Below are 72,089 nucleotides of genomic sequence, written 5' to 3' on the forward strand. Positions count from 1 at the left end.
GCCTCGCCCTTCCCACGCTCGGCAGCCGTCCTTCCCCCCGTCAGCCGGCACCCAGCGGCGAGGGGCAGGGCGCTGGCTGGGGGGGGGCTGCAGTACCGCTCTCTGTCCACAAGGCGGCAGCACCGCCGCCGGCCACAGCCGGGGGCTGCCGCTCGCCCGGAGGGAAGGGAGGCAGAAAAGAACGGGGGCGATCCCCTTGGAAAAATCCTGAAAAATAAACGGCCCAAAAAACATCCGCACACAAACTAAAACACACTGCCTCTAACCCAATACAACCCCTCCAAAATCCTTTTCTTTTAAACTCTCTCTAACTATCTTTCATATTTATACTTTTCACATTCCCATTTATCATGTATATTGATGCATGATGTTATTTCGATTCTATATTAAATATCTTCCTATGACTTCTATTTATTTCTATTTTATCTTTTTATAGATCTAGATATATATATGATACATTTCTATATTTATATTGCAAAAATAGTTCTGTTATTTAAAATAAAAGCCCTGCCTGTAACCAAATTGTAGCTCTATGATATTAATATTAACGATCTCTTATTTAAAAGAAAAATGCTGCCTGAAACCCACCCGCCCGCGGCGCAAGTGTGGCAACAGCCCGTGTCCGCAGTACTGGCAAGGCCGCGGGAAAACCCGGCGGGGCGGCGCCTGCGTGGCGCGCGGGCAGTGCAGCACGCGGACCACGATTTTCCCGCGCTTTTTTTTTTTTTTTTTTTTTTTTTTTCTATCCGCCATATTGAGAAGGTCAAGAGTGTCCCGGACGCCGCGACACTTTCAAGATGGCGGCCGCGTGAGGCCCTCGGAAGGGAGAGGCGTTTTTGCCGATGCCTGTCGGCGCCCGCTCACAACCTGACCGCCCGCGCAGCCGCTGAGCTCACAGTCCGTGGCCACGACACGGGAAAAAGCGAAAAAAAACCCGCGGGGCGGCGCCGGCGTCAGGGTGGCGTGCAGGCAGTGCAGTAAACAGACCGTGGTCCTCGTTTTTCCCGCCTTTTTTGCCGCCATATTGGGAAGGTCAAGCGAGTCCGCGACAACCCACTCCCAAGATGGCGGCCGCGGGAGGACCTCGGGCGAGGGCTGCAGTCCCGCACTCTGGCCACAAGGCGGCGGCACTGCCGCCCGCCCTGGGGCTGCAGGCGGGGAAGGCGCGCAAAGAAGAACAGGCGCGACCCCCTTCAAAACATCCTCTGCAATAAATGCCCCTAAACAGCCCGCACGAAACCAAAAAACACCGACAAAAAAAAAAAAAAACAAAAAAAACCTGCCTCTAACCCAATAATAACCAAAATAAAAAATCTTTTCTTTTAAGCTATATTTCAATCTATATTATTTTTATATTTTTAATATTTATATTCACATTTTGATTTAAAATGTATACTGATGTATAATGATCATTTTATAATTTCTTATATTCATTCATATTACTTAAAGTTTATTTTATTTTATATTTTTATGCATGTCTTAATATATTGATTACATATTTCTATATTTAGATTGATATTTCTAAAAGGTTTATATTTTTAAAAATAAAATCCCTGCATCTATCCAAGTAAAAACCTAAAAAAAAAAAAACAAAAAACTCTTTTAAACTGTTTGTAAATTTATCTATATATTTTTCGCATTTATATTCAAATTTGCATTTTAAAGGTAGATTGATATATGTCGTTATTTATATTCTATCTCTTCCTATTGCTTATTTTTACTTATATTTTATATTTTTATATCTATCTTTATACATTGATTATATATTTTTATATTTAGAAGTCTATCAAAATAAAATGTATATTCATATTTTTTTTAATAAAAACCCTGCCTCGAACCAAATAAAAACCAAAAAAGCCCTTTCTTTAAACAATATTTAAATATTTATAGCATATTTTCATCTTTATAATCACATTTGCATTTATACTTTCTATGGATGGATTATATTTATAAATGGATATCATATATATAATAAGATAACAAGATAGATAAAATATTATATATATTATATTTCATACATACTGCTAATACTTCTATTTACTTACATTTTAATTTTTATATAGATTTTAATGTACGTATGATATACTTCTATACATAGATTTCTAACTTATTTATATTTCTAATTTTTACAATAAAAACCCTGCCTACTAACAAATACAAAATTTTAAAAATCCTTTTATTTTAAACTATATTTGAATATTTCTATATTCATGCTTTTGATATTTACATCTATATGCTCTTGTATATTATATTACAGTATATTGACGTACTATATTTAGATAGATATAATATATTACATGTAATGTGGTATAATAAGACATATACACTAGAATATCTATTAGGTATTGTATCGATTTCTGTGATTTTGTATTTTTTTTCTATTTTCTATTTCTATTTCTATATACACGTATATTAATTATACATTACATCCTCACAGCGCATACCTGGGGCTGTTCTGGCTTTCTTTCCAAATGAATTTAGCAATACTTTCCTATTTTTACCAATACCTATAAAAACGAAACATTTGCCAGGATTTAGTAGTATTCTACACACCCCCCTCCCTGTGCATTTTGGGGCAGCTTTGGGTCCCTCGGGGGGACGGCACCCGGCAGGACCCCCCCTCATTCGCCACCCACCTGCTCCTCCGCCGCAGCGTGCGTCCCTCTCCTAGGGACCTTAGGGTGCCCCAAATGACACCAGAGCCCCGAGTCTTCACCCCTTTTTCCTGGCCCCCAAAGAAGGCACAGAACGAGTCTAACTGCCCCGGACAGCAGCCCAGCACTTGCTTCCATCCCTTTCCACATGTACATCCCCCCCGAAAGGGACTCTGCCGCAACGAGAAAGGGGGGCAGCCGCCAGAAGGGTCGAAGCTCCTGCCCAGCCTCGCTGTCACGGGCGAGGGGCAGAGAGAGGGAGCGGCAGAGACGGCGGGGACGCGGCACGGACGGCACGGCACCGAGCGGGGGCCGCTCTCAGCGCGATGCCGGCAAAGCCGCAGGTCCGGCGGGGCCGGGCGGGGTTTGACCGGCACGGGGGGATCCGCCGAGAGCCTCCGGCCCCGTGCGGGGACTCCCGCAAGGGCCCGGGGCCGCCGGGCTCCGGCCCTCTGGGCTTTATGCTCCGGCGCCCCCGGCCCCGCGGCTGCGGGGAAAGAAGGAACGGGGCGACGGCAAGAGAGGAGGGCTAGCAGGGCGTGAGACAGCGTATGGAGGGAGGGAGGTCGGGCTGTGGAGGAAAGCGGGAGGGCAAGGGAAAGGCCGGGAGCGGGGAAGAGGGACGGTGCACAGAGGAGGGAGAGAAGAGGAATAGAACGGAGGAGCGGGATAGGGACAGGGCAGTGGGGGTCGGGTTTGCGAGGGAGAGGAGGGGAGGGTCCGCGGACAAAGAACAGGAATACGGGGAGGAGGAAGGAAGGGTAGAGGGGGGGACGGGAGGGGAGACCGAAAAGGGAGAGAAAGGGGTCGGCTTTGGGGAGAGAGGGAACTAAGGGATAGAGAGAGAAAGAAGGGGAATACGGGAAGGAGGAAGAAAGGAAGAAGGATTGGTAGAGAGAGGGACAAGAGGGGGAGCCTCAGAGAGCGCCGATCCACCCCGAGCCCGCCCCGGCGGCCCGCCCTGCTCGGGATGCTGCGCTCGGCGGAGCTCGGCTCGGTTCGGCCCCACTCGGCTCCTCGCCTACACTCGGGCTGTTCTCCGCTAGACTCGGCTGGATTCGCCTCTTCGGCGCAGCTCGGCTCGCCTCAACTCGGAGCCGCTCGGCTCCGCTCGGCTCCCCGCGGGAGCGCCCCTCCCGCGCACGCGCACAGCTCGCCGCTCTCCTGCCGCCGAGCCCCGCGCCCGGCCCGGCCGGCGCACGGAAACCCCCGCGCCACATCAGAGCCAGCACTTTCTGCGCTAAACCCTTTCTGTCCTAGAAGGAGATAAACTTCTCTACCTCCTTCGTCTCCTCAGTTTTCTTCTTTGAGTTCAAAATCAGAGTTACAAAAACCTACTCAACTACAAGACTCAGTAAGTAGCCGAGAAAGTAGTCCCGTCAATTTCAGAACCTAAAGAACACGTTATACTTAAGTTTCCACACTTCAAAAAAGAAAAATCACACACGAGTCCTACTCACTGTGTCAAGCCTTATTTAAAACACACAAAAAAAAACCCTAAAAGAAATAGTTCCACAACCAAAACAGAACAAGTAACACTAACTAAAACCACGCATCCAAATACAATCCGAAAACTCTCTTTTCAACGTGTCTCGTTTGTATACCTCCTCACAACTAACCTTATCCTTTACAAACACTAAATTGCAAATCAAAAAACTTACACGTAACATAAACTCTTCAAATAACATTTATACACTCATACCCCAAATGACAGGTAAACCACCAAAAGTCAAATTACTCAAATCATTACAAACAAATACTTGTACAATATTTAGTTACAAAACAACCCCCAAACCACACAAAACCACAAAGAAGTTACCTCAAAACAGCAAACCTACAATTTAAAACAATTAATCCACTAAGACCAAACTTAACAATAATACATTAAAAAAACACCCAAAAAAAACCCCAAAAAAACCACAAACAAACAACCAAAAAAAAAAGAATACCCACCCAAAAATACCCAATCGCTCCAACACAAATTTACTTCTCAGGATCAAAACAGTACGACCTTTTAATAACCTAATTCTATTATTTCTGCATCTCTTTTAACACCTAAAATAACTACAACTCACACTTGAACCACATTAAATGAACTTACTTATTAACTAGCCAAATGAAACAATAACACATCTATAACATTAAATAAATTACTGCCAAATAGGAACATCTTTAAACATACTATCTTACAAAATAAAACAACTGTTCATTTTTTATTATTCACACACAATCATAAATATAAAACATTTAAAAAATATATAAATTGATGAAATCACAAGAAATCAATTTACAAAAACATTACAAAAATTTTAAATTAATCAATCACACATAAATAAAAAATAACGAAATAATATTTTCAAGAATTAAAACATCACTAAATAACTTAAATCATTATTAAAAACTAAAATACTCATCTTATTAATAATTACTGCTTTTTATCTCCCCTACCGATTTAAATTTTTACATAGAACTCTACAAAAATCCTTAACAAGTAGATTTATAACTTAAATTTAAAGCATTTATAGATAAACATACTTCATGAATAATCTACACACCAAACAACTAAACTAACAAGAAAAACCTAATAAAATACTAATATATTCATAACATCAAAACCCCAAATCATTAACATAAAAACCCATATAAACACATGAAAATACCCACAGTTAAAAAAGACGTACCTTAATGAACATATTCACACCTTAATAATTCATTACAAACTCTTACCAATTAATGATTAACATTAATTACTTGATACCAATAAAATACAAGAAAATGTTACTTTAGCCAATAACTATAATAAAATCTCATAACTAATAACTTAAAATCACACTTTATTAAAAATATAAAACGGTGAAGCAACGTATCATAAAAAATCCCATTATTATCACTACACAGATATACGTATATACATATATCTATCTACAGACAGACAGATCATATATCCATCTCAACAGCAGCATCTGGGACCGATTCCTGTTTTCTCTCTTGTCTCCTAAATTTATTAGCCATAGAGGATGGAGTAAGGAAATTATTTTATTTATCACCTTGTTCTCCAGAAACCTGAAAAACAAAATAAAACAGAACAAAAAGAAAAAAAAGAAAACCACATTTGAAAGGCAGATCCTCACCAGCAGCTGGTCCATCTCCTACGGGGGACCATATTCTAGGGCACTTTTGGTGCACTTGCCTGAACCTGTCAGGGCACTCTGTGCCTGCAGAAGAGATTTTTTTTGTCAGGGAGAGGCAAGGGGAGGAGAAATAACGTTCGAGACAGCTCAAATCCATTACTGTGCCACTTCCTGTGCAGCAGGTCCTGTGACAGGATGGGAACTGAGGCTGCTTGAAATTTAAAAGCTAAAGACACCAGCACAAGGTGTCCTTTTGCTTTGTCAAGGAAGTGATTCCCAAATCACACAGCCCCCCCACCATCGTCCCTCCTACCACTACCTGAAAGCCTCTTGATTCTCTTCTCAAAAACACAAGGGACACCTCAGAGTTCAGCAAGTTCTGCCAGTGCAGCCCTCGGGGTGCCCCCGTCTCCAGGTCTGTCCCCCTTGCTTTCATCCTCAGCCACGTCATTCTTCAGCCGTGGACAGGAAATTGTCCCCATTTCTCCCGTACTTGGCTGGTTACCTTTTCTCTAAGCCGTGCAGGACCCCCGAGAGGAGGCTGTGATCCTCTATCAGCTCATGGGCAGCTCTAGAGGTGACACGGGCAGCACTCTGTCATATCTCCAGAATACGACGCTGAAACAGAGAATGCAACTTGTTCTTTTACAGCCAAGATCTGATTATCTAAAATAAAATGAGCAATTTGGCTGGTACCCCATCAACTCCCAGCTAAAATGAACACCGCCTGTTCTCAGCAACTCCAGAGAAGGAAAGACATTCTCCCTTCAACGCTTCGCACCACAGGTGCTGCTCTTACAAGAAGTATTCAGGTAGCAAGACAATTTTCTCTTTTTGTCCGAGGTTTTGATACCTGAAATCCTCAGGGTGGATGCTCCCAAACCTGAGAGCTCCCGGCAGGCGAGGTTCCCTCCTGCCGAAGCACTGTGCAGGTGACAAACGTGCTGGCTGGGGAAATAGAGACCCCAAAAAGAAAAGGCCCCGACTGCAGGAGCAAAACCACGGCACCCCCGTGAGGCTCCACGACGGCAGGAACCGGTCCCAGTTTCAGGGGATAAGGATGGGACCGGTTTAGACACAAGCAAAATTATTTCTCCCTCCACACATCCACAAAACCAACAAGGAACAGATTTTCAAGAGGACCAAGGCAGAATCAGCTATTCCTTTCTGTTTGGTACTTGAGATCTCGAGGCCAATACAAGCTTTTGTGGTTTTGGGGTATTTGGGAACTGTTCTTTTTCAATTCTTACCTGGGAGCCCTGGTCACACAAAGGACTGCTGAAAAAGGCAAGAATGACCTGGAAAATCCTCTGGTAGACATAGAGCTCACAGCAATGTTTGTCACGCAGCCCTTCCCCAAGAAATCTGAGGATCCACTCGTGCTGTTTTGTACTGGAAGCCATAAAGAAAAATACCACCGTCAGACATTCCGACATTTCCAAAGGATACCTGCTCCTAAGAGCACAAAACCCCGGTTCCCTCTGAGTGCCAGCTCAGGAATTACCACAGCTTGTTCTGGACTTCTCAATTTTCCATTCCTATCAAATTTAATCGCTAACATCCATTGGGAACAGTCAGTCTGCAGCCCAAACATGCAGTGGAAATGGAATTTTAGAAGTTGCTGTTTCTAAAATACTTCAGTTGAACTCCAAGTTACTAACCTAAACTCAAAGAGGAATTGTAGCTAGCCGGGGCAGAACATTCTTTTCTTGTGCTCACAGAGCATACACAGCACAACTCATTGTGCGTTAGTATTAAGAAGACAACAAAAACCCCACAGAAATAACATTTTGAATTCCTATATGAAACAGAAGAAAGACGCTTCTAATTAACTACCTGTGGGAGAATGAGGTTTCATTGTATTTTTGCGGCTGTTTCTAATACATTTCTGAAGAATTACTGGGTACCTAAAATGGGACTCTTACCTCAAAATCAAAACTGTAGAAAAGCTGGAGAAAACCTGGTACCTTTCTCAGGTCCAAATACCAGTGCGACAGAAGGAATCTCTTTACCCTTATGTACACGTGCTCCTCTGTAAAGAGAAAAAGCTGGCATGGTGGAGGAGGACAGCGCTCCCAATCCACAAGCACGGACGACAATTCGTGGAAGCTGCAGTCAGTGAGCGTGCAGCGCTCCGAGCTGGGAGAACAGCCCGGCAACTGCAGAAGGCCTTTGCTCTGAGGCGCGTTCCCATTGCTGCCCACCCTCCCCTTCTCTTGCCCAGGAGGAAAAGCTCAGGCAAGAGCGCACGAGCACAGAGCAGGTGAGGGGATCGACACTCCCCAGGCCTCTGTTTTTCACCCCAGCAGTGACACACGCAGCACGTTCCAGTACCTGGCTTCAGGATCTGCTGTGCCACACGAGCAGCGCAGAGGGTGAGGGAGAAGGTGAACCTGAGGCTTGGCTGCCTGATTCCGTTCTGCACGGCATCCAAGAGATACAGCAACGGCAAGGGCCCCGGGAGAGAAGCCTGAAGCACAGCCCAAATGAACACAGCAGGAGCACAAAGACATCGATCAGCTTCCGGGACATTTCACGGGTCACACAGGTAAGAGCCCCAGTTCAGCAAATCTGAGGGTTTGGTGACGTCAGGATCAAAACACCCGGAAACCTGTGAGAAAGAAACTGAACTGCACCCGGCTAAAAGCCGTCCCTGCCTCAAACTCCTTCAAACAACTTGTTCACGAGGAGGCAGGGATTGATTCAATACTCACCAGCCCATCTGGCCAAGGTCAGAGCTCTGTGCCCACCCAGGACACGGCAAACAGCAGGGACCTTTCTCCCACTCTCCAGCACGGACCTGTGAAGCCAGGGAGAAGTTTACAGAACAGAAGCAGCCAGAAGATGCTCTCTACTTCCATATGCTCTCTGATCGATCATTCCCAAGGAAAGTCCCCACGGATCGGAAGCAACAACCTCTCATTTCTCCTCCGCAATCATCACTGCTTGCCTTTCTGTGCGTTTCCTCCCGTGCCCGTCCCCAGAGCACATTAAGTCCATCTTTTGTTCCCAACCGCAGCTCTCCAGCACAAATGCCACTCCTCACACACACAAAGCAAACACTCATCTGCTTCAGCTTTTGGCTTAGAAAGTAAAAACCTCAGTGCGTCCGGCTATGTGATTAAAACACAGAGACGCACGGGTGGACATAGATGGAAAGCTTTTCAGGAGAGAAAAGAGCTGATTCGCTAGCACGCCTCCATACAGCTTCAGAAAAATCAGAATCCATAGCAACTCCTAAGACCCCTGCTGAGGGACCCAGCCCTCCTGGGGACACCCAATGCAGCAGCTACGGAAAAAGCATGGGAGAAGCCAAGCTTGGGGTGAAAAAAAGATGACATCAATACAGCAGCCTGTAAAAAGCCTTCACACAGCAACAGTGGGAACCAGTCCCATTTGCTCCGTCCCTGCTTTTTGGGACGACGCAAACAGGAAATGAAAACACGTGAAACACAAGGCACACCTATAGGGCGTACCAGGTGCTCCTTTTGGCAGCGTGGACGACAAAGGTCTCTCTGCGCACTTACAGGCAGCCCGGTTTCAATCCATCCTTAGCCCAAGCCTTCCTCGCCTCCCATTCGCCAGCGCTCTGCTCTGGCCTTTGGAGCGCTGGCCCCGTCCTCCCGCAGCAGCACGGCACCGGAACACAGCGAGGCAAAGCGTGCCGGAGCCGCCCGTGCTGTCAGCGTACCTGTCAGCTCCCGGCGGTGGGCAACTCCGGCCCTGCGGGCAAGGGGGAGACGGCTCGGGCACCTCCAGCGGCTGCTCTGCCCCGATGCTTTCGCGTTCTCCTGCATTTCCCTGCAGCGGAGGGGGTCCGGGACGGGGGCGGATCGTGTCAGAGTGGAGACGGCGGGGAAGCACGGGGAGGCGGCGGGAACGCGGCGGGACGAGACGGGGACGCGGCGGGACGGCGACGACTCGCTTGACCTTCCAAAGATGGCGGCAGGAGGGGCGGGGAAAGCCGGGGCCCCGCTCCGCCGCCCGCGCGCCGCCCCGGCGGCATTTTCCGGCACGCGGTCGCTTCCAGCGTCTAGAGAGGGACGCGCGCGGGGATCGGGAAAGGGGAGTGCAGCCCTGTTCCGACGCCGCTCGCCCCCCGCCCGCCGCCCCCGGCCCGTGAGCGCTGCGACCGCGCCTCCGCCGCCCGCCGAAAGCGGCCCCGCCGGGCCGCCCTCGCCGCTGCCGTTCTTCTCGGTCATCGGGTCCCTTTGCTCTCCCGAATCTCCTTCACCCCTCCCCTCTATTTACAGACACCGCCCCGCTTGCCGCTCGCTCCCGCGCCTCGCCCTTCCCACGCTCGGCAGCCGTCCTTCCCCCCGTCAGCCGGCACCCAGCGGCGAGGGGCAGGGCGCTGGCTGGGGGGGGGCTGCAGTACCGCTCTCTGTCCACAAGGCGGCAGCACTGCCGCCGGCCACAGCCGGGGGCTGCCGCTCGCCCGGAGGGAAGGGAGGCAGAAAAGAACGGGGGCGATCCCCTTGGAAAAATCCTGAAAAATAAACGGCCCAAAAAACATCCGCACACAAACTAAAACACACTGCCTCTAACCCAATACAACCCCTCCAAAATCCTTTTCTTTTAAACTCTCTCTAACTATCTTTCATATTTATACTTTTCACATTCCCATTTATCATGTATATTGATGCATGATGTTATTTCGATTCTATATTAAATATCTTCCTATGACTTCTATTTATTTCTATTTTATCTTTTTATAGATCTAGATATATATATGATACATTTCTATATTTATATTGCAAAAATAGTTCTGTTATTTAAAATAAAAGCCCTGCCTGTAACCAAATTGTAGCTCTATGATATTAATATTAACGATCTCTTATTTAAAAGAAAAATGCTGCCTGAAACCCACCCGCCCGCGGCGCAAGTGTGGCAACAGCCCGTGTCCGCAGTACTGGCAAGGCCGCGGGAAATCCCGGCGGGGCGGCGCCTGCGTGGCGCGCGGGCAGTGCAGCACGCGGACCACGATTTTCCCGCGCTTTTTTTTTTTTTTTTTTTTTTTTTTTTTTTTTTTTTTCCTATCCGCCATATTGAGAAGGTCAAGAGTGTCCCGGACGCCGCGACACTTTCAAGATGGCGGCCGCGTGAGGCCCTCGGAAGGGAGAGGCGTTTTTGCCGATGCCTGTCGGCGCCCGCTCACAACCTGACCGCCCGCGCAGCCGCTGAGCTCACAGTCCGTGGCCACGACACGGGAAAAAGCGAAAAAAAACCCGCGGGGCGGCGCCGGCGTCAGGGTGGCGTGCAGGCAGTGCAGTAAACAGACCGTGGTCCTCGTTTTTCCCGCCTTTTTTGCCGCCATATTGGGAAGGTCAAGCGAGTCCGCGACAACCCACTCCCAAGATGGCGGCCGCGGGAGGACCTCGGGCGAGGGCTGCAGTCCCGCACTCTGGCCACAAGGCGGCGGCACTGCCGCCCGCCCTGGGGCTGCAGGCGGGGAAGGCGCGCAAAGAAGAACAGGCGCGACCCCCTTCAAAACATCCTCTGCAATAAATGCCCCTAAACAGCCCGCACGAAACCAAAAAACACCGACAAAAAAAAAAAAAAAACAAAAAAACCTGCCTCTAACCCAATAATAACCAAAATAAAAAATCTTTTCTTTTAAGCTATATTTCAATCTATATTATTTTTATATTTTTAATATTTATATTCACATTTTGATTTAAAATGTATACTGATGTATAATGATCATTTTATAATTTCTTATATTCATTCATATTACTTAAAGTTTATTTTATTTTATATTTTTATGCATGTCTTAATATATTGATTACATATTTCTATATTTAGATTGATATTTCTAAAAGGTTTATATTTTTAAAAATAAAATCCCTGCATCTATCCAAGTAAAAACCTAAAAAAAAAAAACAAAAAACTCTTTTAAACTGTTTGTAAATTTATCTATATATTTTTCGCATTTATATTCAAATTTGCATTTTAAAGGTAGATTGATATATGTCGTTATTTATATTCTATCTCTTCCTATTGCTTATTTTTACTTATATTTTATATTTTTATATCTATCTTTATACATTGATTATATATTTTTATATTTAGAAGTCTATCAAAATAAAATGTATATTCATATTTTTTTTAATAAAAACCCTGCCTCGAACCAAATAAAAACCAAAAAAGCCCTTTCTTTAAACAATATTTAAATATTTATAGCATATTTTCATCTTTATAATCACATTTGCATTTATACTTTCTATGGATGGATTATATTTATAAATGGATATCATATATATAATAAGATAACAAGATAGATAAAATATTATATATATTATATTTCATACATACTGCTAATACTTCTATTTACTTACATTTTAATTTTTATATAGATTTTAATGTACGTATGATATACTTCTATACATAGATTTCTAACTTATTTATATTTCTAATTTTTACAATAAAAACCCTGCCTACTAACAAATACAAAATTTTAAAAATCCTTTTATTTTAAACTATATTTGAATATTTCTATATTCATGCTTTTGATATTTACATCTATATGCTCTTGTATATTATATTACAGTATATTGACGTACTATATTTAGATAGATATAATATATTACATGTAATGTGGTATAATAAGACATATACACTAGAATATCTATTAGGTATTGTATCGATTTCTGTGATTTTGTATTTTTTTTCTATTTTCTATTTCTATTTCTATATACACGTATATTAATTATACATTACATCCTCACAGCGCATACCTGGGGCTGTTCTGGCTTTCTTTCCAAATGAATTTAGCAATACTTTCCTATTTTTACCAATACCTATAAAAACGAAACATTTGCCAGGATTTAGTAGTATTCTACACACCCCCCTCCCTGTGCATTTTGGGGCAGCTTTGGGTCCCTCGGGGGGACGGCACCCGGCAGGACCCCCCCTCATTCGCCACCCACCTGCTCCTCCGCCGCAGCGTGCGTCCCTCTCCTAGGGACCTTAGGGTGCCCCAAATGACACCAGAGCCCCGAGTCTTCACCCCTTTTTCCTGGCCCCCAAAGAAGGCACAGAAGGAGTCTAACTGCCCCGGACAGCAGCCCAGCACTTGCTTCCATCCCTTTCCACATGTACATCCCCCCCGAAAGGGACTCTGCCGCAACAAGAAAGGGGGGCAGCCGCCAGAAGGGTCGAAGCTCCTGCCCAGCCTCGCTGTCACGGGCGAGGGGCAGAGAGAGGGAGCGGCAGAGACGGCGGGGACGCGGCACGGACGGCACGGCACCGAGCGGGGGCCGCTCTCAGCGCGATGCCGGCAAAGCCGCAGGTCCGGCGGGGCCGGGCGGGGTTTGACCGGCACGGGGGGATCCGCCGAGAGCCTCCGGCCCCGTGCGGGGACTCCCGCAAGGGCCCGGGGCCGCCGGGCTCCGGCCCTCTGGGCTTTATGCTCCGGCGCCCCCGGCCCCGCGGCTGCGGGGAAAGAAGGAACGGGGCGACGGCAAGAGAGGAGGGCTAGCAGGGCGTGAGACAGCGTATGGAGGGAGGGAGGTCGGGCTGTGGAGGAAAGCGGGAGGGCAAGGGAAAGGCCGGGAGCGGGGAAGAGGGACGGTGCACAGAGGAGGGAGAGAAGAGGAATAGAACGGAGGAGCGGGATAGGGACAGGGCAGTGGGGGTCGGGTTTGCGAGGGAGAGGAGGGGAGGGTCCGCGGACAAAGAACAGGAATACGGGGAGGAGGAAGGAAGGGTAGAGGGGGGGACGGGAGGGGAGACCGAAAAGGGAGAGAAAGGGGTCGGCTTTGGGGAGAGAGGGAACTAAGGGATAGAGAGAGAAAGAAGGGGAATACGGGAAGGAGGAAGAAAGGAAGAAGGATTGGTAGAGAGAGGGACAAGAGGGGGAGCCTCAGAGAGCGCCGATCCACCCCGAGCCCGCCCCGGCGGCCCGCCCTGCTCGGGATGCTGCGCTCGGCGGAGCTCGGCTCGGTTCGGCCCCACTCGGCTCCTCGCCTACACTCGGGCTGTTCTCCGCTAGACTCGGCTGGATTCGCCTCTTCGGCGCAGCTCGGCTCGCCTCAACTCGGAGCCGCTCGGCTCCGCTCGGCTCCGCTCGGCTCCCCGCGGGAGCGCCCCTCCCGCGCACGCGCACAGCTCGCCGCTCTCCTGCCGCCGAGCCCCGCGCCCGGCCCGGCCGGCGCACGGAAACCCCCGCGCCACATCAGAGCCAGCAGTTTCTGCGCTAAACCCTTTCTGTCCTAGAAGGAGATAAACTTCTCTACCTCCTTCGTCTCCTCAGTTTTCTTCTTTGAGTTCAAAATCAGAGTTACAAAAACCTACTCAACTACAAGACTCAGTAAGTAGCCGAGAAAGTAGTCCCGTCAATTTCAGAACCTAAAGAACACGTTATACTTAAGTTTCCACACTTCAAAAAAGAAAAATCACACACGAGTCCTACTCACTGTGTCAAGCCTTATTTAAAACACACAAAAAAAAACCCTAAAAGAAATAGTTCCACAACCAAAACAGAACAAGTAACACTAACTAAAACCACGCATCCAAATACAATCCGAAAACTCTCTTTTCAACGTGTCTCGTTTGTATACCTCCTCACAACTAACCTTATCCTTTACAAACACTAAATTGCAAATCAAAAAACTTACACGTAACATAAACTCTTCAAATAACATTTATACACTCATACCCCAAATGACAGGTAAACCACCAAAAGTCAAATTACTCAAATCATTACAAACAAATACTTGTACAATATTTAGTTACAAAACAACCCCCAAACCACACAAAACCACAAAGAAGTTACCTCAAAACAGCAAACCTACAATTTAAAACAATTAATCCACTAAGACCAAACTTAACAATAATACATTAAAAAAACACCCAAAAAAAACCCCAAAAAAACCACAAACAAACAACCAAAAAAAAAAGAATACCCACCCAAAAATACCCAATCGCTCCAACACAAATTTACTTCTCAGGATCAAAACAGTACGACCTTTTAATAACCTAATTCTATTATTTCTGCATCTCTTTTAACACCTAAAATAACTACAACTCACACTTGAACCACATTAAATGAACTTACTTATTAACTAGCCAAATGAAACAATAACACATCTATAACATTAAATAAATTACTGCCAAATAGGAACATCTTTAAACATACTATCTTACAAAATAAAACAACTGTTAATTTTTTATTATTCACACACAATCATAAATATAAAACATTTAAAAAATATATAAATTGATGAAATCACAAGAAATCAATTTACAAAAACATTACAAAAATTTTAAATTAATCAATCACACATAAATAAAAAATAACGAAATAATATTTTCAAGAATTAAAACATCACTAAATAACTTAAATCATTATTAAAAACTAAAATACTCATCTTATTAATAATTACTGCTTTTTATCTCCCCTACCGATTTAAATTTTTACATAGAACTCTACAAAAATCCTTAACAAGTAGATTTATAACTTAAATTTAAAGCATTTATAGATAAACATACTTCATGAATAATCTACACACCAAACAACTAAACTAACAAGAAAAACCTAATAAAATACTAATATATTCATAACATCAAAACCCCAAATCATTAACATAAAAACCCATATAAACACATGAAAATACCCACAGTTAAAAAAGACGTACCTTAATGAACATATTCACACCTTAATAATTCATTACAAACTCTTACCAATTAATGATTAACATTAATTACTTGATACCAATAAAATACAAGAAAATGTTACTTTAGCCAATAACTATAATAAAATCTCATAACTAATAACTTAAAATCACACTTTATTAAAAATATAAAACGGTGAAGCAACGTATCATAAAAAATCCCATTATTATCACTACACAGATATACGTATATACATATATCTATATACAGATAGATAGATAGATCATATATCCATCTCAACAGCAGCATCTGGGACCGATTCCTGTTTTCTCTCTTGTCTCCTAAATTTATTAGCCATAGAGGATGGAGTAAGGAAATTATTTTATTTATCACCTTGTTCTCCAGAAACCTGAAAAACAAAAGAAAACAGAACAAAAAGAAAAAAAAGAAAACCACATTTGAAAGGCAGATCCTCACCAGCAGCTGGTCCATCTCCTACGGGGGACCATATTCTAGGGCACTTTTGGTGCACTTGCCTGAACCTGTCAGGGCACTCTGTGCCTGCAGAAGAGATTTTTTTTGTCAGGGAGAGGCAAGGGGAGGAGAAATAACGTTCGAGACAGCTCAAATCCATTACTGTGCCACTTCCTGTGCAGCAGGTCCTGTGACAGGATGGGAACTGAGGCTGCTTGAAATTTAAAAGCTAAAGACACCAGCACAAGGTGTCCTTTTGCTTTGTCAAGGAAGTGATTCCCAAATCACACAGCCCCCCCACCATCGTCCCTCCTACCACCACCTGAAAGCCTCTTGATTCTCTTCTCAAAAACACAAGGGACACCTCAGAGTTCAGCAAGTTCTGCCAGTGCAGCCCTCGGGGTGCCCCCGTCTCCAGGTCTGTCCCCCTTGCTTTCATCCTCAGCCACGTCATTCTTCAGCCGTGGACAGGAAATTGTCCCCATTTCTCCCGTACTTCCCTGGTTACCTTTTCTCTAAGCCGTGCAGGACCCCCGAGAGGAGGCTGTGATCCTCTATCAGCTCATGGGCAGCTCTAGAGGTGACACGGGCAGCACTCTGTCATATCTCCAGAATACGACGCTGAAACAGAGAATGCAACTTGTTCTTTTACAGCCAAGATCTGATTATCTAAAATAAAATGAGCAATTTGGCTGGTACCCCATCAACTCCCAGCTAAAATGAACACCGCCTGTTCTCAGCAACTCCAGAGAAGGAAAGACATTCTCCCTTCAACGCTTCGCACCACAGGTGCTGCTCTTACAAGAAGTATTCAGGTAGCAAGACAATTTTCTCTTTTTGTCCGAGGTTTTGATACCTGAAATCCTCAGGGTGGATGCTCCCAAACCTGAGAGCTCCCGGCAGGCGAGGTTCCCTCCTGCCGAAGCACTGTGCAGGTGACAAACGTGCTGGCTGGGGAAATAGAGACCCCAAAAAGAAAAGGCCCCGACTGCAGGAGCAAAACCACGGCACCCCCGTGAGGCTCCACGACGGCAGGAACCGGTCCCAGTTTCAGGGGATAAGGATGGGACCGGTTTAGACACAAGCAAAATTATTTCTCCCTCCACACATCCACAAAACCAACAAGGAACAGATTTTCAAGAGGACCAAGGCAGAATCAGCTATTCCTTTCTGTTTGGTACTTGAGATCTCGAGGCCAATACAAGCTTTTGTGGTTTTGGGGTATTTGGGAACTGTTCTTTTTCAATTCTTACCTGGGAGCCCTGGTCACACAAAGGACTGCTGAAAAAGGCAAGAATGACCTGGAAAATCCTCTGGTAGACATAGAGCTCACAGCAATGTTTGTCACGCAGCCCTTCCCCAAGAAATCTGAGGATCCACTCGTGCTGTTTTGTACTGGAAGCCATAAAGAAAAATACCACCGTCAGACATTCCGACATTTCCAAAGGATACCTGCTCCTAAGAGCACAAAACCCCGGTTCCCTCTGAGTGCCAGCTCAGGAATTACCACAGCTTGTTCTGGACTTCTCAATTTTCCATTCCTATCAAATTTAATCGCTAACATCCATTGGGAACAGTCAGTCTGCAGCCCAAACATGCAGTGGAAATGGAATTTTAGAAGTTGCTGTTTCTAAAATACTTCAGTTGAACTCCAAGTTACTAACCTAAACTCAAAGAGGAATTGTAGCTAGCCGGGGCAGAACATTCTTTTCTTGTGCTCACAGAGCATACACAGCACAACTCATTGTGCGTTAGTATTAAGAAGACAACAAAAACCCCACAGAAATAACATTTTGAATTCCTATATGAAACAGAAGAAAGACGCTTCTAATTAACTACCTGTGGGAGAATGAGGTTTCATTGTATTTTTGCGGCTGTTTCTAATACATTTCTGAAGAATTACTGGGTACCTAAAATGGGACTCTTACCTCAAAATCAAAACTGTAGAAAAGCTGGAGAAAACCTGGTACCTTTCTCAGGTCCAAATACCAGTGCGACAGAAGGAATCTCTTTACCCTTATGTACACGTGCTCCTCTGTAAAGAGAAAAAGCTGGCATGGTGGAGGAGGACAGCGCTCCCAATCCACAAGCACGGACGACAATTCGTGGAAGCTGCAGTCAGTGAGCGTGCAGCGCTCCGAGCTGGGAGAACAGCCCGGCAACTGCAGAAGGCCTTTGCTCTGAGGCGCGTTCCCATTGCTGCCCACCCTCCCCTTCTCTTGCCCAGGAGGAAAAGCTCAGGCAAGAGCGCACGAGCACAGAGCAGGTGAGGGGATCGACACTCCCCAGGCCTCTGTTTTTCACCCCAGCAGTGACACACGCAGCACGTTCCAGTACCTGGCTTCAGGATCTGCTGTGCCACACGAGCAGCGCAGAGGGTGAGGGAGAAGGTGAACCTGAGGCTTGGCTGCCTGATTCCGTTCTGCACGGCATCCAAGAGATACAGCAACGGCAAGGGCCCCGGGAGAGAAGCCTGAAGCACAGCCCAAATGAACACAGCAGGAGCACAAAGACATCGATCAGCTTCCGGGACATTTCACGGGTCACACAGGTAAGAGCCCCAGTTCAGCAAATCTGAGGGTTTGGTGACGTCAGGATCAAAACACCCGGAAACCTGTGAGAAAGAAACTGAACTGCACCCGGCTAAAAGCCGTCCCTGCCTCAAACTCCTTCAAACAACTTGTTCACGAGGAGGCAGGGATTGATTCAATACTCACCAGCCCATCTGGCCAAGGTCAGAGCTCTGTGCCCACCCAGGACACGGCAAACAGCAGGGACCTTTCTCCCACTCTCCAGCACGGACCTGTGAAGCCAGGGAGAAGTTTACAGAACAGAAGCAGCCAGAAGATGCTCTCTACTTCCATATGCTCTCTGATCGATCATTCCCAAGGAAAGTCCCCACGGATCGGAAGCAACAACCTCTCATTTCTCCTCCGCAATCATCACTGCTTGCCTTTCTGTGCGTTTCCTCCCGTGCCCGTCCCCAGAGCACATTAAGTCCATCTTTTGTTCCCAACCGCAGCTCTCCAGCACAAATGCCACTCCTCACACACACAAAGCAAACACTCATCTGCTTCAGCTTTTGGCTTAGAAAGTAAAAACCTCAGTGCGTCCGGCTATGTGATTAAAACACAGAGACGCACGGGTGGACATAGATGGAAAGCTTTTCAGGAGAGAAAAGAGCTGATTCGCTAGCACGCCTCCATACAGCTTCAGAAAAATCAGAATCCATAGCAACTCCTAAGACCCCTGCTGAGGGACCCAGCCCTCCTGGGGACACCCAATGCAGCAGCTACGGAAAAAGCATGGGAGAAGCCAAGCTTGGGGTGAAAAAAAGATGACATCAATACAGCAGCCTGTAAAAAGCCTTCACACAGCAACAGTGGGAACCAGTCCCATTTGCTCCGTCCCTGCTTTTTGGGACGACGCAAACAGGAAATGAAAACACGTGAAACACAAGGCACACCTATAGGGCGTACCAGGTGCTCCTTTTGGCAGCGTGGACGACAAAGGTCTCTCTGCGCACTTACAGGCAGCCCGGTTTCAATCCATCCTTAGCCCAAGCCTTCCTCGCCTCCCATTCGCCAGCGCTCTGCTCTGGCCTTTGGAGCGCTGGCCCCGTCCTCCCGCAGCAGCACGGCACCGGAACACAGCGAGGCAAAGCGTGCCGGAGCCGCCCGTGCTGTCAGCGTACCTGTCAGCTCCCGGCGGTGGGCAACTCCGGCCCTGCGGGCAAGGGGGAGACGGCTCGGGCACCTCCAGCGGCTGCTCTGCCCCGATGCTTTCGCGTTCTCCTGCATTTCCCTGCAGCGGAGGGGGTCCGGGACGGGGGCGGATCGTGTCAGAGTGGAGACGGCGGGGAAGCACGGGGAGGCGGCGGGAACGCGGCGGGACGAGACGGGGACGCGGCGGGACGGCGACGACTCGCTTGACCTTCCAAAGATGGCGGCAGGAGGGGCGGGGAAAGCCGGGGCCCCGCTCCGCCGCCCGCGCGCCGCCCCGGCGGCATTTTCCGGCACGCGGTCGCTTCCAGCGTCTAGAGAGGGACGCGCGCGGGGATCGGGAAAGGGGAGTGCAGCCCTGTTCCGACGCCGCTCGCCCCCCGCCCGCCGCCCCCGGCCCGTGAGCGCTGCGACCGCGCCTCCGCCGCCCGCCGAAAGCGGCCCCGCCGGGCCGCCCTCGCCGCTGCCGTTCTTCTCGGTCATCGGGTCCCTTTGCTCTCCCGAATCTCCTTCACCCCTCCCCTCTATTTACAGACACCGCCCCGCTTGCCGCTCGCTCCCGCGCCTCGCCCTTCCCACGCTCGGCAGCCGTCCTTCCCCCCGTCAGCCGGCACCCAGCGGCGAGGGGCAGGGCGCTGGCTGGGGGGGGGCTGCAGTACCGCTCTCTGTCCACAAGGCGGCAGCACCGCCGCCGGCCACAGCCGGGGGCTGCCGCTCGCCCGGAGGGAAGGGAGGCAGAAAAGAACGGGGGCGATCCCCTTGGAAAAATCCTGAAAAATAAACGGCCCAAAAAACATCCGCACACAAACTAAAACACACTGCCTCTAACCCAATACAACCCCTCCAAAATCCTTTTCTTTTAAACTCTCTCTAACTATCTTTCATATTTATACTTTTCACATTCCCATTTATCATGTATATTGATGCATGATGTTATTTCGATTCTATATTAAATATCTTCCTATGACTTCTATTTATTTCTATTTTATCTTTTTATAGATCTAGATATATATATGATACATTTCTATATTTATATTGCAAAAATAGTTCTGTTATTTAAAATAAAAGCCCTGCCTGTAACCAAATTCTAGCTCTATGATATTAATATTAACGATCTCTTATTTAAAAGAAAAATGCTGCCTGAAACCCACCCGTCCGCGGCGCAAGTGTGGCAACAGCCCGTGTCCGCAGTACTGGCAAGGCCGCGGGAAATCCCGGCGGGGCGGCGCCTGCGTGGCGCGCGGGCAGTGCAGCACGCGGACCACGATTTTCCCGCGCTTTTTTTTTTTTTTTTTTTTTTTTTTTTTTTTTTTTTCCTATCCGCCATATTGAGAAGGTCAAGAGTGTCCCGGACGCCGCGACACTTTCAAGATGGCGGCCGCGTGAGGCCCTCGGAAGGGAGAGGCGTTTTTGCCGATGCCTGTCGGCGCCCGCTCACAACCTGACCGCCCGCGCAGCCGCTGAGCTCACAGTCCGTGGCCACGACACGGGAAAAAGCGAAAAAAAAACCCGCGGGGCGGCGCCGGCGTCAGGGTGGCGTGCAGGCAGTGCAGTAAACAGACCGTGGTCCTCGTTTTTCCCGCCTTTTTTGCCGCCATATTGGGAAGGTCAAGCGAGTCCGCGACAACCCACTCCCAAGATGGCGGCCGCGGGAGGACCTCGGGCGAGGGCTGCAGTCCCGCACTCTGGCCACAAGGCGGCGGCACTGCCGCCCGCCCTGGGGCTGCAGGCGGGGAAGGCGCGCAAAGAAGAACAGGCGCGACCCCCTTCAAAACATCCTCTGCAATAAATGCCCCTAAACAGCCCGCACGAAACCAAAAAACACCGACAAAAAAAAAAAAAAACAAAAAAACCTGCCTCTAACCCAATAATAACCAAAATAAAAAATCTTTTCTTTTAAGCTATATTTCAATCTATATTATTTTTATATTTTTAATATTTATATTCACATTTTGATTTAAAATGTATACTGATGTATAATGATCATTTTATAATTTCTTATATTCATTCATATTACTTAAAGTTTATTTTATTTTATATTTTTATGCATGTCTTAATATATTGATTACATATTTCTATATTTAGATTGATATTTCTAAAAGGTTTATATTTTTAAAAATAAAATCCCTGCATCTATCCAAGTAAAAACCTAAAAAAAAAAAAACAAAAAACTCTTTTAAACTGTTTGTAAATTTATCTATATATTTTTCGCATTTATATTCAAATTTGCATTTTAAAGGTAGATTGATATATGTCGTTATTTATATTCTATCTCTTCCTATTGCTTATTTTTACTTATATTTTATATTTTTATATCTATCTTTATACATTGATTATATATTTTTATATTTAGAAGTCTATCAAAATAAAATGTATATTCATATTTTTTTTAATAAAAACCCTGCCTCGAACCAAATAAAAACCAAAAAAGCCCTTTCTTTAAACAATATTTAAATATTTATAGCATATTTTCATCTTTATAATCACATTTGCATTTATACTTTCTATGGATGGATTATATTTATAAATGGATATCATATATATAATAAGATAACAAGATAGATAAAATATTATATATATTATATTTCATACATACTGCTAATACTTCTATTTACTTACATTTTAATTTTTATATAGATTTTAATGTACGTATGATATACTTCTATACATAGATTTCTAACTTATTTATATTTCTAATTTTTACAATAAAAACCCTGCCTACTAACAAATACAAAATTTTAAAAATCCTTTTATTTTAAACTATATTTGAATATTTCTATATTCATGCTTTTGATATTTACATCTATATGCTCTTGTATATTATATTACAGTATATTGACGTACTATATTTAGATAGATATAATATATTACATGTAATGTGGTATAATAAGACATATACACTAGAATATCTATTAGGTATTGTATCGATTTCTGTGATTTTGTATTTTTTTTCTATTTTCTATTTCTATTTCTATATACACGTATATTAATTATACATTACATCCTCACAGCGCATACCTGGGGCTGTTCTGGCTTTCTTTCCAAATGAATTTAGCAATACTTTCCTATTTTTACCAATACCTATAAAAACGAAACATTTGCCAGGATTTAGTAGTATTCTACACACCCCCCTCCCTGTGCATTTTGGGGCAGCTTTGGGTCCCTCGGGGGGACGGCACCCGGCAGGACCCCCCCTCATTCGCCACCCACCTGCTCCTCCGCCGCAGCGTGCGTCCCTCTCCTAGGGACCTTAGGGTGCCCCAAATGACACCAGAGCCCCGAGTCTTCACCCCTTTTTCCTGGCCCCCAAAGAAGGCACAGAAGGAGTCTAACTGCCCCGGACAGCAGCCCAGCACTTGCTTCCATCCCTTTCCACATGTACATCCCCCCCGAAAGGGACTCTGCCGCAACAAGAAAGGGGGGCAGCCGCCAGAAGGGTCGAAGCTCCTGCCCAGCCTCGCTGTCACGGGCGAGGGGCAGAGAGAGGGAGCGGCAGAGACGGCGGGGACGCGGCACGGACGGCACGGCACCGAGCGGGGGCCGCTCTCAGCGCGATGCCGGCAAAGCCGCAGGTCCGGCGGGGCCGGGCGGGGTTTGACCGGCACGGGGGGATCCGCCGAGAGCCTCCGGCCCCGTGCGGGGACTCCCGCAAGGGCCCGGGGCCGCCGGGCTCCGGCCCTCTGGGCTTTATGCTCCGGCGCCCCCGGCCCCGCGGCTGCGGGGAAAGAAGGAACGGGGCGACGGCAAGAGAGGAGGGCTAGCAGGGCGTGAGACAGCGTATGGAGGGAGGGAGGTCGGGCTGTGGAGGAAAGCGGGAGGGCAAGGGAAAGGCCGGGAGCGGGGAAGAGGGACGGTGCACAGAGGAGGGAGAGAAGAGGAATAGAACGGAGGAGCGGGATAGGGACAGGGCAGTGGGGGTCGGGTTTGCGAGGGAGAGGAGGGGAGGGTCCGCGGACAAAGAACAGGAATACGGGGAGGAGGAAGGAAGGGTAGAGGGGGGGACGGGAGGGGAGACCGAAAAGGGAGAGAAAGGGGTCGGCTTTGGGGAGAGAGGGAACTAAGGGATAGAGAGAGAAAGAAGGGGAATACGGGAAGGAGGAAGAAAGGAAGAAGGATTGGTAGAGAGAGGGACAAGAGGGGGAGCCTCAGAGAGCGCCGATCCACCCCGAGACCGCCCCGGCGGCCCGCCCTGCTCGGGATGCTGCGCTCGGCGGAGCTCGGCTCGGTTCGGCCCCACTCGGCTCCTCGCCTACACTCGGGCTGTTCTCCGCTAGACTCGGCTGGATTCGCCTCTTCGGCGCAGCTCGGCTCGCCTCAACTCGGAGCCGCTCGGCTCCGCTCGGCTCCGCTCGGCTCCCCGCGGGAGCGCCCCTCCCGCGCACGCGCACAGCTCGCCGCTCTCCTGCCGCCGAGCCCCGCGCCCGGCCCGGCCGGCGCACGGAAACCCCCGCGCCACATCAGAGCCAGCACTTTCTGCGCTAAACCCTTTCTGTCCTAGAAGGAGATAAACTTCTCTACCTCCTTCGTCTCCTCAGTTTTCTTCTTTGATTTCAAAATCAGAGTTACAAAAACCTACTCAACTACAAGACTCAGTAAGTAGCCGATAAAGTAGTCCCGTCAATTTCAGAACCTAAAGAACACGTTATACTTAAGTTTCCACACTTAAAAAAAGAAAAATCACACACGAGTCCTACTCACTGTGTCAAGCCTTATTTAAAACACACCAAAAAACCCTAAAAGAAATAGTTCCACAACCAAAACAGAACAAACAAGTAACACTAACTAAAACCACGCATCCAAATACACTGTTTATCAGTCACCAACCCGAAAAATCTCTTTTCAACGTGTCTCGTTTGTATACCTCCTCACAACTAACCTTATCCTTTACAAACACTAAATTGCAAATCAAAAAACTTACACGTAACATAAACTCTTCAAATAACATTTATACACTCATACCCCAAATGACAGGTAAACCACCAAAAGTCAAATTACTCAAATCATTACAAACAAATACTTGTACAATATTTAGTTACAAAACAACCCCCAAACCACACAAAACCACAAAGAAGTTACCTCAAAACAGCAAACCTACAATTTAAAACAATTAATCCACTAAGACCAAACTTAACAATAATACATTAAAAAAACACCCAAAAAAAACCCCAAAAAAACCACAAACAAACAACCAAAAAAAAAAGAATACCCACCCAAAAATACCCAATCGCTCCAACACAAATTTACTTCTCAGGATCAAAACAGTACGACCTTTTAATAACCTAATTCTATTATTTCTGCATCTCTTTTAACACCTAAAATAACTACAACTCACACTTGAACCACATTAAATGAACTTACTTATTAACTAGCCAAATGAAACAATAACACATCTATAACATTAAATAAATTACTGCCAAATAGGAACATCTTTAAACATACTATCTTACAAAATAAAACAACTGTTCATTTTTTATTATTCACACACAATCATAAATATAAAACATTTAAAAAATATATAAATTGATGAAATCACAAGAAATCAATTTACAAAAACATTACAAAAATTTTAAATTAATCAATCACACATAAATAAAAAATAACGAAATAATATTTTCAAGAATTAAAACATCACTAAATAACTTAAATCATTATTAAAAACTAAAATACTCATCTTATTAATAATTACTGCTTTTTATCTCCCCTACCGATTTAAATTTTTACATAGAACTCTACAAAAATCCTTAACAAGTAGATTTATAACTTAAATTTAAAGCATTTATAGATAAACATACTTCATGAATAATCTACACACCAAACAACTAAACTAACAAGAAAAACCTAATAAAATACTAATATATTCATAACATCAAAACCCCAAATCATTAACATAAAAACCCATATAAACACATGAAAATACCCACAGTTAAAAAAGACGTACCTTAATGAACATATTCACACCTTAATAATTCATTACAAACTCTTACCAATTAATGATTAACATTAATTACTTGATACCAATAAAATACAAGAAAATGTTACTTTAGCCAATAACTATAATAAAATCTCATAACTAATAACTTAAAATCACACTTTATTAAAAATATAAAACGGTGAAGCAACGTATCATAAAAAATCCCATTATTATCACTACACAGATATACGTATATACATATATCTATCTACAGATAGACAGATCATATATCCATCTCAACAGCAGCATCTGGGACCGATTCCTGTTTTCTCTCTTGTCTCCTAAATTTATTAGCCATAGAGGATGGAGTAAGGAAATTATTTTATTTATCACCTTGTTCTCCAGAAACCTGAAAAACAAAATAAAACAGAACAAAAAGAAAAAAAAGAAAACCACATTTGAAAGGCAGATCCTCACCAGCAGCTGGTCCATCTCCTACGGGGGACCATATTCTAGGGCACTTTTGGTGCACTTGCCTGAACCTGTCAGGGCACTCTGTGCCTGCAGAAGAGATTTTTTTTGTCAGGGAGAGGCAAGGGGAGGAGAAATAACGTTCGAGACAGCTCAAATCCATTACTGTGCCACTTCCTGTGCAGCAGGTCCTGTGACAGGATGGGAACTGAGGCTGCTTGAAATTTAAAAGCTAAAGACACCAGCACAAGGTGTCCTTTTGCTTTGTCAAGGAAGTGATTCCCAAATCACACAGCCCCCCCACCATCGTCCCTCCTACCACTACCTGAAAGCCTCTTGATTCTCTTCTCAAAAACACAAGGGACACCTCAGAGTTCAGCAAGTTCTGCCAGTGCAGCCCTCGGGGTGCCCCCGTCTCCAGGTCTGTCCCCCTTGCTTTCATCCTCAGCCACGTCATTCTTCAGCCGTGGACAGGAAATTGTCCCCATTTCTCCCGTACTTCCCTGGTTACCTTTTCTCTAAGCCGTGCAGGACCCCCGAGAGGAGGCTGTGATCCTCTATCAGCTCATGGGCAGCTCTAGAGGTGACACGGGCAGCACTCTGTCATATCTCCAGAATACGACGCTGAAACAGAGAATGCAACTTGTTCTTTTACAGCCAAGATCTGATTATCTAAAATAAAATGAGCAATTTGGCTGGTACCCCATCAACTCCCAGCTAAAATGAACACCGCCTGTTCTCAGCAACTCCAGAGAAGGAAAGACATTCTCCCTTCAACGCTTCGCACCACAGGTGCTGCTCTTACAAGAAGTATTCAGGTAGCAAGACAATTTTCTCTTTTTGTCCGAGGTTTTGATACCTGAAATCCTCAGGGTGGATGCTCCCAAACCTGAGAGCTCCCGGCAGGCGAGGTTCCCTCCTGCCGAAGCACTGTGCAGGTGACAAACGTGCTGGCTGGGGAAATAGAGACCCCAAAAAGAAAAGGCCCCGACTGCAGGAGCAAAACCACGGCACCCCCGTGAGGCTCCACGACGGCAGGAACCGGTCCCAGTTTCAGGGGATAAGGATGGGACCGGTTTAGACACAAGCAAAATTATTTCTCCCTCCACACATCCACAAAACCAACAAGGAACAGATTTTCAAGAGGACCAAGGCAGAATCAGCTATTCCTTTCTGTTTGGTACTTGAGATCTCGAGGCCAATACAAGCTTTTGTGGTTTTGGGGTATTTGGGAACTGTTCTTTTTCAATTCTTACCTGGGAGCCCTGGTCACACAAAGGACTGCTGAAAAAGGCAAGAATGACCTGGAAAATCCTCTGGTAGACATAGAGCTCACAGCAATGTTTGTCACGCAGCCCTTCCCCAAGAAATCTGAGGATCCACTCGTGCTGTTTTGTACTGGAAGCCATAAAGAAAAATACCACCGTCAGACATTCCGACATTTCCAAAGGATACCTGCTCCTAAGAGCACAAAACCCCGGTTCCCTCTGAGTGCCAGCTCAGGAATTACCACAGCTTGTTCTGGACTTCTCAATTTTCCATTCCTATCAAATTTAATCGCTAACATCCATTGGGAACAGTCAGTCTGCAGCCCAAACATGCAGTGGAAATGGAATTTTAGAAGTTGCTGTTTCTAAAATACTTCAGTTGAACTCCAAGTTACTAACCTAAACTCAAAGAGGAATTGTAGCTAGCCGGGGCAGAACATTCTTTTCTTGTGCTCACAGAGCATACACAGCACAACTCATTGTGCGTTAGTATTAAGAAGACAACAAAAACCCCACAGAAATAACATTTTGAATTCCTATATGAAACAGAAGAAAGACGCTTCTAATTAACTACCTGTGGGAGAATGAGGTTTCATTGTATTTTTGCGGCTGTTTCTAATACATTTCTGAAGAATTACTGGGTACCTAAAATGGGACTCTTACCTCAAAATCAAAACTGTAGAAAAGCTGGAGAAAACCTGGTACCTTTCTCAGGTCCAAATACCAGTGCGACAGAAGGAATCTCTTTACCCTTATGTACACGTGCTCCTCTGTAAAGAGAAAAAGCTGGCATGGTGGAGGAGGACAGCGCTCCCAATCCACAAGCACGGACGACAATTCGTGGAAGCTGCAGTCAGTGAGCGTGCAGCGCTCCGAGCTGGGAGAACAGCCCGGCAACTGCAGAAGGCCTTTGCTCTGAGGCGCGTTCCCATTGCTGCCCACCCTCCCCTTCTCTTGCCCAGGAGGAAAAGCTCAGGCAAGAGCGCACGAGCACAGAGCAGGTGAGGGGATCGACACTCCCCAGGCCTCTGTTTTTCACCCCAGCAGTGACACACGCAGCACGTTCCAGTACCTGGCTTCAGGATCTGCTGTGCCACACGAGCAGCGCAGAGGGTGAGGGAGAAGGTGAACCTGAGGCTTGGCTGCCTGATTCCGTTCTGCACGGCATCCAAGAGATACAGCAACGGCAAGGGCCCCGGGAGAGAAGCCTGAAGCACAGCCCAAATGAACACAGCAGGAGCACAAAGACATCGATCAGCTTCCGGGACATTTCACGGGTCACACAGGTAAGAGCCCCAGTTCAGCAAATCTGAGGGTTTGGTGACGTCAGGATCAAAACACCCGGAAACCTGTGAGAAAGAAACTGAACTGCACCCGGCTAAAAGCCGTCCCTGCCTCAAACTCCTTCAAACAACTTGTTCACGAGGAGGCAGGGATTGATTCAATACTCACCAGCCCATCTGGCCAAGGTCAGAGCTCTGTGCCCACCCAGGACACGGCAAACAGCAGGGACCTTTCTCCCACTCTCCAGCACGGACCTGTGAAGCCAGGGAGAAGTTTACAGAACAGAAGCAGCCAGAAGATGCTCTCTACTTCCATATGCTCTCTGATCGATCATTCCCAAGGAAAGTCCCCACGGATCGGAAGCAACAACCTCTCATTTCTCCTCCGCAATCATCACTGCTTGCCTTTCTGTGCGTTTCCTCCCGTGCCCGTCCCCAGAGCACATTAAGTCCATCTTTTGTTCCCAACCGCAGCTCTCCAGCACAAATGCCACTCCTCACACACACAAAGCAAACACTCATCTGCTTCAGCTTTTGGCTTAGAAAGTAAAAACCTCAGTGCGTCCGGCTATGTGATTAAAACACAGAGACGCACGGGTGGACATAGATGGAAAGCTTTTCAGGAGAGAAAAGAGCTGATTCGCTAGCACGCCTCCATACAGCTTCAGAAAAATCAGAATCCATAGCAACTCCTAAGACCCCTGCTGAGGGACCCAGCCCTCCTGGGGACACCCAATGCAGCAGCTACGGAAAAAGCATGGGAGAAGCCAAGCTTGGGGTGAAAAAAAGATGACATCAATACAGCAGCCTGTAAAAAGCCTTCACACAGCAACAGTGGGAACCAGTCCCATTTGCTCCGTCCCTGCTTTTTGGGACGACGCAAACAGGAAATGAAAACACGTGAAACACAAGGCACACCTATAGGGCGTACCAGGTGCTCCTTTTGGCAGCGTGGACGACAAAGGTCTCTCTGCGCACTTACAGGCAGCCCGGTTTCAATCCATCCTTAGCCCAAGCCTTCCTCGCCTCCCATTCGCCAGCGCTCTGCTCTGGCCTTTGGAGCGCTGGCCCCGTCCTCCCGCAGCAGCACGGCACCGGAACACAGCGAGGCAAAGCGTGCCGGAGCCGCCCGTGCTGTCAGCGTACCTGTCAGCTGCCGGCGGTGGGCAACTCCGGCCCTGCGGGCAAGGGGGAGACGGCTCGGGCACCTCCAGCGGCTGCTCTGCCCCGATGCTTTCGCGTTCTCCTGCATTTCCCTGCAGCGGAGGGGGTCCGGGACGGGGGCGGATCGTGTCAGAGTGGAGACGGCGGGGAAGCACGGGGAGGCGGCGGGAACGCGGCGGGACGAGACGGGGACGCGGCGGGACGGCGACGACTCGCTTGACCTTCCAAAGATGGCGGCAGGAGGGGCGGGGAAAGCCGGGGCCCCGCTCCGCCGCCCGCGCGCCGCCCCGGCGGCATTTTCCGGCACGCGGTCGCTTCCAGCGTCTAGAGAGGGAGGCGCGCGGGGATCGGGAAAGGGGAGTGCAGCCCTGTTCCGACGCCGCTCGCCCCCCGCCCGCCGCCCCCGGCCCGTGAGCGCTGCGACCGCGCCTCCGCCGCCCGCCGAAAGCGGCCCCGCCGGGCCGCCCTCGCCGCTGCCGTTCTTCTCGGTCATCGGGTCCCTTTGCTCTCCCGAATCTCCTTCACCCCTCCCCTCTATTTACAGACACCGCCCCGCTTGCCGCTCGCTCCCGCGCCTCGCCCTTCCCACGCTCGGCAGCCGTCCTTCCCCCCGTCAGCCGGCACCCAGCGGCGAGGGGCAGGGCGCTGGCTGGGGGGGGGCTGCAGTACCGCTCTCTGTCCACAAGGCGGCAGCACCGCCGCCGGCCACAGCCGGGGGCTGCCGCTCGCCCGGAGGGAAGGGAGGCAGAAAAGAACGGGGGCGATCCCCTTGGAAAAATCCTGAAAAATAAACGGCCCAAAAAACATCCGCACACAAACTAAAACACACTGCCTCTAACCCAATACAACCCCTCCAAAATCCTTTTCTTTTAAACTCTCTCTAACTATCTTTCATATTTATACTTTTCACATTCCCATTTATCATGTATATTGATGCATGATGTTATTTCGATTCTATATTAAATATCTTCCTATGACTTCTATTTATTTCTATTTTATCTTTTTATAGATCTAGATATATATATGATACATTTCTATATTTATATTGCAAAAATAGTTCTGTTATTTAAAATAAAAGCCCTGCCTGTAACCAAATTGTAGCTCTATGATATTAATATTAACGATCTCTTATTTAAAAGAAAAATGCTGCCTGAAACCCACCCGCCCGCGGCGCAAGTGTGGCAACAGCCCGTGTCCGCAGTACTGGCAAGGCCGCGGGAAATCCCGGCGGGGCGGCGCCTGCGTGGCGCGCGGGCAGTGCAGCACGCGGACCACGATTTTCCCGCGCTTTTTTTTTTTTTTTTTTTTTTTTTTTTTTTCTCCTATCCGCCATATTGAGAAGGTCAAGAGTGTCCCGGACGCCGCGACACTTTCAAGATGGCGGCCGCGTGAGGCCCTCGGAAGGGAGAGGCGTTTTTGCCGATGCCTGTCGGCGCCCGCTCACAACCTGACCGCCCGCGCAGCCGCTGAGCTCACAGTCCGTGGCCACGACACGGGAAAAAGCGAAAAAAAACCCGCGGGGCGGCGCCGGCGTCAGGGTGGCGTGCAGGCAGTGCAGTAAACAGACCGTGGTCCTCGTTTTTCCCGCCTTTTTTGCCGCCATATTGGGAAGGTCAAGCGAGTCCGCGACAACCCACTCCCAAGATGGCGGCCGCGGGAGGACCTCGGGCGAGGGCTGCAGTCCCGCACTCTGGCCACAAGGCGGCGGCACTGCCGCCCGCCCTGGGGCTGCAGGCGGGGAAGGCGCGCAAAGAAGAACAGGCGCGACCCCCTTCCAAACATCCTCTGCAATAAATGCCCCTAAACAGCCCGCACGAAACCAAAAAACACCGACAAAAAAAAAAAAAAACAAAAAAAACCTGCCTCTAACCCAATAATAACCAAAATAAAAAATCTTTTCTTTTAAGCTATATTTCAATCTATATTATTTTTATATTTTTAATATTTATATTCACATTTTGATTTAAAATGTATACTGATGTATAATGATCATTTTATAATTTCTTATATTCATTCATATTACTTAAAGTTTATTTTATTTTATATTTTTATGCATGTCTTAATATATTGATTACATATTTCTATATTTAGATTGATATTTCTAAAAGGTTTATATTTTTAAAAATAAAATCCCTGCATCTATCCAAGTAAAAACCTAAAAAAAAAAAAACAAAAAACTCTTTTAAACTGTTTGTAAATTTATCTATATATTTTTCGCATTTATATTCAAATTTGCATTTTAAAGGTAGATTGATATATGTCGTTATTTATATTCTATCTCTTCCTATTGCTTATTTTTACTTATATTTTATATTTTTATATCTATCTTTATACATTGATTATATATTTTTATATTTAGAAGTCTATCAAAATAAAATGTATATTCATATTTTTTTTAATAAAAACCCTGCCTCGAACCAAATAAAAACCAAAAAAGCCCTTTCTTTAAACAATATTTAAATATTTATAGCATATTTTCATCTTTATAATCACATTTGCATTTATACTTTCTATGGATGGATTATATTTATAAATGGATATCATATATATAATAAGATAACAAGATAGATAAAATATTATATATATTATATTTCATACATACTGCTAATACTTCTATTTACTTACATTTTAATTTTTATATAGATTTTAATGTACGTATGATATACTTCTATACATAGATTTCTAACTTATTTATATTTCTAATTTTTACAATAAAAACCCTGCCTACTAACAAATACAAAATTTTAAAAATCCTTTTATTTTAAACTATATTTGAATATTTCTATATTCATGCTTTTGATATTTACATCTATATGCTCTTGTATATTATATTACAGTATATTGACGTACTATATTTAGATAGATATAATATATTACATGTAATGTGGTATAATAAGACATATACACTAGAATATCTATTAGGTATTGTATCGATTTCTGTGATTTTGTATTTTTTTTCTATTTTCTATTTCTATTTCTATATACACGTATATTAATTATACATTACATCCTCACAGCGCATACCTGGGGCTGTTCTGGCTTTCTTTCCAAATGAATTTAGCAATACTTTCCTATTTTTACCAATACCTATAAAAACGAAACATTTGCCAGGATTTAGTAGTATTCTACACACCCCCCTCCCTGTGCATTTTGGGGCAGCTTTGGGTCCCTCGGGGGGACGGCACCCGGCAGGACCCCCCCTCATTCGCCACCCACCTGCTCCTCCGCCGCAGCGTGCGTCCCTCTCCTAGGGACCTTAGGGTGCCCCAAATGACACCAGAGCCCCGAGTCTTCACCCCTTTTTCCTGGCCCCCAAAGAAGGCACAGAAGGAGTCTAACTGCCCCGGACAGCAGCCCAGCACTTGCTTCCATCCCTTTCCACATGTACATCCCCCCCGAAAGGGACTCTGCCGCAACGAGAAAGGGGGGCAGCCGCCAGAAGGGTCGAAGCTCCTGCCCAGCCTCGCTGTCACGGGCGAGGGGCAGAGAGAGGGAGCGGCAGAGACGGCGGGGGACGCGGCACGGACGGCACGGCACCGAGCGGGGGCCGCTCTCAGCGCGATGCCGGCAAAGCCGCAGGTCCGGCGGGGCCGGGCGGGGTTTGACCGGCACGGGGGGATCCGCCGAGAGCCTCCGGCCCCGTGCGGGGGGACTCCCGCAAGGGCCCGGGGCCGCCGGGCTCCGGCCCTCTGGGCTTTATGCTCCGGCGCCCCCGGCCCCGCGGCTGCGGGGAAAGAAGGAACGGGGCGACGGCAAGAGAGGAGGGCTAGCAGGGCGTGAGACAGCGTATGGAGGGAGGGAGGTCGGGCTGTGGAGGAAAGCGGGAGGGCAAGGGAAAGGCCGGGAGCGGGGAAGAGGGACGGTGCACAGAGGAGGGAGAGAAGAGGAATAGAACGGAGGAGCGGGATAGGGACAGGGCAGTGGGGGTCGGGTTTGCGAGGGAGAGGAGGGGAGGGTCCGCGGACAAAGAACAGGAATACGGGGAGGAGGAAGGAAGGGTAGAGGGGGGGACGGGAGGGGAGACCGAAAAGGGAGAGAAAGGGGTCGGCTTTGGGGAGAGAGGGAACTAAGGGATAGAGAGAGAAAGAAGGGGAATACGGGAAGGAGGAAGAAAGGAAGAAGGATTGGTAGAGAGAGGGACAAGAGGGGGAGCCTCAGAGAGCGCCGATCCACCCCGAGCCCGCCCCGGCGGCCCGCCCTGCTCGGGATGCTGCGCTCGGCGGAGCTCGGCTCGGTTCGGCCCCACTCGGCTCCTCGCCTACACTCGGGCTGTTCTCCGCTAGACTCGGCTGGATTCGCCTCTTCGGCGCAGCTCGGCTCGCCTCAACTCGGAGCCGCTCGGCTCCGTTCGGCTCCGTTCGGCTCCCCGCGGGAGCGCGCCTCCCGCGCACGCGCACAGCTCGCCGCTCTCCTGCCGCCGAGCCCCGCGCCCGGCCCGGCCGGCGCACGGAAACCCCCGCGCCACATCAGAGCCAGCACTTTCTGCGCTAAACCCTTTCTGTCCTAGAAGGAGATAAACTTCTCTACCTCCTTCGTCTCCTCAGTTTTCTTCTTTGATTTCAAAATCAGAGTTACAAAAACCTACTCAACTACAAGACTCAGTAAGTAGCCGATAAAGTAGTCCCGTCAATTTCAGAACCTAAAGAACACGTTATACTTAAGTTTCCACACTTAAAAAAAGAAAAATCACACACGAGTCCTACTCACTGTGTCAAGCCTTATTTAAAACACACCAAAAAACCCTAAAAGAAATAGTTCCACAACCAAAACAGAACAAACAAGTAACACTAACTAAAACCACGCATCCAAATACACTGTTTATCAGTCACCAACCCGAAAAATCTCTTTTCAACGTGTCTCGTTTGTATACCTCCTCACAACTAACCTTATCCTTTACAAACACTAAATTGCAAATCAAAAAACTTACACGTAACATAAACTCTTCAAATAACATTTATACACTCATACCCCAAATGACAGGTAAACCACCAAAAGTCAAATTACTCAAATCATTACAAACAAATACTTGTACAATATTTAGTTACAAAACAACCCCCAAACCACACAAAACCACAAAGAAGTTACCTCAAAACAGCAAACCTACAATTTAAAACAATTAATCCACTAAGACCAAACTTAACAATAATACATTAAAAAAACACCCAAAAAAACCCCAAAAAAACCACAAACAAACAACCAAAAAAAAAAGAATACCCACCCAAAAATACCCAATCGCTCCAACACAAATTTACTTCTCAGGATCAAAACAGTACGACCTTTTAATAACCTAATTCTATTATTTCTGCATCTCTTTTAACACCTAAAATAACTACAACTCACACTTGAACCACATTAAATGAACTTACTTATTAACTAGCCAAATGAAACAATAACACATCTATAACATTAAATAAATTACTGCCAAATAGGAACATCTTTAAACATACTATCTTACAAAATAAAACAACTGTTCATTTTTTATTATTCACACACAATCATAAATATAAAACATTTAAAAAATATATAAATTGATGAAATCACAAGAAATCAATTTACAAAAACATTACAAAAATTTTAAATTAATCAATCACACATAAATAAAAAATAACGAAATAATATTTTCAAGAATTAAAACATCACTAAATAACTTAAATCATTATTAAAAACTAAAATACTCATCTTATTAATAATTACTGCTTTTTATCTCCCCTACCGATTTAAATTTTTACATAGAACTCTACAAAAATCCTTAACAAGTAGATTTATAACTTAAATTTAAAGCATTTATAGATAAACATACTTCATGAATAATCTACACACCAAACAACTAAACTAACAAGAAAAACCTAATAAAATACTAATATATTCATAACATCAAAACCCCAAATCATTAACATAAAAACCCATATAAACACATGAAAATACCCACAGTTAAAAAAGACGTACCTTAATGAACATATTCACACCTTAATAATTCATTACAAACTCTTACCAATTAATGATTAACATTAATTACTTGATACCAATAAAATACAAGAAAATGTTACTTTAGCCAATAACTATAATAAAATCTCATAACTAATAACTTAAAATCACACTTTATTAAAAATATAAAACGGTGAAGCAACGTATCATAAAAAATCCCATTATTATCACTACACAGATATACGTATATACATATATCTATCTACAGATAGACAGATCATATATCCATCTCAACAGCAGCATCTGGGACCGATTCCTGTTTTCTCTCTTGTCTCCTAAATTTATTAGCCATAGAGGATGGAGTAAGGAAATTATTTTATTTATCACCTTGTTCTCCAGAAACCTGAAAAACAAAATAAAACAGAACAAAAAGAAAAAAAAGAAAACCACATTTGAAAGGCAGATCCTCACCAGCAGCTGGTCCATCTCCTACGGGGGACCATATTCTAGGGCACTTTTGGTGCACTTGCCTGAACCTGTCAGGGCACTCTGTGCCTGCAGAAGAGATTTTTTTTGTCAGGGAGAGGCAAGGGGAGGAGAAATAACGTTCGAGACAGCTCAAATCCATTACTGTGCCACTTCCTGTGCAGCAGGTCCTGTGACAGGATGGGAACTGAGGCTGCTTGAAATTTAAAAGCTAAAGACACCAGCACAAGGTGTCCTTTTGCTTTGTCAAGGAAGTGATTCCCAAATCACACAGCCCCCCCACCATCGTCCCTCCTACCACTACCTGAAAGCCTCTTGATTCTCTTCTCAAAAACACAAGGGACACCTCAGAGTTCAGCAAGTTCTGCCAGTGCAGCCCTCGGGGTGCCCCCGTCTCCAGGTCTGTCCCCCTTGCTTTCATCCTCAGCCACGTCATTCTTCAGCCGTGGACAGGAAATTGTCCCCATTTCTCCCGTACTTCCCTGGTTACCTTTTCTCTAAGCCGTGCAGGACCCCCGAGAGGAGGCTGTGATCCTCTATCAGCTCATGGGCAGCTCTAGAGGTGACACGGGCAGCACTCTGTCATATCTCCAGAATACGACGCTGAAACAGAGAATGCAACTTGTTCTTTTACAGCCAAGATCTGATTATCTAAAATAAAATGAGCAATTTGGCTGGTACCCCATCAACTCCCAGCTAAAATGAACACCGCCTGTTCTCAGCAACTCCAGAGAAGGAAAGACATTCTCCCTTCAACGCTTCGCACCACAGGTGCTGCTCTTACAAGAAGTATTCAGGTAGCAAGACAATTTTCTCTTTTTGTCCGAGGTTTTGATACCTGAAATCCTCAGGGTGGATGCTCCCAAACCTGAGAGCTCCCGGCAGGCGAGGTTCCCTCCTGCCGAAGCACTGTGCAGGTGACAAACGTGCTGGCTGGGGAAATAGAGACCCCAAAAAGAAAAGGCCCCGACTGCAGGAGCAAAACCACGGCACCCCCGTGAGGCTCCACGACGGCAGGAACCGGTCCCAGTTTCAGGGGATAAGGATGGGACCGGTTTAGACACAAGCAAAATTATTTCTCCCTCCACACATCCACAAAACCAACAAGGAACAGATTTTCAAGAGGACCAAGGCAGAATCAGCTATTCCTTTCTGTTTGGTACTTGAGATCTCGAGGCCAATACAAGCTTTTGTGGTTTTGGGGTATTTGGGAACTGTTCTTTTTCAATTCTTACCTGGGAGCCCTGGTCACACAAAGGACTGCTGAAAAAGGCAAGAATGACCTGGAAAATCCTCTGGTAGACATAGAGCTCACAGCAATGTTTGTCACGCAGCCCTTCCCCAAGAAATCTGAGGATCCACTCGTGCTGTTTTGTACTGGAAGCCATAAAGAAAAATACCACCGTCAGACATTCCGACATTTCCAAAGGATACCTGCTCCTAAGAGCACAAAACCCCGGTTCCCTCTGAGTGCCAGCTCAGGAATTACCACAGCTTGTTCTGGACTTCTCAATTTTCCATTCCTATCAAATTTAATCGCTAACATCCATTGGGAACAGTCAGTCTGCAGCCCAAACATGCAGTGGAAATGGAATTTTAGAAGTTGCTGTTTCTAAAATACTTCAGTTGAACTCCAAGTTACTAACCTAAACTCAAAGAGGAATTGTAGCTAGCCGGGGCAGAACATTCTTTTCTTGTGCTCACAGAGCATACACAGCACAACTCATTGTGCGTTAGTATTAAGAAGACAACAAAAACCCCACAGAAATAACATTTTGAATTCCTATATGAAACAGAAGAAAGACGCTTCTAATTAACTACCTGTGGGAGAATGAGGTTTCATTGTATTTTTGCGGCTGTTTCTAATACATTTCTGAAGAATTACTGGGTACCTAAAATGGGACTCTTACCTCAAAATCAAAACTGTAGAAAAGCTGGAGAAAACCTGGTACCTTTCTCAGGTCCAAATACCAGTGCGACAGAAGGAATCTCTTTACCCTTATGTACACGTGCTCCTCTGTAAAGAGAAAAAGCTGGCATGGTGGAGGAGGACAGCGCTCCCAATCCACAAGCACGGACGACAATTCGTGGAAGCTGCAGTCAGTGAGCGTGCAGCGCTCCGAGCTGGGAGAACAGCCCGGCAACTGCAGAAGGCCTTTGCTCTGAGGCGCGTTCCCATTGCTGCCCACCCTCCCCTTCTCTTGCCCAGGAGGAAAAGCTCAGGCAAGAGCGCACGAGCACAGAGCAGGTGAGGGGATCGACACTCCCCAGGCCTCTGTTTTTCACCCCAGCAGTGACACACGCAGCACGTTCCAGTACCTGGCTTCAGGATCTGCTGTGCCACACGAGCAGCGCAGAGGGTGAGGGAGAAGGTGAACCTGAGGCTTGGCTGCCTGATTCCGTTCTGCACGGCATCCAAGAGATACAGCAACGGCAAGGGCCCCGGGAGAGAAGCCTGAAGCACAGCCCAAATGAACACAGCAGGAGCACAAAGACATCGATCAGCTTCCGGGACATTTCACGGGTCACACAGGTAAGAGCCCCAGTTCAGCAAATCTGAGGGTTTGGTGACGTCAGGATCAAAACACCCGGAAACCTGTGAGAAAGAAACTGAACTGCACCCGGCTAAAAGCCGTCCCTGCCTCAAACTCCTTCAAACAACTTGTTCACGAGGAGGCAGGGATTGATTCAATACTCACCAGCCCATCTGGCCAAGGTCAGAGCTCTGTGCCCACCCAGGACACGGCAAACAGCAGGGACCTTTCTCCCACTCTCCAGCACGGACCTGTGAAGCCAGGGAGAAGTTTACAGAACAGAAGCAGCCAGAAGATGCTCTCTACTTCCATATGCTCTCTGATCGATCATTCCCAAGGAAAGTCCCCACGGATCGGAAGCAACAACCTCTCATTTCTCCTCCGCAATCATCACTGCTTGCCTTTCTGTGCGTTTCCTCCCGTGCCCGTCCCCAGAGCACATTAAGTCCATCTTTTGTTCCCAACCGCAGCTCTCCAGCACAAATGCCACTCCTCACACACACAAAGCAAACACTCATCTGCTTCAGCTTTTGGCTTAGAAAGTAAAAACCTCAGTGCGTCCGGCTATGTGATTAAAACACAGAGACGCACGGGTGGACATAGATGGAAAGCTTTTCAGGAGAGAAAAGAGCTGATTCGCTACATACAGCTTCAGAAAAATCAGAATCCATAGCAACTCCTAAGACCCCTGCTGAGGGACCCAGCCCTCCTGGGGACACCCAATGCAGCAGCTACGGAAAAAGCATGGGAGAAGCCAAGCTTGGGGTGAAAAAAAGATGACATCAATACAGCAGCCTGTAAAAAGCCTTCACACAGCAACAGTGGGAACCAGTCCCATTTGCTCCGTCCCTGCTTTTTGGGACGACGCAAACAGGAAATGAAAACACGTGAAACACAAGGCACACCTATAGGGCGTACCAGGTGCTCCTTTTGGCAGCGTGGACGACAAAGGTCTCTCTGCGCACTTACAGGCAGCCCGGTTTCAATCCATCCTTAGCCCAAGCCTTCCTCGCCTCCCATTCGCCAGCGCTCTGCTCTGGCCTTTGGAGCGCTGGCCCCGTCCTCCCGCAGCAGCACGGCACCGGAACACAGCGAGGCAAAGCGTGCCGGAGCCGCCCGTGCTGTCAGCGTACCTGTCAGCTCCCGGCGGTGGGCAACTCCGGCCCTGCGGGCAAGGGGGAGACGGCTCGGGCACCTCCAGCGGCTGCTCTGCCCCGATGCTTTCGCGTTCTCCTGCATTTCCCTGCAGCGGAGGGGGTCCGGGACGGGGGCGGATCGTGTCAGAGTGGAGACGGCGGGGAAGCACGGGGAGGCGGCGGGAACGCGGCGGGACGAGACGGGGACGCGGCGGGACGGCGACGACTCGCTTGACCTTCCAAAGATGGCGGCAGGAGGGGCGGGGAAAGCCGGGGCCCCGCTCCGCCGCCCGCGCGCCGCCCCGGCGGCATTTTCCGGCACGCGGTCGCTTCCAGCGTCTAGAGAGGGACGCGCGCGGGGATCGGGAAAGGGGAGTGCAGCCCTGTTCCGACGCCGCTCGCCCCCCGCCCGCCGCCCCCGGCCCGTGAGCGCTGCGACCGCGCCTCCGCCGCCCGCCGAAAGCGGCCCCGCCGGGCCGCCCTCGCCGCTGCCGTTCTTCTCGGTCATCGGGTCCCTTTGCTCTCCCGAATCTCCTTCACCCCTCCCCTCTATTTACAGACACCGCCCCGCTTGCCGCTCGCTCCCGCGCCTCGCCCTTCCCACGCTCGGCAGCCGTCCTTCCCCCCGTCAGCCGGCACCCAGCGGCGAGGGGCAGGGCGCTGGCTGGGGGGGGGCTGCAGTACCGCTCTCTGTCCACAAGGCGGCAGCACCGCCGGCGGCGGCCACAGCCGGGGGCTGCCGCTCGCCCGGAGGGAAGGGAGGCAGAAAAGAACGGGGGCGATCCCCTTGGAAAAATCCTGAAAAATAAACGGCCCAAAAAACATCCGCACACAAACTAAAACACACTGCCTCTAACCCAATACAACCCCTCCAAAATCCTTTTCTTTTAAACTCTCTCTAACTATCTTTCATATTTATACTTTTCACATTCCCATTTATCATGTATATTGATGCATGATGTTATTTCGATTCTATATTAAATATCTTCCTATGACTTCTATTTATTTCTATTTTATCTTTTTATAGATCTAGATATATATATGATACATTTCTATATTTATATTGCAAAAATAGTTCTGTTATTTAAAATAAAAGCCCTGCCTGTAACCAAATTGTAGCTCTATGATATTAATATTAACGATCTCTTATTTAAAAGAAAAATGCTGCCTGAAACCCACCCGCCCGCGGCGCAAGTGTGGCAACAGCCCGTGTCCGCAGTACTGGCAAGGCCGCGGGAAATCCCGGCGGGGCGGCGCCTGCGTGGCGCGCGGGCAGTGCAGCACGCGGACCACGATTTTCCCGCGCTTTTTTTTTTTTTTTTTTTTTTTTTTTTTTTTTTTTTTCTCCTATCCGCCATATTGAGAAGGTCAAGAGTGTCCCGGACGCCGCGACACTTTCAAGATGGCGGCCGCGTGAGGCCCTCGGAAGGGAGAGGCGTTTTTGCCGATGCCTGTCGGCGCCCGCTCACAACCTGACCGCCCGCGCAGCCGCTGAGCTCACAGTCCGTGGCCACGACACGGGAAAAAGCGAAAAAAAACCCGCGGGGCGGCGCCGGCGTCAGGGTGGCGTGCAGGCAGTGCAGTAAACAGACCGTGGTCCTCGTTTTTCCCGCCTTTTTTGCCGCCATATTGGGAAGGTCAAGCGAGTCCGCGACAACCCACTCCCAAGATGGCGGCCGCGGGAGGACCTCGGGCGAGGGCTGCAGTCCCGCACTCTGGCCACAAGGCGGCGGCACTGCCGCCCGCCCTGGGGCTGCAGGCGGGGAAGGCGCGCAAAGAAGAACAGGCGCGACCCCCTTCCAAACATCCTCTGCAATAAATGCCCCTAAACAGCCCGCACGAAACCAAAAAACACCGACAAAAAAAAAAAAAAACAAAAAAAACCTGCCTCTAACCCAATAATAACCAAAATAAAAAATCTTTTCTTTTAAGCTATATTTCAATCTATATTATTTTTATATTTTTAATATTTATATTCACATTTTGATTTAAAATGTATACTGATGTATAATGATCATTTTATAATTTCTTATATTCATTCATATTACTTAAAGTTTATTTTATTTTATATTTTTATGCATGTCTTAATATATTGATTACATATTTCTATATTTAGATTGATATTTCTAAAAGGTTTATATTTTTAAAAATAAAATCCCTGCATCTATCCAAGTAAAAACCTAAAAAAAAAAAAACAAAAAACTCTTTTAAACTGTTTGTAAATTTATCTATATATTTTTCGCATTTATATTCAAATTTGCATTTTAAAGGTAGATTGATATATGTCGTTATTTATATTCTATCTCTTCCTATTGCTTATTTTTACTTATATTTTATATTTTTATATCTATCTTTATACATTGATTATATATTTTTATATTTAGAAGTCTATCAAAATAAAATGTATATTCATATTTTTTTTAATAAAAACCCTGCCTCGAACCAAATAAAAACCAAAAAAGCCCTTTCTTTAAACAATATTTAAATATTTATAGCATATTTTCATCTTTATAATCACATTTGCATTTATACTTTCTATGGATGGATTATATTTATAAATGGATATCATATATATAATAAGATAACAAGATAGATAAAATATTATATATATTATATTTCATACATACTGCTAATACTTCTATTTACTTACATTTTAATTTTTATATAGATTTTAATGTACGTATGATATACTTCTATACATAGATTTCTAACTTATTTATATTTCTAATTTTTACAATAAAAACCCTGCCTACTAACAAATACAAAATTTTAAAAATCCTTTTATTTTAAACTATATTTGAATATTTCTATATTCATGCTTTTGATATTTACATCTATATGCTCTTGTATATTATATTACAGTATATTGACGTACTATATTTAGATAGATATAATATATTACATGTAATGTGGTATAATAAGACATATACACTAGAATATCTATTAGGTATTGTATCGATTTCTGTGATTTTGTATTTTTTTTCTATTTTCTATTTCTATTTCTATATACACGTATATTAATTATACATTACATCCTCACAGCGCATACCTGGGGCTGTTCTGGCTTTCTTTCCAAATGAATTTAGCAATACTTTCCTATTTTTACCAATACCTATAAAAACGAAACATTTGCCAGGATTTAGTAGTATTCTACACACCCCCCTCCCTGTGCATTTTGGGGCAGCTTTGGGTCCCTCGGGGGGACGGCACCCGGCAGGACCCCCCCTCATTCGCCACCCACCTGCTCCTCCGCCGCAGCGTGCGTCCCTCTCCTAGGGACCTTAGGGTGCCCCAAATGACACCAGAGCCCCGAGTCTTCACCCCTTTTTCCTGGCCCCCAAAGAAGGCACAGAACGAGTCTAACTGCCCCGGACAGCAGCCCAGCACTTGCTTCCATCCCTTTCCACATGTACATCCCCCCCGAAAGGGACTCTGCCGCAACGAGAAAGGGGGGCAGCCGCCAGAAGGGTCGAAGCTCCTGCCCAGCCTCGCTGTCACGGGCGAGGGGCAGAGAGAGGGAGCGGCAGAGACGGCGGGGACGCGGCACGGACGGCACGGCACCGAGCGGGGGCCGCTCTCAGCGCGATGCCGGCAAAGCCGCAGGTCCGGCGGGGCCGGGCGGGGTTTGACCGGCACGGGGGGATCCGCCGAGAGCCTCCGGCCCCGTGCGGGGACTCCCGCAAGGGCCCGGGGCCGCCGGGCTCCGGCCCTCTGGGCTTTATGCTCCGGCGCCCCCGGCCCCGCGGCTGCGGGGAAAGAAGGAACGGGGCGACGGCAAGAGAGGAGGGCTAGCAGGGCGTGAGACAGCGTATGGAGGGAGGGAGGTCGGGCTGTGGAGGAAAGCGGGAGGGCAAGGGAAAGGCCGGGAGCGGGGAAGAGGGACGGTGCACAGAGGAGGGAGAGAAGAGGAATAGAACGGAGGAGCGGGATAGGGACAGGGCAGTGGGGGTCGGGTTTGCGAGGGAGAGGAGGGGAGGGTCCGCGGACAAAGAACAGGAATACGGGGAGGAGGAAGGAAGGGTAGAGGGGGGGACGGGAGGGGAGACCGAAAAGGGAGAGAAAGGGGTCGGCTTTGGGGAGAGAGGGAACTAAGGGATAGAGAGAGAAAGAAGGGGAATACGGGAAGGAGGAAGAAAGGAAGAAGGATTGGTAGAGAGAGGGACAAGAGGGGGAGCCTCAGAGAGCGCCGATCCACCCCGAGCCCGCCCCGGCGGCCCGCCCTGCTCGGGATGCTGCGCTCGGCGGAGCTCGGCTCGGTTCGGCCCCACTCGGCTCCTCGCCTACACTCGGGCTGTTCTCCGCTAGACTCGGCTGGATTCGCCTCTTCGGCGCAGCTCGGCTCGCCTCAACTCGGAGCCGCTCGGCTCCGCTCGGCTCCGCTCGGCTCCCCGCGGGAGCGCCCCTCCCGCGCACGCGCACAGCTCGCCGCTCTCCTGCCGCCGAGCCCCGCGCCCGGCCCGGCCGGCGCACGGAAACCCCCGCGCCACATCAGAGCCAGCACTTTCTGCGCTAAACCCTTTCTGTCCTAGAAGGAGATAAACTTCTCTACCTCCTTCGTCTCCTCAGTTTTCTTCTTTGAGTTCAAAATCAGAGTTACAAAAACCTACTCAACTACAAGACTCAGTAAGTAGCCGATAAAGTAGTCCCGTCAATTTCAGAACCTAAAGAACACGTTATACTTAAGTTTCCACACTTAAAAAAAGAAAAATCACACACGAGTCCTACTCACTGTGTCAAGCCTTATTTAAAACACACCAAAAAACCCTAAAAGAAATAGTTCCACAACCAAAACAGAACAAACAAGTAACACTAACTAAAACCACGCATCCAAATACACTGTTTATCAGTCACCAACCCGAAAAATCTCTTTTCAACGTGTCTCGTTTGTATACCTCCTCACAACTAACCTTATCCTTTACAAACACTAAATTGCAAATCAAAAAACTTACACGTAACATAAACTCTTCAAATAACATTTATACACTCATACCCCAAATGACAGGTAAACCACCAAAAGTCAAATTACTCAAATCATTACAAACAAATACTTGTACAATATTTAGTTACAAAACAACCCCCAAACCACACCAAACCACAAAGAAGTTACCTCAAAACAGCAAACCTACAATTTAAAACAATTAATCCACTAAGACCAAACTTAACAATAATACATTAAAAAAACACCAAAAAAAAACCCCAAAAAAACCACAAACAAACAACCAAAAAAAAAGAACACCCACCCAAAAATACCCAATCGCTCCAACACAAATTTACTTCTCAGGATCAAAACAGTACGACCTTTTAATAACCTAATTCTATTATTTCTGCATCTCTTTTAACACCTAAAATAACTACAACTCACACTTGAACCACATTAAATGAACTTACTTATTAACTAGCCAAATGAAACAATAACACATCTATAACATTAAATAAATTACTGCCAAATAGGAACATCTTTAAACATACTATCTTACAAAATAAAACAACTGTTCATTTTTTATTATTCACACACAATCATAAATATAAAACATTTAAAAAATATATAAATTGATGAAATCACAAGAAATCAATTTACAAAAACATTACAAAAATTTTAAATTAATCAATCACACATAAATAAAAAATAACGAAATAATATTTTCAAGAATTAAAACATCACTAAATAACTTAAATCATTATTAAAAACTAAAATACTCATTAATAATTACTGCGTTTTATCTCCCCTACCGATTTAAATTTTTACATAGAACTCTACAAAAATCCTTAACAAGTAGATTTATAACTTAAATTTAAAACATTTATAGATAAACATACTTCATGAATAATCTACACACCAAACAACTAAACTAACAAGAAAAACCTAATAAAATACTAATATATTCATAACATCAAAACCCCAAATCATTAACATAAAAACCCATATAAACACATGAAAATACCTACAGTTAAAAAAGACGTACCTTAATGAACAATATTCATAGCTTAATAATTCATTACAAACTCTTACCAATTAACGATTAACATTAATTACTTGATACCAATAAAATACAAGAAAATGTTACTTTAGCCAATAACTATAATAAAATATCATAACTAATAACTTAAAATCTCACTTTATTAAAAATATAAAACGGTGAAGCAACGTATCATCAAAAATCCCATTATTATCACTACACAGCTATACGTATATACATATATCTATCTACAGATAGATAGATCATATATCCATCTCAACAGCAGCATCTGGGACCGATTCCTGTTTTCTCTCTTGTCTCCTAAATTTATTAGCCAGAGAGGATGGAGTAAGGAAATCATTTTATTTATCACCTTGTTCTCCAGAAACCTGAAAAACAAAATAAAACAGAACAAAAAGAAAAAAAAAAGAAAACCACATTTGAAAGGCAGATCCTCACCAGCAGCTGGTCCATCTCCTACGGGGGACCATATTCTAGGGCACTTTTGGTGCACTTGCCTGAACCTGTCAGGGCACTCTGTGCCTGCAGAAGAGATTTTTTTTTGTCAGGGAGAGGCAAGGGGAGGAGAAATAACGTTCTAGACAGCTCAAATCCATTACTGTGCCACTTCCTGTGCAGCAGGTCCTGTGACAGGATGGGAACTGAGGGTGCTTGAAATTTAAAAGCTAAAGACACCAGCACAAGGTGTCCTTTTGCTTTGTCAAGGAAGTGATTCCCAAATCACACAGCCCCCCCACCATCGTCCCTCCTACCACCACCTGAAAGCCTCTTGATTCTCTTCTCAAAAACACAAGGGACACCTCAGAGTTCAGCAAGTTCTGCCAGTGCAGCCCTCGGTGCCCCCGTCTCCAGGTCTGTCCCCCTTGCTTTCATCCTCAGCCACGTCATTCTTCAGCCGTGGACAGGAAATTGTCCCCATTTCTCCCGTACTTCCCTGGTTACCTTTTCTCTAAGCCGTGCAGGACCCCCGAGAGGAGGCTGTGATCCTCTATCAGCTCATGGGCAGCTCTAGAGGTGACACGGGCAGCACTCTGTCATATCTCCAGAATACGACGCTGAAACAGAGAATGCAACTTGTTCTTTTACAGCCAAGATCTGATTATCTAAAATAAAATGAGCAATTTGGCTGGTACCCCATCAACTCCCAGCTAAAATGAACACCGCCTGTTCTCAGCAACTCCAGAGAAGGAAAGACATTCTCCCTTCAACGCTTCGCACCACAGGTGCTGCTCTTACAAGAAGTATTCAGGTAGCAAGACAATTTTCTCTTTTTGTCCGAGGTTTTGATACCTGAAATCCTCAGGGTGGATGCTCCCAAACCTGAGAGCTCCCGGCAGGCGAGGTTCCCTCCTGCCGAAGCACTGTGCAGGTGACAAACGTGCTGGCTGGGGGAATAGAGACCCCAAAAAGAAAAGGCCCCGACTGCAGGAGCAAAACCACGGCACCCCCGTGAGGCTCCACGACGGCAGGAACCGGTCCCAGTTTCAGGGGATAAGGATGGGACCGGTTTAGACACAAGCAAAATTATTTCTCCCTCCACACATCCACAAAACCAACAAGGAACAGATTTTCAAGAGGACCAAGGCAGAATCAGCTATTCCTTTCTGTTTGGTACTTGAGATCTCGAGGCCAATACAAGCTTTTGTGGTTTTGGGGTATTTGGGAACTGTTCTTTTTCAATTCTTACCTGGGAGCCCTGGTCACACAAAGGACTGCTGAAAAAGGCAAGAATGACCCGGAAAATCCTCTGGTAGACATAGAGCTCACAGCAATGTTTGTCACGCAGCCCTTCCCCAAGAAATCTGAGGATCCACTCGTGCTGTTTTGTACTGGAAGCCATAAAGAAAAATACCACCGTCAGACATTCCGACATTTCCAAAGGATACCTGCTCCTAAGAGCACAAAACCCCGGTTCCCTCTGAGTGCCAGCTCAGGAATTACCACAGCTTGTTCTGGACTTCTCAATTTTCCATTCCTATCAAATTTAATCGCTAACATCCATTGGGAACAGTCAGTCTGCAGCCCAAACATGCAGTGGAAATGGAATTTTAGAAGTTGCTGTTTCTAAAATACTTCAGTTGAACTCCAAGTTACTAACCTAAACTCAAAGAGGAATTGTAGCTAGCCGGGGCAGAACATTCTTTTCTTGTGCTCACAGAGCATACACAGCACAACTCATTGTGCGTTAGTATTAAGAAGACAACAAAAACCCCACAGAAATAACATTTTGAATTCCTATATGAAACAGAAGAAAGACGCTTCTAATTAACTACCTGTGGGAGAATGAGGTTTCATTGTATTTTTGCGGCTGTTTCTAATACATTTCTGAAGAATTACTGGGTACCTAAAATGGGACTCTTACCTCAAAATCAAAACTGTAGAAAAGCTGGAGAAAACCTGGTACCTTTCTCAGGTCCAAATACCAGTGCGACAGAAGGAATCTCTTTACCCTTATGTACACGTGCTCCTCTGTAAAGAGAAAAAGCTGGCATGGTGGAGGAGGACAGCGCTCCCAATCCACAAGCACGGACGACAATTCGTGGAAGCTGCAGTCAGTGAGCGTGCAGCGCTCCGAGCTGGGAGAACAGCCCGGCAACTGCAGAAGGCCTTTGCTCTGAGGCGCGTTCCCATTGCTGCCCACCCTCCCCTTCTCTTGCCCAGGAGGAAAAGCTCAGGCAAGAGCGCACGAGCACAGAGCAGGTGAGGGGATCGACACTCCCCAGGCCTCTGTTTTTCACCCCAGCAGTGACACACGCAGCACGTTCCAGTACCTGGCTTCAGGATCTGCTGTGCCACACGAGCAGCGCAGAGGGTGAGGGAGAAGGTGAACCTGAGGCTTGGCTGCCTGATTCCGTTCTGCACGGCATCCAAGAGATACAGCAACGGCAAGGGCCCCGGGAGAGAAGCCTGAAGCACAGCCCAAATGAACACAGCAGGAGCACAAAGACATCGATCAGCTTCCGGGACATTTCACGGGTCACACAGGTAAGAGCCCCAGTTCAGCAAATCTGAGGGTTTGGTGACGTCAGGATCAAAACACCCGGAAACCTGTGAGAAAGAAACTGAACTGCACCCGGCTAAAAGCCGTCCCTGCCTCAAACTCCTTCAAACAACTTGTTCACGAGGAGGCAGGGATTGATTCAATACTCACCAGCCCATCTGGCCAAGGTCAGAGCTCTGTGCCCACCCAGGACACGGCAAACAGCAGGGACCTTTCTCCCACTCTCCAGCACGGACCTGTGAAGCCAGGGAGAAGTTTACAGAACAGAAGCAGCCAGAAGATGCTCTCTACTTCCATATGCTCTCTGATCGATCATTCCCAAGGAAAGTCCCCACGGATCGGAAGCAACCACCTCTCATTTCTCCTCCGCAATCATCACTGCTTGCCTTTCTGTGCGTTTCCTCCCGTGCCCGTCCCCAGAGCACATTAAGTCCATCTTTTGTTCCCAACCGCAGCTCTCCAGCACAAATGCCACTCCTCACACACACAAAGCAAACAGTCATCTGCTTCAGCTTTTGGCTTAGAAAGTAAAAACCTCAGTGCGTCCGGCTATGTGTTTAAAACACAGAGACGCACGGGTGGACATAGATGGAAAGCTTTTCAGGAGAGAAAAGAGCTGATTCGCTAGCACGCCTCCATACAGCTTCAGAAAAATCAGAATCCATAGCAACTCCTAAGACCCCTGCTGAGGGACCCAGCCCTCCTGGGGACACCCAATGCAGCAGCTACGGAAAAAGCATGGGAGAAGCCAAGCTTGGGGTGAAAAAAAGATGACATCAATACAGCAGCCTGTAAAAAGCCTTCACACAGCAACAGTGGGAACCAGTCCCATTTGCTCCGTCCCTGCTTTTTGGGACGACGCAAACAGGAAATGAAAACACGTGAAACACAAGGCACACCTATAGGGCGTACCAGGTGCTCCTTTTGGCAGCGTGGACGACAAAGGTCTCTCTGCGCACTTACAGGCAGCCCGGTTGCAATCCATCCTTAGCCCAAGCCTTCCTCGCCTCCCATTCGCCAGCGCTCTGCTCTGGCCTTTGGAGCGCTGGCCCCGTCCTCCCGCAGCAGCACGGCACCGGAACACAGCGAGGCAAAGCGTGCCGGAGCCGCCCGTGCTGTCAGCGTACCTGTCAGCTCCCGGCGGTGGGCAACTCCGGCCCTGCGGGCAAGGGGGAGACGGCTCGGGCACCTCCAGCGGCTGCTCTGCCCCGATGCTTTCGCGTTCTCCTGCATTTCCCTGCAGCGGAGGGGGTCCGGGACGGGGGCGGATCGTGTCAGAGTGGAGACGGCGGGGAAGCACGGGGAGGCGGCGGGAACGCGGCGGGACGAGACAGGGACGCGGCGGGACGGCGACGACTCGCTTGACCTTCCAAAGATGGCGGCAGGAGGGGCGGGGAAAGCCGGGGCCCCGCTCCGCCGCCCGCGCGCCGCCCCGGCGGCATTTTCCGGCACGCGGTCGCTTCCAGCGTCTAGAGAGGGACGCGCGCGGGGATCGGGAAAGGGGAGTGCAGCCCTGTTCCGACGCCGCTCGCCCCCCGCCCGCCGCCCCCGGCCCGTGAGCGCTGCGACCGCGCCTCCGCCGCCCGCCGAAAGCGGCCCCGCCGGGCCGCCCTCGCCGCTGCCGTTCTTCTCGGTCATCGGGTCCCTTTGCTCTCCCGAATCTCCTTCACCCCTCCCCTCTATTTACAGACACCGCCCCGCTTGCCGCTCGCTCCCGCGCCTCGCCCTTCCCACGCTCGGCAGCCGTCCTTCCCCCCGTCAGCCGGCACCCAGCGGCGAGGGGCAGGGCGCTGGCTGGGGGGGGGCTGCAGTACCGCTCTCTGTCCACAAGGCGGCAGCACCGCCGCCGGCCACAGCCGGGGGCTGCCGCTCGCCCGGAGGGAAGGGAGGCAGAAAAGAACGGGGGCGATCCCCTTGGAAAAATCCTGAAAAATAAACGGCCCAAAAAACATCCGCACACAAACTAAAACACACTGCCTCTAACCCAATACAACCCCTCCAAAATCCTTTTCTTTTAAACTCTCTCTAACTATCTTTCATATTTATACTTTTCACATTCCCATTTATCATGTATATTGATGCATGATGTTATTTCGATTCTATATTAAATATCTTCCTATGACTTCTATTTATTTCTATTTTATCTTTTTATAGATCTAGATATATATATGATACATTTCTATATTTATATTGCAAAAATAGTTCTGTTATTTAAAATAAAAGCCCTGCCTGTAACCAAATTGTAGCTCTATGATATTAATATTAACGATCTCTTATTTAAAAGAAAAATGCTGCCTGAAACCCACCCGCCCGCGGCGCAAGTGTGGCAACAGCCCGTGTCCGCAGTACTGGCAAGGCCGCGGGAAATCCCGGCGGGGCGGCGCCTGCGTGGCGCGCGGGCAGTGCAGCACGCGGACCACGATTTTCCCGCGCTTTTTTTTTTTTTTTTTTTTCCTATCCGCCATATTGAGAAGGTCAAGAGTGTCCCGGACGCCGCGACACTTTCAAGATGGCGGCCGCGTGAGGCCCTCGGAAGGGAGAGGCGTTTTTGCCGATGCCTGTCGGCGCCCGCTCACAACCTGACCGCCCGCGCAGCCGCTGAGCTCACAGTCCGTGGCCACGACACGGGAAAAAGCGAAAAAAAAACCCGCGGGGCGGCGCCGGCGTCAGGGTGGCGTGCAGGCAGTGCAGTAAACAGACCGTGGTCCTCGTTTTTCCCGCCTTTTTTGCCGCCATATTGGGAAGGTCAAGCGAGTCCGCGACAACCCACTCCCAAGATGGCGGCCGCGGGAGGACCTCGGGCGAGGGCTGCAGTCCCGCACTCTGGCCACAAGGCGGCGGCACTGCCGCCCGCCCTGGGGCTGCAGGCGGGGAAGGCGCGCAAAGAAGAACAGGCGCGACCCCCTTCAAAACATCCTCTGCAATAAATGCCCCTAAACAGCCCGCACGAAACCAAAAAACACCGACAAAAAAAAAAAAAAAACAAAAAAACCTGCCTCTAACCCAATAATAACCAAAATAAAAAATCTTTTCTTTTAAGCTATATTTCAATCTATATTATTTTTATATTTTTAATATTTATATTCACATTTTGATTTAAAATGTATACTGATGTATAATGATCATTTTATAATTTCTTATATTCATTCATATTACTTAAAGTTTATTTTATTTTATATTTTTATGCATGTCTTAATATATTGATTACATATTTCTATATTTAGATTGATATTTCTAAAAGGTTTATATTTTTAAAAATAAAATCCCTGCATCTATCCAAGTAAAAACCTAAAAAAAAAAAAACAAAAAACTCTTTTAAACTGTTTGTAAATTTATCTATATATTTTTCGCATTTATATTCAAATTTGCATTTTAAAGGTAGATTGATATATGTCGTTATTTATATTCTATCTCTTCCTATTGCTTATTTTTACTTATATTTTATATTTTTATATCTATCTTTATACATTGATTATATATTTTTATATTTAGAAGTCTATCAAAATAAAATGTATATTCATATTTTTTTTAATAAAAACCCTGCCTCGAACCAAATAAAAACCAAAAAAGCCCTTTCTTTAAACAATATTTAAATATTTATAGCATATTTTCATCTTTATAATCACATTTGCATTTATACTTTCTATGGATGGATTATATTTATAAATGGATATCATATATATAATAAGATAACAAGATAGATAAAATATTATATATATTATATTTCATACATACTGCTAATACTTCTATTTACTTACATTTTAATTTTTATATAGATTTTAATGTACGTATGATATACTTCTATACATAGATTTCTAACTTATTTATATTTCTAATTTTTACAATAAAAACCCTGCCTACTAACAAATACAAAATTTTAAAAATCCTTTTATTTTAAACTATATTTGAATATTTCTATATTCATGCTTTTGATATTTACATCTATATGCTCTTGTATATTATATTACAGTATATTGACGTACTATATTTAGATAGATATAATATATTACATGTAATGTGGTATAATAAGACATATACACTAGAATATCTATTAGGTATTGTATCGATTTCTGTGATTTTGTATTTTTTTTCTATTTTCTATTTCTATTTCTATATACACGTATATTAATTATACATTACATCCTCACAGCGCATACCTGGGGCTGTTCTGGCTTTCTTTCCAAATGAATTTAGCAATACTTTCCTATTTTTACCAATACCTATAAAAACGAAACATTTGCCAGGATTTAGTAGTATTCTACACACCCCCCTCCCTGTGCATTTTGGGGCAGCTTTGGGTCCCTCGGGGGGACGGCACCCGGCAGGACCCCCCCTCATTCGCCACCCACCTGCTCCTCCGCCGCAGCGTGCGTCCCTCTCCTAGGGACCTTAGGGTGCCCCAAATGACACCAGAGCCCCGAGTCTTCACCCCTTTTTCCTGGCCCCCAAAGAAGGCACAGAAGGAGTCTAACTGCCCCGGACAGCAGCCCAGCACTTGCTTCCATCCCTTTCCACATGTACATCCCCCCCGAAAGGGACTCTGCCGCAACGAGAAAGGGGGGCAGCCGCCAGAAGGGTCGAAGCTCCTGCCCAGCCTCGCTGTCACGGGCGAGGGGCAGAGAGAGGGAGCGGCAGAGACGGCGGGGACGCGGCACGGACGGCACGGCACCGAGCGGGGGCCGCTCTCAGCGCGATGCCGGCAAAGCCGCAGGTCCGGCGGGGCCGGGCGGGGTTTGACCGGCACGGGGGGATCCGCCGAGAGCCTCCGGCCCCGTGCGGGGGGACTCCCGCAAGGGCCCGGGGCCGCCGGGCTCCGGCCCTCTGGGCTTTATGCTCCGGCGCCCCCGGCCCCGCGGCTGCGGGGAAAGAAGGAACGGGGCGACGGCAAGAGAGGAGGGCTAGCAGGGCGTGAGACAGCGTATGGAGGGAGGGAGGTCGGGCTGTGGAGGAAAGCGGGAGGGCAAGGGAAAGGCCGGGAGCGGGGAAGAGGGACGGTGCACAGAGGAGGGAGAGAAGAGGAATAGAACGGAGGAGCGGGATAGGGACAGGGCAGTGGGGGTCGGGTTTGCGAGGGAGAGGAGGGGAGGGTCCGCGGACAAAGAACAGGAATACGGGGAGGAGGAAGGAAGGGTAGAGGGGGGGACGGGAGGGGAGACCGAAAAGGGAGAGAAAGGGGTCGGCTTTGGGGAGAGAGGGAACTAAGGGATAGAGAGAGAAAGAAGGGGAATACGGGAAGGAGGAAGAAAGGAAGAAGGATTGGTAGAGAGAGGGACAAGAGGGGGAGCCTCAGAGAGCGCCGATCCACCCCGAGCCCGCCCCGGCGGCCCGCCCTGCTCGGGATGCTGCGCTCGGCGGAGCTCGGCTCGGTTCGGCCCCACTCGGCTCCTCGCCTACACTCGGGCTGTTCTCCGCTAGACTCGGCTGGATTCGCCTCTTCGGCGCAGCTCGGCTCGCCTCAACTCGGAGCCGCTCGGCTCCGTTCGGCTCCGCTCGGCTCCCCGCGGCAGCGCGCCTCCCGCGCACGCGCACAGCTCGCCGCTCTCCTGCCGCCGAGCCCCGCGCCCGGCCCGGCCGGCGCACGGAAACCCCCGCGCCACATCAGAGCCAGCAGTTTCTGCGCTAAACCCTTTCTGTCCTAGAAGGAGATAAACTTCTCTACCTCCTTCGTCTCCTCAGTTTTCTTCTTTGAGTTCAAAATCAGAGTTACAAAAACCTACTCAACTACAAGACTCAGTAAGTAGCCGATAAAGTAGTCCCGTCAATTTCAGAACCTAAAGAACACGTTATACTTAAGTTTCCACACTTAAAAAAAGAAAAATCACACACGAGTCCTACTCACTGTGTCAAGCCTTATTTAAAACACACCAAAAAACCCTAAAAGAAATAGTTCCACAACCAAAACAGAACAAACAAGTAACACTAACTAAAACCACGCATCCAAATACACTGTTTATCAGTCACCAACCCGAAAAATCTTTTTTCAACGTGTCTCGTTTGTATACCTCCTCACAACTAACCTTATCCTTTACAAACACTAAATTGCAAATCAAAAAACTTACACGTAACATAAACTCTTCAAATAACATTTATACACTCATACCCCAAATGACAGGTAAACCACCAAAAGTCAAATTACTCAAATCATTACAAACAAATACTTGTACAATATTTAGTTACAAAACAACCCCCAAACCACACAAAACCACAAAGAAGTTACCTCAAAACAGCAAACCTACAATTTAAAACAATTAATCCACTAAGACCAAACTTAACAATAATACATTAAAAAAACACCCAAAAAAAACCCCAAAAAAACCACAAACAAACAACCAAAAAAAAAAGAATACCCACCCAAAAATACCCAATCGCTCCAACACAAATTTACTTCTCAGGATCAAAACAGTACGACCTTTTAATAACCTAATTCTATTATTTCTGCATCTCTTTTAACACCTAAAATAACTACAACTCACACTTGAACCACATTAAATGAACTTACTTATTAACTAGCCAAATGAAACAATAACACATCTATAACATTAAATAAATTACTGCCAAATAGGAACATCTTTAAACATACTATCTTACAAAATAAAACAACTGTTAATTTTTTATTATTCACACACAATCATAAATATAAAACATTTAAAAAATATATAAATTGATGAAATCACAAGAAATCAATTTACAAAAACATTACAAAAATTTTAAATTAATCAATCACACATAAATAAAAAATAACGAAATAATATTTTCAAGAATTAAAACATCACTAAATAACTTAAATCATTATTAAAAACTAAAATACTCATCTTATTAATAATTACTGCTTTTTATCTCCCCTACCGATTTAAATTTTTACATAGAACTCTACAAAAATCCTTAACAAGTAGATTTATAACTTAAATTTAAAGCATTTATAGATAAACATACTTCATGAATAATCTACACACCAAACAACTAAACTAACAAGAAAAACCTAATAAAATACTAATATATTCATAACATCAAAACCCCAAATCATTAACATAAAAACCCATATAAACACATGAAAATACCCACAGTTAAAAAAGACGTACCTTAATGAACATATTCACACCTTAATAATTCATTACAAACTCTTACCAATTAATGATTAACATTAATTACTTGATACCAATAAAATACAAGAAAATGTTACTTTAGCCAATAACTATAATAAAATCTCATAACTAATAACTTAAAATCACACTTTATTAAAAATATAAAACGGTGAAGCAACGTATCATAAAAAATCCCATTATTATCACTACACAGATATACGTATATACATCTATCTATCTACAGATAGACAGATCATATATCCATCTCAACAGCAGCATCTGGGACCGATTCCTGTTTTCTCTCTTGTCTCCTAAATTTATTAGCCATAGAGGATGGAGTAAGGAAATTATTTTATTTATCACCTTGTTCTCCAGAAACCTGAAAAACAAAATAAAACAGAACAAAAAGAAAAAAAAGAAAACCACATTTGAAAGGCAGATCCTCACCAGCAGCTGGTCCATCTCCTACGGGGGACCATATTCTAGGGCACTTTTGGTGCACTTGCCTGAACCTGTCAGGGCACTCTGTGCCTGCAGAAGAGATTTTTTTTGTCAGGGAGAGGCAAGGGGAGGAGAAATAACGTTCGAGACAGCTCAAATCCATTACTGTGCCACTTCCTGTGCAGCAGGTCCTGTGACAGGATGGGAACTGAGGCTGCTTGAAATTTAAAAGCTAAAGACACCAGCACAAGGTGTCCTTTTGCTTTGTCAAGGAAGTGATTCCCAAATCACACAGCCCCCCCACCATCGTCCCTCCTACCACTACCTGAAAGCCTCTTGATTCTCTTCTCAAAAACACAAGGGACACCTCAGAGTTCAGCAAGTTCTGCCAGTGCAGCCCTCGGGGTGCCCCCGTCTCCAGGTCTGTCCCCCTTGCTTTCATCCTCAGCCACGTCATTCTTCAGCCGTGGACAGGAAATTGTCCCCATTTCTCCCGTACTTCCCTGGTTACCTTTTCTCTAAGCCGTGCAGGACCCCCGAGAGGAGGCTGTGATCCTCTATCAGCTCATGGGCAGCTCTAGAGGTGACACGGGCAGCACTCTGTCATATCTCCAGAATACGACGCTGAAACAGAGAATGCAACTTGTTCTTTTACAGCCAAGATCTGATTATCTAAAATAAAATGAGCAATTTGGCTGGTACCCCATCAACTCCCAGCTAAAATGAACACCGCCTGTTCTCAGCAACTCCAGAGAAGGAAAGACATTCTCCCTTCAACGCTTCGCACCACAGGTGCTGCTCTTACAAGAAGTATTCAGGTAGCAAGACAATTTTCTCTTTTTGTCCGAGGTTTTGATACCTGAAATCCTCAGGGTGGATGCTCCCAAACCTGAGAGCTCCCGGCAGGCGAGGTTCCCTCCTGCCGAAGCACTGTGCAGGTGACAAACGTGCTGGCTGGGGGAATAGAGACCCCAAAAAGAAAAGGCCCCGACTGCAGGAGCAAAACCACGGCACCCCCGTGAGGCTCCACGACGGCAGGAACCGGTCCCAGTTTCAGGGGATAAGGATGGGACCGGTTTAGACACAAGCAAAATTATTTCTCCCTCCACACATCCACAAAACCAACAAGGAACAGATTTTCAAGAGGACCAAGGCAGAATCAGCTATTCCTTTCTGTTTGGTACTTGAGATCTCGAGGCCAATACAAGCTTTTGTGGTTTTGGGGTATTTGGGAACTGTTCTTTTTCAATTCTTACCTGGGAGCCCTGGTCACACAAAGGACTGCTGAAAAAGGCAAGAATGACCTGGAAAATCCTCTGGTAGACATAGAGCTCACAGCAATGTTTGTCACGCAGCCCTTCCCCAAGAAATCTGAGGATCCACTCGTGCTGTTTTGTACTGGAAGCCATAAAGAAAAATACCACCGTCAGACATTCCGACATTTCCAAAGGATACCTGCTCCTAAGAGCACAAAACCCCGGTTCCCTCTGAGTGCCAGCTCAGGAATTACCACAGCTTGTTCTGGACTTCTCAATTTTCCATTCCTATCAAATTTAATCGCTAACATCCATTGGGAACAGTCAGTCTGCAGCCCAAACATGCAGTGGAAATGGAATTTTAGAAGTTGCTGTTTCTAAAATACTTCAGTTGAACTCCAAGTTACTAACCTAAACTCAAAGAGGAATTGTAGCTAGCCGGGGCAGAACATTCTTTTCTTGTGCTCACAGAGCATACACAGCACAACTCATTGTGCGTTAGTATTAAGAAGACAACAAAAACCCCACAGAAATAACATTTTGAATTCCTATATGAAACAGAAGAAAGACGCTTCTAATTAACTACCTGTGGGAGAATGAGGTTTCATTGTATTTTTGCGGCTGTTTCTAATACATTTCTGAAGAATTACTGGGTACCTAAAATGGGACTCTTACCTCAAAATCAAAACTGTAGAAAAGCTGGAGAAAACCTGGTACCTTTCTCAGGTCCAAATACCAGTGCGACAGAAGGAATCTCTTTACCCTTATGTACACGTGCTCCTCTGTAAAGAGAAAAAGCTGGCATGGTGGAGGAGGACAGCGCTCCCAATCCACAAGCACGGACGACAATTCGTGGAAGCTGCAGTCAGTGAGCGTGCAGCGCTCCGAGCTGGGAGAACAGCCCGGCAACTGCAGAAGGCCTTTGCTCTGAGGCGCGTTCCCATTGCTGCCCACCCTCCCCTTCTCTTGCCCAGGAGGAAAAGCTCAGGCAAGAGCGCACGAGCACAGAGCAGGTGAGGGGATCGACACTCCCCAGGCCTCTGTTTTTCACCCCAGCAGTGACACACGCAGCACGTTCCAGTACCTGGCTTCAGGATCTGCTGTGCCACACGAGCAGCGCAGAGGGTGAGGGAGAAGGTGAACCTGAGGCTTGGCTGCCTGATTCCGTTCTGCACGGCATCCAAGAGATACAGCAACGGCAAGGGCCCCGGGAGAGAAGCCTGAAGCACAGCCCAAATGAACACAGCAGGAGCACAAAGACATCGATCAGCTTCCGGGACATTTCACGGGTCACACAGGTAAGAGCCCCAGTTCAGCAAATCTGAGGGTTTGGTGACGTCAGGATCAAAACACCCGGAAACCTGTGAGAAAGAAACTGAACTGCACCCGGCTAAAAGCCGTCCCTGCCTCAAACTCCTTCAAACAACTTGTTCACGAGGAGGCAGGGATTGATTCAATACTCACCAGCCCATCTGGCCAAGGTCAGAGCTCTGTGCCCACCCAGGACACGGCAAACAGCAGGGACCTTTCTCCCACTCTCCAGCACGGACCTGTGAAGCCAGGGAGAAGTTTACAGAACAGAAGCAGCCAGAAGATGCTCTCTACTTCCATATGCTCTCTGATCGATCATTCCCAAGGAAAGTCCCCACGGATCGGAAGCAACAACCTCTCATTTCTCCTCCGCAATCATCACTGCTTGCCTTTCTGTGCGTTTCCTCCCGTGCCCGTCCCCAGAGCACATTAAGTCCATCTTTTGTTCCCAACCGCAGCTCTCCAGCACAAATGCCACTCCTCACACACACAAAGCAAACACTCATCTGCTTCAGCTTTTGGCTTAGAAAGTAAAAACCTCAGTGCGTCCGGCTATGTGATTAAAACACAGAGACGCACGGGTGGACATAGATGGAAAGCTTTTCAGGAGGGAAAAGAGCTGATTCGCTACATACAGCTTCAGAAAAATCAGAATCCATAGCAACTCCTAAGACCCCTGCTGAGGGACCCAGCCCTCCTGGGGACACCCAATGCAGCAGCTACGGAAAAAGCATGGGAGAAGCCAAGCTTGGGGTGAAAAAAAGATGACATCAATACAGCAGCCTGTAAAAAGCCTTCACACAGCAACAGTGGGAACCAGTCCCATTTGCTCCGTCCCTGCTTTTTGGGACGACGCAAACAGGAAATGAAAACACGTGAAACACAAGGCACACCTATAGGGCGTACCAGGTGCTCCTTTTGGCAGCGTGGACGACAAAGGTCTCTCTGCGCACTTACAGGCAGCCCGGTTGCAATCCATCCTTAGCCCAAGCCTTCCTCGCCTCCCATTCGCCAGCGCTCTGCTCTGGCCTTTGGAGCGCTGGCCCCGTCCTCCCGCAGCAGCACGGCACCGGAACACAGCGAGGCAAAGCGTGCCGGAGCCGCCCGTGCTGTCAGCGTACCTGTCAGCTCCCGGCGGTGGGCAACTCCGGCCCTGCGGGCAAGGGGGAGACGGCTCGGGCACCTCCAGCGGCTGCTCTGCCCCGATGCTTTCGCGTTCTCCTGCATTTCCCTGCAGCGGAGGGGGTCCGGGACGGGGGCGGATCGTGTCAGAGTGGAGACGGCGGGGAAGCACGGGGAGGCGGCGGGAACGCGGCGGGACGAGACGGGGACGCGGCGGGACGGCGACGACTCGCTTGACCTTCCAAAGATGGCGGCAGGAGGGGCGGGGAAAGCCGGGGCCCCGCTCCGCCGCCCGCGCGCCGCCCCGGCGGCATTTTCCGGCACGCGGTCGCTTCCAGCGTCTAGAGAGGGAGGCGCGCGGGGATCGGGAAAGGGGAGTGCAGCCCTGTTCCGACGCCGCTCGCCCCCCGCCCGCCGCCCCCGGCCCGTGAGCGCTGCGACCGCGCCTCCGCCGCCCGCCGAAAGCGGCCCCGCCGGGCCGCCCTCGCCGCTGCCGTTCTTCTCGGTCATCGGGTCCCTTTGCTCTCCCGAATCTCCTTCACCCCTCCCCTCTATTTACAGACACCGCCCCGCTTGCCGCTCGCTCCCGCGCCTCGCCCTTCCCACGCTCGGCAGCCGTCCTTCCCCCCGTCAGCCGGCACCCAGCGGCGAGGGGCAGGGCGCTGGCTGGGGGGGGCTGCAGTACCGCTCTCTGTCCACAAGGCGGCAGCACCGCCGCCGGCCACAGCCGGGGGCTGCCGCTCGCCCGGAGGGAAGGGAGGCAGAAAAGAACGGGGGCGATCCCCTTGGAAAAATCCTGAAAAATAAACGGCCCAAAAAACATCCGCACACAAACTAAAACACACTGCCTCTAACCCAATACAACCCCTCCAAAATCCTTTTCTTTTAAACTCTCTCTAACTATCTTTCATATTTATACTTTTCACATTCCCATTTATCATGTATATTGATGCATGATGTTATTTCGATTCTATATTAAATATCTTCCTATGACTTCTATTTATTTCTATTTTATCTTTTTATAGATCTAGATATATATATGATACATTTCTATATTTATATTGCAAAAATAGTTCTGTTATTTAAAATAAAAGCCCTGCCTGTAACCAAATTGTAGCTCTATGATATTAATATTAACGATCTCTTATTTAAAAGAAAAATGCTGCCTGAAACCCACCCGCCCGCGGCGCAAGTGTGGCAACAGCCCGTGTCCGCAGTACTGGCAAGGCCGCGGGAAATCCCGGCGGGGCGGCGCCTGCGTGGCGCGCGGGCAGTGCAGCACGCGGACCACGATTTTCCCGCGCTTTTTTTTTTTTTTTTTTTTTTTTTTTTTTTTCCTATCCGCCATATTGAGAAGGTCAAGAGTGTCCCGGACGCCGCGACACTTTCAAGATGGCGGCCGCGTGAGGCCCTCGGAAGGGAGAGGCGTTTTTGCCGATGCCTGTCGGCGCCCGCTCACAACCTGACCGCCCGCGCAGCCGCTGAGCTCACAGTCCGTGGCCACGACACGGGAAAAAGCGAAAAAAAACCCGCGGGGCGGCGCCGGCGTCAGGGTGGCGTGCAGGCAGTGCAGTAAACAGACCGTGGTCCTCGTTTTTCCCGCCTTTTTTGCCGCCATATTGGGAAGGTCAAGCGAGTCCGCGACAACCCACTCCCAAGATGGCGGCCGCGGGAGGACCTCGGGCGAGGGCTGCAGTCCCGCACTCTGGCCACAAGGCGGCGGCACTGCCGCCCGCCCTGGGGCTGCAGGCGGGGAAGGCGCGCAAAGAAGAACAGGCGCGACCCCCTTCAAAACATCCTCTGCAATAAATGCCCCTAAACAGCCCGCACGAAACCAAAAAACACCGACAAAAAAAAAAAAAAACAAAAAAAACCTGCCTCTAACCCAATAATAACCAAAATAAAAAATCTTTTCTTTTAAGCTATATTTCAATCTATATTATTTTTATATTTTTAATATTTATATTCACATTTTGATTTAAAATGTATACTGATGTATAATGATCATTTTATAATTTCTTATATTCATTCATATTACTTAAAGTTTATTTTATTTTATATTTTTATGCATGTCTTAATATATTGATTACATATTTCTATATTTAGATTGATATTTCTAAAAGGTTTATATTTTTAAAAATAAAATCCCTGCATCTATCCAAGTAAAAACCTAAAAAAAAAAAAACAAAAAACTCTTTTAAACTGTTTGTAAATTTATCTATATATTTTTCGCATTTATATTCAAATTTGCATTTTAAAGGTAGATTGATATATGTCGTTATTTATATTCTATCTCTTCCTATTGCTTATTTTTACTTATATTTTATATTTTTATATCTATCTTTATACATTGATTATATATTTTTATATTTAGAAGTCTATCAAAATAAAATGTATATTCATATTTTTTTTAATAAAAACCCTGCCTCGAACCAAATAAAAACCAAAAAAGCCCTTTCTTTAAACAATATTTAAATATTTATAGCATATTTTCATCTTTATAATCACATTTGCATTTATACTTTCTATGGATGGATTATATTTATAAATGGATATCATATATATAATAAGATAACAAGATAGATAAAATATTATATATATTATATTTCATACATACTGCTAATACTTCTATTTACTTACATTTTAATTTTTATATAGATTTTAATGTACGTATGATATACTTCTATACATAGATTTCTAACTTATTTATATTTCTAATTTTTACAATAAAAACCCTGCCTACTAACAAATACAAAATTTTAAAAATCCTTTTATTTTAAACTATATTTGAATATTTCTATATTCATGCTTTTGATATTTACATCTATATGCTCTTGTATATTATATTACAGTATATTGACGTACTATATTTAGATAGATATAATATATTACATGTAATGTGGTATAATAAGACATATACACTAGAATATCTATTAGGTATTGTATCGATTTCTGTGATTTTGTATTTTTTTTCTATTTTCTATTTCTATTTCTATATACACGTATATTAATTATACATTACATCCTCACAGCGCATACCTGGGGCTGTTCTGGCTTTCTTTCCAAATGAATTTAGCAATACTTTCCTATTTTTACCAATACCTATAAAAACGAAACATTTGCCAGGATTTAGTAGTATTCTACACACCCCCCTCCCTGTGCATTTTGGGGCAGCTTTGGGTCCCTCGGGGGGACGGCACCCGGCAGGACCCCCCCTCATTCGCCACCCACCTGCTCCTCCGCCGCAGCGTGCGTCCCTCTCCTAGGGACCTTAGGGTGCCCCAAATGACACCAGAGCCCCGAGTCTTCACCCCTTTTTCCTGGCCCCCAAAGAAGGCACAGAACGAGTCTAACTGCCCCGGACAGCAGCCCAGCACTTGCTTCCATCCCTTTCCACATGTACATCCCCCCCGAAAGGGACTCTGCCGCAACGAGAAAGGGGGGCAGCCGCCAGAAGGGTCGAAGCTCCTGCCCAGCCTCGCTGTCACGGGCGAGGGGCAGAGAGAGGGAGCGGCAGAGACGGCGGGGACGCGGCACGGACGGCACGGCACCGAGCGGGGGCCGCTCTCAGCGCGATGCCGGCAAAGCCGCAGGTCCGGCGGGGCCGGGCGGGGTTTGACCGGCACGGGGGGATCCGCCGAGAGCCTCCGGCCCCGTGCGGGGGGACTCCCGCAAGGGCCCGGGGCCGCCGGGCTCCGGCCCTCTGGGCTTTATGCTCCGGCGCCCCCGGCCCCGCGGCTGCGGGGAAAGAAGGAACGGGGCGACGGCAAGAGAGGAGGGCTAGCAGGGCGTGAGACAGCGTATGGAGGGAGGGAGGTCGGGCTGTGGAGGAAAGCGGGAGGGCAAGGGAAAGGCCGGGAGCGGGGAAGAGGGACGGTGCACAGAGGAGGGAGAGAAGAGGAATAGAACGGAGGAGCGGGATAGGGACAGGGCAGTGGGGGTCGGGTTTGCGAGGGAGAGGAGGGGAGGGTCCGCGGACAAAGAACAGGAATACGGGGAGGAGGAAGGAAGGGTAGAGGGGGGGACGGGAGGGGAGACCGAAAAGGGAGAGAAAGGGGTCGGCTTTGGGGAGAGAGGGAACTAAGGGATAGAGAGAGAAAGAAGGGGAATACGGGAAGGAGGAAGAAAGGAAGAAGGATTGGTAGAGAGAGGGACAAGAGGGGGAGCCTCAGAGAGCGCCGATCCACCCCGAGCCCGCCCCGGCGGCCCGCCCTGCTCGGGATGCTGCGCTCGGCGGAGCTCGGCTCGGTTCGGCCCCACTCGGCTCCTCGCCTACACTCGGGCTGTTCTCCGCTAGACTCGGCTGGATTCGCCTCTTCGGCGCAGCTCGGCTCGCCTCAACTCGGAGCCGCTCGGCTCCGCTCGGCTCCGCTCGGCTCCCCGCGGGAGCGCCCCTCCCGCGCACGCGCACAGCTCGCCGCTCTCCTGCCGCCGAGCCCCGCGCCCGGCCCGGCCGGCGCACGGAAACCCCCGCGCCACATCAGAGCCAGCACTTTCTGCGCTAAACCCTTTCTGTCCTAGAAGGAGATAAACTTCTCTACCTCCTTCGTCTCCTCAGTTTTCTTCTTTGAGTTCAAAATCAGAGTTACAAAAACCTACTCAACTACAAGACTCAGTAAGTAGCCGATAAAGTAGTCCCGTCAATTTCAGAACCTAAAGAACACGTTATACTTAAGTTTCCACACTTAAAAAAAGAAAAATCACACACGAGTCCTACTCACTGTGTCAAGCCTTATTTAAAACACACCAAAAAACCCTAAAAGAAATAGTTCCACAACCAAAACAGAACAAACAAGTAACACTAACTAAAACCACGCATCCAAATACACTGTTTATCAGTCACCAACCCGAAAAATCTCTTTTCAACGTGTCTCGTTTGTATACCTCCTCACAACTAACCTTATCCTTTACAAACACTAAATTGCAAATCAAAAAACTTACACGTAACATAAACTCTTCAAATAACATTTATACACTCATACCCCAAATGACAGGTAAACCACCAAAAGTCAAATTACTCAAATCATTACAAACAAATACTTGTACAATATTTAGTTACAAAACAACCCCCAAACCACACCAAACCACAAAGAAGTTACCTCAAAACAGCAAACCTACAATTTAAAACAATTAATCCACTAAGACCAAACTTAACAATAATACATTAAAAAAACACCAAAAAAAAACCCCAAAAAAACCACAAACAAACAACCAAAAAAAAAGAACACCCACCCAAAAATACCCAATCGCTCCAACACAAATTTACTTCTCAGGATCAAAACAGTACGACCTTTTAATAACCTAATTCTATTATTTCTGCATCTCTTTTAACACCTAAAATAACTACAACTCACACTTGAACCACATTAAATGAACTTACTTATTAACTAGCCAAATGAAACAATAACACATCTATAACATTAAATAAATTACTGCCAAATAGGAACATCTTTAAACATACTATCTTACAAAATAAAACAACTGTTCATTTTTTATTATTCACACACAATCATAAATATAAAACATTTAAAAAATATATAAATTGATGAAATCACAAGAAATCAATTTACAAAAACATTACAAAAATTTTAAATTAATCAATCACACATAAATAAAAAATAACGAAATAATATTTTCAAGAATTAAAACATCACTAAATAACTTAAATCATTATTAAAAACTAAAATACTCATTAATAATTACTGCGTTTTATCTCCCCTACCGATTTAAATTTTTACATAGAACTCTACAAAAATCCTTAACAAGTAGATTTATAACTTAAATTTAAAACATTTATAGATAAACATACTTCATGAATAATCTACACACCAAACAACTAAACTAACAAGAAAAACCTAATAAAATACTAATATATTCATAACATCAAAACCCCAAATCATTAACATAAAAACCCATATAAACACATGAAAATACCTACAGTTAAAAAAGACGTACCTTAATGAACAATATTCATAGCTTAATAATTCATTACAAACTCTTACCAATTAACGATTAACATTAATTACTTGATACCAATAAAATACAAGAAAATGTTACTTTAGCCAATAACTATAATAAAATATCATAACTAATAACTTAAAATCTCACTTTATTAAAAATATAAAACGGTGAAGCAACGTATCATCAAAAATCCCATTATTATCACTACACAGCTATACGTATATACATATATCTATCTACAGATAGATAGATCATATATCCATCTCAACAGCAGCATCTGGGACCGATTCCTGTTTTCTCTCTTGTCTCCTAAATTTATTAGCCAGAGAGGATGGAGTAAGGAAATCATTTTATTTATCACCTTGTTCTCCAGAAACCTGAAAAACAAAATAAAACAGAACAAAAAGAAAAAAAAAAGAAAACCACATTTGAAAGGCAGATCCTCACCAGCAGCTGGTCCATCTCCTACGGGGGACCATATTCTAGGGCACTTTTGGTGCACTTGCCTGAACCTGTCAGGGCACTCTGTGCCTGCAGAAGAGATTTTTTTTTGTCAGGGAGAGGCAAGGGGAGGAGAAATAACGTTCTAGACAGCTCAAATCCATTACTGTGCCACTTCCTGTGCAGCAGGTCCTGTGACAGGATGGGAACTGAGGGTGCTTGAAATTTAAAAGCTAAAGACACCAGCACAAGGTGTCCTTTTGCTTTGTCAAGGAAGTGATTCCCAAATCACACAGCCCCCCCACCATCGTCCCTCCTACCACCACCTGAAAGCCTCTTGATTCTCTTCTCAAAAACACAAGGGACACCTCAGAGTTCAGCAAGTTCTGCCAGTGCAGCCCTCGGTGCCCCCGTCTCCAGGTCTGTCCCCCTTGCTTTCATCCTCAGCCACGTCATTCTTCAGCCGTGGACAGGAAATTGTCCCCATTTCTCCCGTACTTCCCTGGTTACCTTTTCTCTAAGCCGTGCAGGACCCCCGAGAGGAGGCTGTGATCCTCTATCAGCTCATGGGCAGCTCTAGAGGTGACACGGGCAGCACTCTGTCATATCTCCAGAATACGACGCTGAAACAGAGAATGCAACTTGTTCTTTTACAGCCAAGATCTGATTATCTAAAATAAAATGAGCAATTTGGCTGGTACCCCATCAACTCCCAGCTAAAATGAACACCGCCTGTTCTCAGCAACTCCAGAGAAGGAAAGACATTCTCCCTTCAACGCTTCGCACCACAGGTGCTGCTCTTACAAGAAGTATTCAGGTAGCAAGACAATTTTCTCTTTTTGTCCGAGGTTTTGATACCTGAAATCCTCAGGGTGGATGCTCCCAAACCTGAGAGCTCCCGGCAGGCGAGGTTCCCTCCTGCCGAAGCACTGTGCAGGTGACAAACGTGCTGGCTGGGGGAATAGAGACCCCAAAAAGAAAAGGCCCCGACTGCAGGAGCAAAACCACGGCACCCCCGTGAGGCTCCACGACGGCAGGAACCGGTCCCAGTTTCAGGGGATAAGGATGGGACCGGTTTAGACACAAGCAAAATTATTTCTCCCTCCACACATCCACAAAACCAACAAGGAACAGATTTTCAAGAGGACCAAGGCAGAATCAGCTATTCCTTTCTGTTTGGTACTTGAGATCTCGAGGCCAATACAAGCTTTTGTGGTTTTGGGGTATTTGGGAACTGTTCTTTTTCAATTCTTACCTGGGAGCCCTGGTCACACAAAGGACTGCTGAAAAAGGCAAGAATGACCCGGAAAATCCTCTGGTAGACATAGAGCTCACAGCAATGTTTGTCACGCAGCCCTTCCCCAAGAAATCTGAGGATCCACTCGTGCTGTTTTGTACTGGAAGCCATAAAGAAAAATACCACCGTCAGACATTCCGACATTTCCAAAGGATACCTGCTCCTAAGAGCACAAAACCCCGGTTCCCTCTGAGTGCCAGCTCAGGAATTACCACAGCTTGTTCTGGACTTCTCAATTTTCCATTCCTATCAAATTTAATCGCTAACATCCATTGGGAACAGTCAGTCTGCAGCCCAAACATGCAGTGGAAATGGAATTTTAGAAGTTGCTGTTTCTAAAATACTTCAGTTGAACTCCAAGTTACTAACCTAAACTCAAAGAGGAATTGTAGCTAGCCGGGGCAGAACATTCTTTTCTTGTGCTCACAGAGCATACACAGCACAACTCATTGTGCGTTAGTATTAAGAAGACAACAAAAACCCCACAGAAATAACATTTTGAATTCCTATATGAAACAGAAGAAAGACGCTTCTAATTAACTACCTGTGGGAGAATGAGGTTTCATTGTATTTTTGCGGCTGTTTCTAATACATTTCTGAAGAATTACTGGGTACCTAAAATGGGACTCTTACCTCAAAATCAAAACTGTAGAAAAGCTGGAGAAAACCTGGTACCTTTCTCAGGTCCAAATACCAGTGCGACAGAAGGAATCTCTTTACCCTTATGTACACGTGCTCCTCTGTAAAGAGAAAAAGCTGGCATGGTGGAGGAGGACAGCGCTCCCAATCCACAAGCACGGACGACAATTCGTGGAAGCTGCAGTCAGTGAGCGTGCAGCGCTCCGAGCTGGGAGAACAGCCCGGCAACTGCAGAAGGCCTTTGCTCTGAGGCGCGTTCCCATTGCTGCCCACCCTCCCCTTCTCTTGCCCAGGAGGAAAAGCTCAGGCAAGAGCGCACGAGCACAGAGCAGGTGAGGGGATCGACACTCCCCAGGCCTCTGTTTTTCACCCCAGCAGTGACACACGCAGCACGTTCCAGTACCTGGCTTCAGGATCTGCTGTGCCACACGAGCAGCGCAGAGGGTGAGGGAGAAGGTGAACCTGAGGCTTGGCTGCCTGATTCCGTTCTGCACGGCATCCAAGAGATACAGCAACGGCAAGGGCCCCGGGAGAGAAGCCTGAAGCACAGCCCAAATGAACACAGCAGGAGCACAAAGACATCGATCAGCTTCCGGGACATTTCACGGGTCACACAGGTAAGAGCCCCAGTTCAGCAAATCTGAGGGTTTGGTGACGTCAGGATCAAAACACCCGGAAACCTGTGAGAAAGAAACTGAACTGCACCCGGCTAAAAGCCGTCCCTGCCTCAAACTCCTTCAAACAACTTGTTCACGAGGAGGCAGGGATTGATTCAATACTCACCAGCCCATCTGGCCAAGGTCAGAGCTCTGTGCCCACCCAGGACACGGCAAACAGCAGGGACCTTTCTCCCACTCTCCAGCACGGACCTGTGAAGCCAGGGAGAAGTTTACAGAACAGAAGCAGCCAGAAGATGCTCTCTACTTCCATATGCTCTCTGATCGATCATTCCCAAGGAAAGTCCCCACGGATCGGAAGCAACAACCTCTCATTTCTCCTCCGCAATCATCACTGCTTGCCTTTCTGTGCGTTTCCTCCCGTGCCCGTCCCCAGAGCACATTAAGTCCATCTTTTGTTCCCAACCGCAGCTCTCCAGCACAAATGCCACTCCTCACACACACAAAGCAAACAGTCATCTGCTTCAGCTTTTGGCTTAGAAAGTAAAAACCTCAGTGCGTCCGGCTATGTGTTTAAAACACAGAGACGCACGGGTGGACATAGATGGAAAGCTTTTCAGGAGAGAAAAGAGCTGATTCGCTAGCACGCCTCCATACAGCTTCAGAAAAATCAGAATCCATAGCAACTCCTAAGACCCCTGCTGAGGGACCCAGCCCTCCTGGGGACACCCAATGCAGCAGCTACGGAAAAAGCATGGGAGAAGCCAAGCTTGGGGTGAAAAAAAGATGACATCAATACAGCAGCCTGTAAAAAGCCTTCACACAGCAACAGTGGGAACCAGTCCCATTTGCTCCGTCCCTGCTTTTTGGGACGACGCAAACAGGAAATGAAAACACGTGAAACACAAGGCACACCTATAGGGCGTACCAGGTGCTCCTTTTGGCAGCGTGGACGACAAAGGTCTCTCTGCGCACTTACAGGCAGCCCGGTTGCAATCCATCCTTAGCCCAAGCCTTCCTCGCCTCCCATTCGCCAGCGCTCTGCTCTGGCCTTTGGAGCGCTGGCCCCGTCCTCCCGCAGCAGCACGGCACCGGAACACAGCGAGGCAAAGCGTGCCGGAGCCGCCCGTGCTGTCAGCGTACCTGTCAGCTCCCGGCGGTGGGCAACTCCGGCCCTGCGGGCAAGGGGGAGACGGCTCGGGCACCTCCAGCGGCTGCTCTGCCCCGATGCTTTCGCGTTCTCCTGCATTTCCCTGCAGCGGAGGGGGTCCGGGACGGGGGCGGATCGTGTCAGAGTGGAGACGGCGGGGAAGCACGGGGAGGCGGCGGGAACGCGGCGGGACGAGACGGGGACGCGGCGGGACGGCGACGACTCGCTTGACCTTCCAAAGATGGCGGCAGGAGGGGCGGGGAAAGCCGGGGCCCCGCTCCGCCGCCCGCGCGCCGCCCCGGCGGCATTTTCCGGCACGCGGTCGCTTCCAGCGTCTAGAGAGGGACGCGCGCGGGGATCGGGAAAGGGGAGTGCAGCCCTGTTCCGACGCCGCTCGCCCCCCGCCCGCCGCCCCCGGCCCGTGAGCGCTGCGACCGCGCCTCCGCCGCCCGCCGAAAGCGGCCCCGCCGGGCCGCCCTCGCCGCTGCCGTTCTTCTCGGTCATCGGGTCCCTTTGCTCTCCCGAATCTCCTTCACCCCTCCCCTCTATTTACAGACACCGCCCCGCTTGCCGCTCGCTCCCGCGCCTCGCCCTTCCCACGCTCGGCAGCCGTCCTTCCCCCCGTCAGCCGGCACCCAGCGGCGAGGGGCAGGGCGCTGGCTGGGGGGGGGCTGCAGTACCGCTCTCTGTCCACAAGGCGGCAGCACCGCCGCCGGCCACAGCCGGGGGCTGCCGCTCGCCCGGAGGGAAGGGAGGCAGAAAAGAACGGGGGCGATCCCCTTGGAAAAATCCTGAAAAATAAACGGCCCAAAAAACATCCGCACACAAACTAAAACACACTGCCTCTAACCCAATACAACCCCTCCAAAATCCTTTTCTTTTAAACTCTCTCTAACTATCTTTCATATTTATACTTTTCACATTCCCATTTATCATGTATATTGATGCATGATGTTATTTCGATTCTATATTAAATATCTTCCTATGACTTCTATTTATTTCTATTTTATCTTTTTATAGATCTAGATATATATATGATACATTTCTATATTTATATTGCAAAAATAGTTCTGTTATTTAAAATAAAAGCCCTGCCTGTAACCAAATTGTAGCTCTATGATATTAATATTAACGATCTCTTATTTAAAAGAAAAATGCTGCCTGAAACCCACCCGCCCGCGGCGCAAGTGTGGCAACAGCCCGTGTCCGCAGTACTGGCAAGGCCGCGGGAAATCCCGGCGGGGCGGCGCCTGCGTGGCGCGCGGGCAGTGCAGCACGCGGACCACGATTTTCCCGCGCTTTTTTTTTTTTTTTTTTTTTTCCTATCCGCCATATTGAGAAGGTCAAGAGTGTCCCGGACGCCGCGACACTTTCAAGATGGCGGCCGCGTGAGGCCCTCGGAAGGGAGAGGCGTTTTTGCCGATGCCTGTCGGCGCCCGCTCACAACCTGACCGCCCGCGCAGCCGCTGAGCTCACAGTCCGTGGCCACGACACGGGAAAAAGCGAAAAAAAAACCCGCGGGGCGGCGCCGGCGTCAGGGTGGCGTGCAGGCAGTGCAGTAAACAGACCGTGGTCCTCGTTTTTCCCGCCTTTTTTGCCGCCATATTGGGAAGGTCAAGCGAGTCCGCGACAACCCACTCCCAAGATGGCGGCCGCGGGAGGACCTCGGGCGAGGGCTGCAGTCCCGCACTCTGGCCACAAGGCGGCGGCACTGCCGCCCGCCCTGGGGCTGCAGGCGGGGAAGGCGCGCAAAGAAGAACAGGCGCGACCCCCTTCAAAACATCCTCTGCAATAAATGCCCCTAAACAGCCCGCACGAAACCAAAAAACACCGACAAAAAAAAAAAAAAAACAAAAAAACCTGCCTCTAACCCAATAATAACCAAAATAAAAAATCTTTTCTTTTAAGCTATATTTCAATCTATATTATTTTTATATTTTTAATATTTATATTCACATTTTGATTTAAAATGTATACTGATGTATAATGATCATTTTATAATTTCTTATATTCATTCAT

General features: G+C 47.0%; 7 long non-coding RNA genes across 7 annotated transcripts; all 7 read right to left on the minus strand.

Moving 5' to 3' along the window:
• Nucleotides 1–7,123: 7,123 nt before the first annotated feature.
• LOC128806935 (uncharacterized) lies at nt 7,124–8,144 on the minus strand. Its single transcript, XR_008436984.1, has 3 exons — nt 8,120–8,144; nt 7,711–7,817; nt 7,124–7,177 (listed from the first exon to the last, which is right to left on the minus strand). It is a non-coding gene; the product is annotated as an uncharacterized LOC128806935 (long non-coding RNA).
• Nucleotides 8,145–17,183: 9,039 nt separating this feature from the next.
• Nucleotides 17,184–18,236, minus strand: LOC128806766 (uncharacterized). The gene is made up of 3 exons (XR_008436938.1): nt 18,212–18,236; nt 17,803–17,909; nt 17,184–17,269 (listed from the first exon to the last, which is right to left on the minus strand). It is a non-coding gene; the product is annotated as an uncharacterized LOC128806766 (long non-coding RNA).
• A 9,054-nt stretch (nt 18,237–27,290) lies between these two features.
• LOC128806772 (uncharacterized) lies at nt 27,291–28,343 on the minus strand. The gene is made up of 3 exons (XR_008436942.1): nt 28,319–28,343; nt 27,910–28,016; nt 27,291–27,376 (listed from the first exon to the last, which is right to left on the minus strand). It is a non-coding gene; the product is annotated as an uncharacterized LOC128806772 (long non-coding RNA).
• A 9,052-nt stretch (nt 28,344–37,395) lies between these two features.
• On the minus strand, nt 37,396–38,448 carry LOC128806767 (uncharacterized). Its single transcript, XR_008436939.1, has 3 exons — nt 38,424–38,448; nt 38,015–38,121; nt 37,396–37,481 (listed from the first exon to the last, which is right to left on the minus strand). It is a non-coding gene; the product is annotated as an uncharacterized LOC128806767 (long non-coding RNA).
• A 9,033-nt stretch (nt 38,449–47,481) lies between these two features.
• On the minus strand, nt 47,482–48,548 carry LOC128806825 (uncharacterized). The gene is made up of 3 exons (XR_008436962.1): nt 48,524–48,548; nt 48,115–48,221; nt 47,482–47,581 (listed from the first exon to the last, which is right to left on the minus strand). It is a non-coding gene; the product is annotated as an uncharacterized LOC128806825 (long non-coding RNA).
• A 9,040-nt stretch (nt 48,549–57,588) lies between these two features.
• LOC128806768 (uncharacterized) lies at nt 57,589–58,641 on the minus strand. Its single transcript, XR_008436940.1, has 3 exons — nt 58,617–58,641; nt 58,208–58,314; nt 57,589–57,674 (listed from the first exon to the last, which is right to left on the minus strand). It is a non-coding gene; the product is annotated as an uncharacterized LOC128806768 (long non-coding RNA).
• Nucleotides 58,642–67,664: 9,023 nt separating this feature from the next.
• On the minus strand, nt 67,665–68,731 carry LOC128806819 (uncharacterized). Its single transcript, XR_008436959.1, has 3 exons — nt 68,707–68,731; nt 68,298–68,404; nt 67,665–67,764 (listed from the first exon to the last, which is right to left on the minus strand). It is a non-coding gene; the product is annotated as an uncharacterized LOC128806819 (long non-coding RNA).
• Between the last annotated feature and the right edge of the window lie 3,358 nt (nt 68,732–72,089).

Source organism: Vidua macroura, chromosome 4, assembly GCF_024509145.1.
Source record: "Vidua macroura isolate BioBank_ID:100142 chromosome 4, ASM2450914v1, whole genome shotgun sequence".
Lineage (NCBI taxonomy): Eukaryota > Metazoa > Chordata > Aves > Passeriformes > Viduidae > Vidua > Vidua macroura.